This window comes from Curcuma longa, unplaced genomic scaffold (genome assembly GCF_044706935.1).
Source record: "Curcuma longa cultivar G26 ecotype Majalengka, Jawa Barat unplaced genomic scaffold, ITB_CL_G26_1.1 contig_25375, whole genome shotgun sequence".
In the NCBI taxonomy this organism is placed as follows: Eukaryota; Viridiplantae; Streptophyta; class Magnoliopsida; order Zingiberales; family Zingiberaceae; genus Curcuma; species Curcuma longa.
The window spans coordinates 1-53,793 of NW_027432742.1; the positions used below are offsets into that span (position 1 = coordinate 1).

Sequence of the window (53,793 nt, forward strand, 5' to 3'; positions counted from 1 at the left end):
TACAGGAGGAAATAGAATCATTTTTTATTTTAAATTAGTAAAAAAGAATTAATTCAATCTAAAAATCGTCGTATTTTAACAAGTCCGAGTATAAAGAAGATAATAAGTATATCATAGATAATAAACACTAATTTTTAAAAAAATTACTCATTGGCAATTTTTAAAATAACAGATGTCATTCTATTAAACACCCACTAAATTAATAGAAAAAAACGACAACAATTTATATATTCTAAAGATATTACTCTACTTGTAAAGTTCTAGAAATATGTATATATATATTGCACGTTATATTCGGTTAACATCTAATATAAAATATTTTTTAATTTTTAATTTTTAATTTTTAATTTTTAATTTTTAATTTAAATATTAAATTCTAAATTTTAAATCTTAAATTATAAATAAAAAAATTAAAATATATGTTTTATATTAGATATTCACGGAATATATAACATCATATATATATATATATATATATATATATATATATATATATATATATATATATATAATATCATATCATATTGCATAGAATATTTAATATTAATTTTTTTAATTTAAAATTTAAATTTTATAATTTAAAATTTTATCTAAATGAAATAAAAATAATATATATATATATATTAAATATTGTATATATAGAGAAAAAAAAGATATGAAATATGTTGCATATCCTATGAGTATTTAGTCCAATTTTTTTATTTTTTATTTTTATTTTATTTTACTTAAATATTATACCATAAATCCATAATCTTAAATCATAAATCTTTTAAAAATTAAAAAAATTATACTAGTAGCTCACAATATGTATAATATATAATGGAGAATATATCATTATTTATATATAAAGAAAGAATTATTATGTTTTATGTTTTTTCGTGTGTGATACTTATCCCCGATTGAATGGGTGGAGTGTCCAAATTACTTTTAGATCTCCTGATTCATTTTAACACACATTTAGTCGTAGATGCTACACATATGAAAAAACGTGTAATCTATCAATTTTACATATGTGTATATATAGGGGTGGGTGTTATGCTGCACATGTAAATCCGATGGAATCTATATATATTTTTATAACAGTATGATATTGTCCATTTTAAGTTCAAATCCTCATGGTTTTATTTTTTGGTTCAATCCAAAAGATCTCATACCAAAAAAATATTTTTTTTATCTTTAACGACCCCAACGAACTCCTTATTAGGAGTCTGTTAATCATTCCTTTATTTTTTTTTAGGATCTTCGTATGGTTCCACATAAACCTAACTTTGATATCACTTCTAAGTCCGATGGAATCCATGCATCATTTTCATGTATTTTTAATGTGGAACTTTGATTGTATCACAATAATCTACCCCTTAAATAAAGGATCATTGGAAGCCCTCCTTAATGGTTCCAATATACTCCTTATACTCTGAATTCCAACGAACACACTCCTTTAATGGTCCCAAACGACTCTTTATTAAGAGTTCTCAATCATTCTTTTATTTTTTTTAAAGACTTATCACTTGTAAAATTCAATGAAATTTATATATATCTTCACATAATATGATATTGTCTACTTTAAACATAAATTTTTATGATTTAATTTTTATATTATATTAAAAGATTTCATATCAATATAAATATTTTTATTTTATAATTTTTTAAATATATTTTTAATATAAAATTTTAATTGTATCCTAATAGTATGTTGAACATATGATGTGCACATTTGATTGTGCAAGATATCCGAAAATGATTTGTGTACCTAATATGTATTCTATCATTAATGATTGATCAGTCTCATGGTCATTTTAACAGTCTCACCGACCACCAGGGTAAATCGGGAAGTGCATACGGCGGTCAATCCAGATGCCCAGTATCTTTTGATTGTGTTTTCCATTTGGAAGAAAATTATTGCAAATACGTCGTAGTTGAAGATGATTTGTGTCACAACTAGATATCCTACCGTTGTATCATTATCCCGGGGATTATCATTAATGAATGATACATACAAGATGAGGATAAGATAATTTTTTATTTATATTTAATATTATGATCTAATCTATTAATTTTGAAGATAAAATTTTAAATAATTTTATATATATAAAAAAGCGTGATTGCTGTACCAGAGTGTGGTTTCCGTCCGAGGGGAGGGGCCAACAAAAATGTGGTTTCAGAGGCAACGAACTTAATCTGGATGCTAAATCCACCGAAATTTACGTTCGCCATTTCACCCAAGCACTTCTTACCACACGATCTCCTCTGTGTTTGTGTTAGAGAGAAGAGATAGATTTGGGTTCGGGGACGTGGAATGTACAATTAAATTATGAAAAAAACGCGAACGTGGTTTTTCTTTAACCTCCTCCCTCTCCTCTATTTCTTCCCCTTTTCTGCAGACTGACGTCACGGCCCTTGACCTATCTGTCGCCCTAAAAACTCGTGGCTCAGAACGCGCCTCTCTCTCTCTCTCTCTCTCTCTCTCTGTTTGCGAGAAGCATAGTGGCAGTGACATGAGATCGGAGCACCTGCGGGAGTCGGAGCTAATGGCAGGGACGGCGACTGGGCAGCGAACCGACGGCGATGTCTGACGCCACGTATCCCCCTATTTAATCTCTTCGGGACGGCCGCCGCACCTTCGGAGAGCCTCCTGCAGCCCCCGGAGGAAGGGGCGCCGGCAGGAGGCGTGGAGGAGAAAGCGGCGATGTGGGAGATGGTAGTCCCAGATGCTGCTCCGACGACGGAGCCCGAAGATGGAGAAAAGGTGAGCATAGAAGTTTCTGAGCTGTTTCCCTCTTGTCTTAGTTCCTTTTGCTTGTGGCTGCCTAGGATCCATTCTGTTCGACTTCTATCATTTTGAAAGATGAATCCTTTCTCAGCGGTGGGTATTAGGTTTTGTGGTGGTTTATTATTGAAATGTTCTTAGTAAAAAATTTTGTCTTGATCGCTGAAATTTTCGACTGGATGGCCCTCGATTAGCTAGGGATTTTGAATTGTTGTATTCCTGTTCCAATGCGTGCCTGATTTTTCAAGCTGCCTTTTGTTCGTGTTGTTTGAGCATAGTTATGAGGCAGGACAGCTCTGAATGAGGAATTATACTAGATAACAAGAAAATGCACTTTAGGCCTTACTGGAAATATGCTATCTAATCCAGGATTTGGTAGCTTATCTTGTTAAAGTTGTTTAAGTGTAGAAAGTTTGAACTTTTATGTCTAAGGGCGGTTGCCAATATCCTTCTCCCAAAGAACAGACCTAATAATGTTCCTGATGATCTTAGGTACTTCTTCAGCTAGTCACCTGTAAGATGGCACAATACACAGATTGATCAGATAGGTTAGATCATCATGGTTCAACATTCATTTGTTTGTCATGAGTATTAGTTAAAGGTACTGAAGGCGCATCGAAGTCATTAGCTTTTTTATTTTTATTTGTGCTCTTCTAGACAAGAAAGAATATCAGCATCAGCTTCTCCAGGATAGGTATATACTTGATCAATTGGCTTTAATAGTTCCACTAATTTTGACGAGACACTCAACTGCACCATCAAAGTAATTGATGCTAAAATGATTATAATTGGTGAATCAAGATAACGTAAAAGTCGAGAACTTTGACATATGCATAATTTCAGATGATCTGGTAAGGTTTCAAAGATTAGTGATGGGTGTAGGTAGATGTGTAAAATGGGTCAGGCCACCCACAGCACAACATGCTCGGCCTATAACACCTAGCAGGTCCGGGCTAGGTGCTGGGTTGCATCCTCCAAGCTGAGTTTGCCCTAATTTTTTATTTATAAAATAATAATATTGTTATCAATATTAATATTTTGAATAGCATTTAATAACAATATCAAATTTTATTTTACTAACATTTAATTTTAAATTTTAAATATCTTTACTGTTTTTTATACTTTTTTAAAATAAAAATATGAATTTCAGTAGCGGTATTTTAGTTAATCAAATTTTATAAAAAATCTAATTTTTAGAACTTTTTTATTTTTATTATTTTTTATTTAAATTGTTGGGCACATGGGTCCATGCTTGGGTCGACACAAATGGGCACAGTTCACTCAGGCCCAAGCTCATGTAGAGCCATATTCTGGGTCATGCCGGACATGACCATTTGGAGTCGGTAAAGGGCCAAACTAAGCACACATCAGGCTTGTCCTCCTAGTTCTAAAGATTATGTTTTTAATCCATAAATGTTGATTCATATGGTTATGATTCCAAACGGAGGTCTTTTCATAGATGCACTTGAACCATGAGGTGTTTCATTGTTTTTGTCAAGGAATTTCTTGAATATAGAAATTCTTGATAACACTTTTAGTTCTTTTTTTTTTTTACAATTGTTCTTGTACCATCCAGCCAATAATGTGTCGTTCCCCATTTGCTTACTACTTTAGGGGAAGTGATGAGGATGAATAAAAGAAAATTTGTTTAAAAGCTTTATTATGTCTCTTTATATAATACAAAATATAGAAGATATTGTGTTTATATTCCCATTTGTTCATGTTATTTGTAGATATATTTTGTTATAAGATTGTAAAAGAATAAACTGAAGACTTGAATTGTTGAGAGAAATTTTGAAAACTCAAAATTATAAGTTAAGTAGAACTGATAATATATGAAATATAGCTTCAACAAAATTAATGAATGTTCTCAATTGTGCATGATTTTTGTTATTCACATTCTGCTAAAGGTTTCCTAACAGTGTTTGCTACTTTGATCCTCTTGTGAATCTTCTTGACCCATAAAAAGTACGAATAATCCAACTAAATTGTAAGAAAAGAAGAGGCACCAGGAAGCTGTTTTGGGAGAAAAAAATCATGGGAACTCATTCATCAGACACATTCATTACAAAGTATTTTGAATTTACTTAACAAAGCATGTTCAATAAACTTAATGGCTAAATTTTCTCTTAGAAATATCATATATGAGTAAAATTCACATAACATATTTCTGTCTTGATTAATGTTTCCTTTAATTGTGTATGTGCATTTAGTATGTTATTTATTGGATTTCTTCAGGATTCATGCAAAGAAGTAAAAGTTAGGGAAGTCAACAACGCTAAGGTGATTGTCCCTGATGAAGGAAATCAGGATGTTCCAATTAATTCCACTGGTGTGAACAGCAACGATGAGAACAACCATAAAGAATCAACTGAACTAGGCAAAGCAGTGTTTGATTCCAAACTTGTGGATCACAATTCTGATGCTGAAGGTTCTGAACATGAGAAGGTCCTCAAGAAGTCAGATAAACTTCTGCCATGTCCTCGCTGTGACAGTATGGATACAAAATTCTGTTACTATAACAACTACAATTTTAATCAACCTAGACACTTCTGTAAGAATTGTCAGAGATATTGGACTGCTGGGGGAGCTATGAGGAATGTTCCTGTTGGTGCTGGGAGGCGTAAAAGTAAGCAATCTGTATTGCAGCACCGTCAAATAATAATGCTGGAAGATGGATTCCAATCTCGTCAACTTGAAACCCCCGATTTGACTCATCATCAGATTCCTCCTGACAGGGCTTCTGCTCCTGCAAGATCTTTTAATGGAGAAGGAACTATCCTTGAGTATGGAACAAAATTACCTCTTTGTGAAAACAGGGAAGGGCTGTCATGTTCATCATCCATAACCATCCCAAGTTTTTTAGAAAATGGATTAGCAGGTAAATTGATCCCCGTTGTACAAAATGGTACGCTGGGCTATGGCTCTGGAATTCCACCAATGCCTCAGTTTCCATGTCACACTCTGGCTCCTTGGGCATACCCTTGGAATCTAGGATGGACAAATATTGCTCCAGTGCTGTCTGGTGGACACACGCCAGAATTTGTCCCTGGGCCTGTGAATATGAATCCAAATGTGCCCTGGAGTTCCCCAACTATGCCACCAACAGCACCCTTTTGTCCACCAATTCCTTTACCTTCCATCTGGGGATGCACATACAACTGGCCTAATGGAGCATGGAATTTGCCATGGCTCGGGTTCAATAATCTGATTTGTGGACCATCATCCCCAAACAATAATGGGTTTTCAGATTATGGTTCTCCAACCCTAGGGAAGCATTCTAGAGATGCCAGTTTACATGTCGAAGAGAAGTCAGAGAAGTCAATATTGATTCCTAAAACCCTTAGGATAGATGATCCAAATGAGGCGGCAAAGAGTTCAATATGGACCACTCTTGGAATTAAGCCAGAAGTTGGCATTTTCAAACCATTCAGATCCAAGTCTGCAAACAAAGGTCAGACATCAGATGCTGCACAGGTATTGCAGGCAAATCCTGCTGCTTTATCGCGATCTCAGTCCTTTCAGGAAAGCTCATAAGATACAAACAGTGCTTAGCAGTAATTTGGGTAAGTAGTTGTATTTACAGATGGAAAAAAGTTGTGCGTTGTTTAAGAATGCATAAGCTGCTTAGTCTTGTGGCTTCAATATATCAACTTGATCTATTCGTATGTTCAAATATACAGCTGGTGTCTAGGATGAAGCTGGATTTTTAGGAGCAAACCTTCCATAAAGATCCAATTGAAGTTGCCAACTTGTCAAGAATTTACTTTAGTCCAAAATTTTTTGTCATACACAGTATGAGAATGATAGTGCCAGTCTTTTTCTTGAGAAATGTTATTATACATTTGCATCGCCTGATGCAAGAAAATGCCTGCTCCTGCATGTTACTGGTAGAATGCATGCTAATCAAGATTGGTAGATTGAACTTGCAATTAATTATAAAAACCAGAGGAAAATCATACTTTGAGCAAGGAAAGGTGTGCATCATTATACCTCATCCTTCAACAGCATCTTGTTCCTCTCAGATTTTGTGGGGCTTTGACATTGTGAAGGTGATAACTGGAGTTTGTATGTACCCTATCAATACTATTTTCACTGAACTTGATGATCAATTAGTTTCTTCTTCACTGAAATGTGTCTATAATGGCATTACTTTCACAATGTTACAATTGCATTCCTTTGCTATCATCATTAGAATTCACAGTCGATCAACATCGTCAATTTATCATGAATGCAATCACTTTTGAATTTCCTATAATAGCTTTGTTGAAACATTGATCCTCATTTATCTGTAATCTACTTCTCTGGAAATTAATCCTCTTTTTCTTTAGTGCCTATACAACTGGCAGTGACTGTATGAGAGAATAAAGAAAGAATTATGGGATAGACTTTTTGGTAGTCCGATTACAGGTCGAGAATAGAAAAGGATTAATGTTAGTTAATAGCTAATGATCTCTTAACTGTAATACTTTCAACCTCGATGTGGACTGCAAACCCAGTGAAGTATGTGCGATACGATACAAAAGCATTTCCAAACCATGTTTTGGTAACTTTTAATTGTTATACCTATGATATTAGAAGGCTTTCACAAGGACGAGGAGGAAGAGCAGGCGGGCGGCGGCTGTCGCCCTGGCGAACGGCTGTCGTTCTCCAGCCTGGCGAATCTCCACCGGCTCTCTTCTTCATGTGATCTCCGCCGGTGTCGCCTAGCAGCATCTTCCTTCAGCTGCAACTTCGTTGATCCCGCATCAAAAGAGAAGCTTTTGAATCGCGGCGAGTCGTGATTCCCTAAGCGAGAGCAAGCTACGACGACGGCCAGTGGGGCAAATACCCGTCGCCTGCGCGTGTGTCAACCGCGGCGTCTTTGAGTCACAACGTGGTGAACGAAGATCATTGTCTTTGGTGTGAATTCCATAGTGCTATAGTAAGATTATACACATGCATCATAAATCTATATAATAACATAAAAATGGCGCTACCTGATGACTTAATCACAGTAACCTTTATTATCTCGAACTCAGGCTGATATTCGAAGTATTTCTCCTTCGGAGAGTAGGAAAAAAAATCCAAATTGACCATCCATTTTACTATAAAAATGTTAATGCACTGTATATTTTTTTTTCCTGATTAATCTTAAAAGTAACTGATCCGATCTTATAAAAAAAATTTATCGACCATCAAAGTAAATTTAAGAAGCGCAAATGAGTCTTAACGGACAGTCCAACATCACGAGTGATTCAAATACCACAAATGTATAAAGTGTCATGCGTAGAAAATGAATCCTTGTTGTATGAGAGACCGCTTTACCGCTTAGTATCGCACCAAGCCCAGGGCTATTAACATGTTATACATGCTGGTATAATTACTTGTTAATTACATCACCTTTTTTGTAATTTATCTTCCAACTATTACTATTCCTACTAATTATTCTCTAGTTGCTCTTTATTGTTTCGATATTTTTTTGAACCCCGTATGAGCAAGGTTCAATATTATCTATTTTACGCACTCAAGTTTTAAATTTTCAAAAAACAAGTAGTATTTTTTTCATCATACCCCTCTTTTCTTTTCACGTTTAAATTTTACTCTACCCATTTAAAAATTCACTATTTTCAATTTACACTAACAAATTCAAATACGAAGAGAAACTGATGAATGGATCTAGAAAACTCCGAATCACTTCAAATCAAAACTAACATATTCTTGCAAACATCTTTAATGCATCTATGTCCTCACTAATGAATTTATAAAAGCTTAATAAAATTTATTACAAGTTCATTATAAGGTATACAACAATGACTCACTAACCAACATCACCAATAAATTTTTAAGATTCTCCTGATTTAAAAAATATCAAACTTTTAAATTTTTGAATGGTATAAATTCTTCAATCAGTTTCAAACAAAACTGACTGATAGACCCAAAAAATTTCTGAATCATTTCAAATCAAAATCAATATACTTCTGAAAGTTTTTCTTAATGTATCAATGTCCTTAGATCTAAATTTGATAGTGCAAATTGAGAATAATAAATTTTTAAACTTAACACTTGATAAAATTTTTGACAAACTATAAGACATATGACAATAATATTCATTAATCAATGCCACCAATGAATTTTTAAGACTTCTCTGATTCAAAAAATATTAAATTTTTAAATAATATTTGATGCATGAGTCAATTTATCCGAATGTGAATGATAAATTTAGAGATTTCTAACTCACTGTAAATCAAAATAATATACTCCTTAAAAATCTTTTTAATGCATTCATATCTTCATATGTAAATTCAACCACGTAGATTAAGAACAATGAAGTTTTGAATCGGTTAATAAAAATTTGAATGTGGAAAGGAAAAAACAATTGAAATACTGAATTGCTCCCATCTATATTTAATCGAGGTGAGCGTCCAGAGCCTCAGTTCAAGTCATCAAATTGCTTCAAGATAGGCTACACGACTGAATCAAAGGTTTATAGGTATAATGAACATCTACTACATAAACACATACGAGTTTCTTTTGTGTATCAGCAGTTTAAAAATTTGTGTTGTAAGTTCCATCTCTATGCACTTGTAGAGCTTTTGGAATGACAGTAATATTGTTTTTTTCTAAATCTAACTTGTACACTTATCTTTAATACATCGACTTCTATATGCTTAATAATTAATATTGAATAGCATCCAACTTAACTCAACGAGCAAATTTATATCAAATAAATGGATATGCAATTATAACCTATTGGGGAAATGAAAAAGAATTCGTAGAGTTCCTCTAGTTTTCTACCAATGTCAGGTGCTTTCATCCGTTTTGCCCAATTTAGCGATGAACATATGATTGCTTGAATTGCTATTCTCAGATGGTCTTACAACAAATGTTGCCTGGAGCTGCTGCTGTTGTTGTTGGCCGCCAGTTCAGTTCGATAGGAATAGATATGAGGCCTAAAGATGATCAAAGTGACATATTTGCTGATTGACGACCATAAAATAAGAACATTTAAGAAGGTGACAATGTTGCATCATTCAGTATTGACGGTGCCTCCATTCGGTGCCAGCTCAAGATGGGCATTGTCTAAAACCATGCTTTCTTGTTGGGTGATTGGAGTGCTGGGTGAATCATTAGATGGGATGTTGATCCCTACAAACCCTATCGTAATGGCAACAGCTCCGAAGCACTCCAATAGGTTAGGCGCTTTGCCGGTGAGAGTATCCACGACTACAGCCATCGGGACTTGAACTGAGAGACCAGCAGTGGCGACCGTGGTTGTGGTTAAGTGCGTAGCCTTCACCCATAGGTAATCACTGAGCACATTATCCATTAAACCTGTGTCAGCAAAGTCAAGAGAAAAAGAAAAATGAGAGATTCAGAGTATAGAATAAACAACGCGTGTGTGCTAGTAATAGTATCAGTAAATGTTGATTCTCTGAATACAATCATATATATGGAGATTCTCAATTGGATCCATGGTTTACCATACTAGAAGAAGAAGAATGTGATAAGATGTCAAATTCTATTGCTTGTTAGATGAGGTTAAGACTTTAGAAAGAGACATACTGAAGGGAATTAAAAGAAACAGATGGAGAAGGGATGACAACAGAAAGCATTTCTCATCATATATATTTGGCTTCTATTTCTTCCCTAGAAATCCAAATCTTAAATGTAAACCAAGTAACTAAGAGGGTGTGGAACCTGTTTAATTTATTCCATTATTCAGAAATACTACAATTGTTACCAAATTTTTTATTACATAGGAAATAGTTTATGATAAAATGGATTACAAGCATAAACATCTACATTTTCATTTTTTCTATCTATAAAAAAAAATAGGCAACTTCAGTAAAGCTGAGTCAAAAATATATATCATCCTTCTTAACACATCAAAATAAAAAGGGTCATGACTTGAGTAATATGCATCAACTAACTCTTCTAAGAAAATTAAATCATTAGAAGCTGAAATGTTGAGTCTAAACAAGAGTTTCTCTTTCTTAAAAGGAAGTTTCTTTTTAATAGTCAGGTTTGAACAAAACAAAATAAAAGATGCTCATAAGCTAAGGAAACTGAAGCTTGGAGGATGAGAGTAAAATTTGCTGCAAACCTTTTCCAACAATAAGACCAAATTGCTGCCAGTTAAGCTTGTTAAATTGCTCCAATCGTGTGAGACATAAAAATAAAGCAACAGGCAGAAATATGACAAGATTAAATAGACCAATAAATCCAAGAAACTGTGCGGTGCTTGCTTGACCTTCTCCTTTTTCCTCATCAGGCAACTTTTTACGAACAAGTGTGATATAAATTGAATATAGTGCAGCTGAAAAGAGAGCCAAAATGTCTCCAAAAAGAGGATTTGCTGCAACTACATTGATTCCATTCTTCGAATCAGCTAGACTCACCATTATAGTTCCTCCCATGCAAAGCAGAACACCTGTTAGCTTCAGCCATGTGAATGTTTCTCCTAGGAAAGCTAAGGCAACCAAGAAAGTGAAAAGGCTTGATGTGCTGCTTAAAATAGTATTTGACTGCAAAATAATAAACACGATTAATATACCATTTTGACAAATAGAATAGAGAAAATTATAAAGAAAAATGATAGATAATGAATGGTGATATTTACTGTGACAGTAGTGTACTTGAGTGAGAGATTGAAGGTTAGTTGAGCAAAGAACCAAAAGGGGCAAATCAACAAGCTGACTATTGCAATGCGGGTACGAGTCCAACGTCCCTTTGAATCCACTTGTTTACTGTGATCATCAATGAGAACAATTGGCCCTTGCTCAAAGACTGATCCATTATGGTTATACAGTATGCTATCTGGATCTTGAATGCTGACAGCAATTTCTGATGTATTTTCCACCATGGCATGACTGACTACATGAGGATGAGCCTTATGATCACCATCTTGTAGAAGATTTACATTCTCCAGATCATTAGATTGCTGAAGATCAGGATTACTCTTCAATGTGAACCATGATTTAAATTTTTCACTTGAATTCTCAAAATACCGACCAATTTCAACGATAGGGATGTAAATTACAAATAATGAGTTGCAGATATAAGTGAGCAAGAAAGGAGAAACACCAGAGTCAACAACAGATTGTACTATATAGCTAGCAGCAATCCATATTGTGGCCACTGCAAAAATATATATCAATCCTAAAGTCCAACGCCATGAATCTGCCTTCATCCACTTTCGAACTGATTCACACAGCTGATCCATATCAGACTGACTCAGTTTATGCCATCTTCCTGGTAAAAGTCTGCATTGTTATATTTATAATGAACACTTCCACTGGTCTTTCTATTACCAATATTGATAATTATCAAAAGGAAAAAACAGAATAAACGTAATGTACAAACAATTACCACATTCTTTTTTGTCCAAAGTAAATTTGATTCCGAAAAGAATTGACACATTAAAGAAAATGATCGGATATATCCCTTTGCATTTTACATAATCATAATATAATAAAGGAATAGCTTCGGGAAGAATGTCCACCAACAAAGTCTTCATATATTGACAAATTGGCATGTTATGAAGTAAAATTTTGGCATACTAATCATATAATCTCTGCAGTATCTACCTGTGAACTACGTAGTTGAATTACTTGATCACTTAAAATATACAAAACAGCAACATCCAACCTTGAAGCAACCAGTGCCAGCAACCAATATTAAACTTTTTCCCTTGGTAAAATTGTTTCACTTTACATCTTAGACTCTAAAAGATCATTGCATTGTGTCATGGAACACTTTCTTGACCTGAAAAAGTTAAGCGAATGAGCAAGTGAAACAATTTTTAAAAGCTTGGGAGCTAAAATGATATAATTTGTGGATTTGGGCATGAAATAAAAAACGTAAACTCTAGAGACAAAGTTAAATTCTCTCTATCTCCAAACCCCAGCTTGCTTGACCCATTAAATATAGGGTTCCCTATCAATCATGATCAGCTTAATCAAATTGGTAGTTCACTTGAAAAGCAGGTTAAATCCAGCTTGAACACAATTCAAGTCCAAACTGAACCCAAAAAAATTGCAAAGGAATTCAACTAAGACCTGATAACCTTGTAGTGGTTCCCTAACCAAATTAAGTGGGTGCAACTATATCAGAAATATGATTGTTCGTGTTAATTAATGGTGTCAAAAATAGTCTTAACAGCATTTTTGTTATCCATTATGAGTTGTAGAATTGCATTCCCAATTTTTTGTGGCATCAATTAACCCAACTCCCACTAGGTGGTGCCCAATTAGTCTTAATCAGACAACCTTGTAACTAAGTTAATTAATTCCATGAATCACAACTCAAAGCAATCCTTTTGCACATTAGGAGTCCACATGCCCATTTTTTCCAAACTATATGAACTTCTGAAATTAAAGCACCGACATGCATTCTTCTCCTGTTGATGCATATTTAGAAGTGAATTCCAAAAATCTAAAATGACATTAGAGTATTGTCTTGTTCACCTACCCTGATATCCACATATTATCCTTTATCCTTTATATAAATTCAATGAAAAGAAAGAGTCAAATAATAGGAAACTGATCGAATTCAATTTTGTTTCAATAGTTAATGACGCTAATAGATTTTTTTCACAAAGAAAACATAATTAGTGCTTACACACAAAATCCTTACAAAATAAAGACACAGAAAGCACAATAACTACACCGCCAGTGATTGCCCTTACTACCTACAGCTGAATACATGAACTTAAATACTTGTATAAAAAAGAAAGATATAAAGAAATTAGTGACTCGTGGGCCTGAGTCTGTCCATAACAGGTACCTATACATGATCGTAGTTGTTCTCGCTGCCGTTAATATCAATAGTTATCCAGCATACTCAAGTAATAGCTTGTATACCAAAAAGATGCAATTTTCAGTATCTTTCTACACGAAATACGATGGAACGTTATCAATCGCACGAAACCCTTAAACTCATTCATCTACAAATTAAAACCAAGAAGAGTGCTGGAGCTTTACCTCCGATCTAACAAAATCTATGAGGTAAATCCAACAGCGATGACGGGACGGCAGACGATCAACAACAATTGAGGAGTGGCAATCGGCGGCTTCCCCTCCGGAGACGATGATAGATGACGATTAGCGATGATGGCAAGCGTGCGTCGCCGGAACAAGAACAAAAGTAGATGGTATTCGTCAATGAATCCAAAAAGATTCAGTAGAGATCGGAATGCAATCAGAAGAAGGCAGTCGAGGGCATCCGAAGAGATGAGTTCGGCGAAAAACGTCGCGAGATCGAACGGTTAAACTAGTTTAATGTAGAAATAATTATAAAATCGAACGGTTAATAATGTATCTCACTTTGCATCAACAATTCCTCAGATGCAAACTGGATAATAAAAAATAATGTTAATAAAACTAATTATAAAATCGAAAAAATAACAGAAATCTGAAATTTCCAAATGTTTTTTTAAACATTTTAAGCACAATTTAAGAAGATTTCAAGTTCTTTAAATTGGAATACAAAGTATTAAATAATTGTGAAAAACCATATCCTTAGCTAAATAATGAGATAAAAATCATCTCTTGGTGAAGTCGAGACAATATCCTCCTCGTGTCTAACAATAGTTTCTCAATTCACCCCTCACAGATGGTCATAGAATCGACCGTGTGGGATTATTGGGGTGACAAATTCCAATTTTTTTGCATATACTTTGAATTATTTTTACTAATTTCTAGAATTTTTTAATAATTATTATTTACCTATATATAGTTCTATTTTCAAGTATATACTTTAAATCTCTCTATTAATATATTTTCATATCTATAATGTCATAAGGGATGGAACTAAGAATTTCATATTAAAGACGAAATATATATATTTATGTTGAATGGGGTGGTCATATCGTTGTTCCTTTATTCACCTCTTATTCATCCTTTATTTCTATATTCCAATATCTCTTGTAATAAAAAACTTATTATGGAGAACTCAAATTCATGACGATGAACTTGTGTTCCCACATGATATTCAACCTATTATTTTCTTATGGATATCAACTGCTCCCCCTTCCTGTCAGGATAAGTTATATGAAATTAATCAAATATAATTTATGTGATATATATATTTCATCATATTAAAATATAATAATAATATTAATATTAAAGATGGCTCACAGATTACAAACTGAGAGCAAATTTCATCAGTGAAGAGATGACCATAGCAAAATCTACTTAGAAATAGACTGAATTCCTCATGCAGGAACGCACAAAAAAGGTATGAGCCCGCACTGCTCTTGCTTAATCTCTACTATAAACACCATTGAGACTAACATGAGCTTACACCACTACAAGTAACAATTCAGAACACTAAATTGGTATGATGGCTTCCATTTATTCATCCCTGAGCAATTACCAGGCTCTTCTCCTAGATATCCTGAAAGAACCATGGATTTATGCACTGAGGGAGTACTGAATTTGGAGGAGTTTGCTCTGAAGCATCATGGAAGATTTGGAACAGGAACTGGTACTTTGGGAGTATAATTGAAGGAAAGATCTCTGTTTGCAGCTAAAGCCATGAGCTCTGACTCCTCCATTCCTTTTGCAAGGCCAAGACTAGGGCATTTTTAAATTTCTTAATCTGTATTTTCTGAAGAAAAAAAATGTCAAAATCAGAAATCTGACAGCAGAAAATTTAGCTACTATAGGAAGAGTTGGGAATTTTGCAATTGAAAGGCAATTTAAATTCTAATTCTATATTGTGATTATCAAATTGAGATGAAAAGCAGAAAATGAAAGATGAACAAGGATTTGGATCTTACAGTTGCATTTGTGCAGCTGAAGCTGCAGAGATGACCTTGTGCCCCGCGGTAAAACCTAAAAAATGGGAGGACATGAACGTTTAAGCTGTAACACATGGACTTAGGTTGCTCGTGGTTGATTTGGAGAAACAGGACATTAGAGTCATCTCTGCAAACCGGCAAATCTGCACGAGAAAAAATGATAATTTTACCGAAGCCCCTAACTACAATTTACACTGAAAGATCATCTTCACTCAATATAGTTGAAAATTTGTTGGAACGGAGACAGTTGTCCCAACCATTTCACATATTTTAAAACACAAAGAGACATCTGCAATCGCATGGAAACAAGAACAATTAAAATGTTATTAGGGATCAGAAGATTCAAAATCGACATAATAACTAGGGTTTTTACAATCGAATCGAAAAACACAATAAAATTACAAAGAAAAACTTAGACTTGGGCAAAGAAAAGGTAAAAGTAAGAAACATGTAACCTTTTCAGATCAGGATAAGGCAACAAAACAGGAAATAAAAAGATTTAAAGAAGAAGAAACCTTCAAATATGAAAGATTTAACATTCTGTTCACGGAGGACAATTTTTTAATTCGATAAACTGCTCAGAACTGATCCAGAACTGGGCCGAGCCCATTAAGAGAGTTGGGCCAACCACGACAATTTCTGAAGGATTCTTGATTTGAATATATTCGAAAAATGGATGACTTTGTAGTATTTTTTTTCTTTACACAGAAAGAAAATGATAAAGTTATTGTCTTATAACTTTATGATCGATATATTTGAATCGTAAAAATAATCTTTTATAATACAGAATAACATAAGTCAAAATCAACTACTAACTGCCCCAAATCAAAAGCATCCATGGGATGAAGTCCAAAAGTAAAATTTAGTTTGAAATTCATCCATGACATGCCAAAGAATTCCAGTCCAAAATCTAACTTGATGATGAATGGCGACAAGACTTGTTCCCTCCTTGTTTGACATCAAAGTGGGAAAACTATCACTATCATATTGAAAATTATGTATTTTTTTAATATATATCACAGAAAACCACTTGCATTAGCTTCTTTTTTTCAATAAATTTTTTTTAAAAAAAAATGGAAATGAAAAAGACAAACAAGTTACAGTAATTCAGGTGGATTGGGAGCATCACCACTACCTGTCACTTCACTTGGGGGCCAAGTTTGGTTTATCCACCTTTCTCTACCTTGTATGGGTAAGTGTTTATGAGAAGTTTCAAGGTGTAAATTTAAAAAATTAGAACATTAAGAGGGTATTTTTATTGAAGAATCTTTACCGGAGATATAAGAGAATATGCTGAATTGAAATTATAATTGAAATTAATTTCAGACTTATTTGTGATATGACATTAATTGATAATCTCATGCTGCTAAGTTAACTCCTAATATGACTGACCTGAGTTATCAAATTCCAAGTACTGTGAGGTCGAAGCAGCTAAGTCGTTGAGTGCTAGAGCCAATCTGGTATTTGTCTATCAGACTACCTAATGGACTTCTATAGTTCGAGTATGATGTTATCAAGCGAAGCCGAGTGCTCCTGAATGGTCCCGAGAATCGTGAGGTCTGAGTAGCTCGAGTGCTTGTCGCTCAAGTGGTTACCGAGTTGGGACTTTGAATGCCTGACTTGTCGAGTTGTCAAGTACTGAATTGGGGCGTTGAGTGCTTCGAGTGCTAAGTCGGTGAGTATCGAGTTGACCAAGCTGCCGAAGGGAGTTAGGACGTCAAGTACTCTCGAGTGCCGAGCTACCGAGTTGGTTGAAAAGAGATGTCGAGATCTGCATTTATCGTAATTTCCTTAAAATAGATTCATCCCCTCCAGCGGTATACTTCAAAGTTACAATGAACGTCTGTTTCCCAAGATACAATGACAAATCGCGATCACCACCAAGCACGGGGAGATCATGACTAACTGAGTTGTACCCAAACACTATCACGGGTAGATTGTTGAGCGAGTGCATGGTAGAGAGAATAAAATGAGAGAACGAGAGTGGAAAGATTCTATTTTTTTGTAGTGTGTCTCTCTGTATTTCTGCCCAATGTCTTAGCCTCCTTATGGAGCTCCGACCTTTTGTAACAGTAAATACCAATAAGTGGTCGAATAAAGGTCATTACTGCCATCAGACTTGAAACGTCAACCGCTCGACCGTTTCACTCAGAGGTTATGGACATATAGCAAAACACAAGCTGATTCAATCCCTTGGGTAAATTTTATCCTGACCTGTCCAACGTTCAATGATCGTAAGTCATGTTCGCACATGAGTCAATTTGATTCAATACAATCATAGCCCTGAATTTGCACCCCTATGGGCCCACACATTGAGAGAAAGTATCTTGTCACATATGTTCACAATTATAATGAATGTTTGTGATATAACCAATCACATTACCATGAAACTTTCATTGTGAAACTAAAATTTCATTCACAATAGAGTGTCTTTTTCCTTTCCACTTCTTTTCCATTCACATTTATCTAACCATTTTACTATAACGCACCCCTCATACAACAAATTTTCACTAAGTTTTCTTTTCCTATAATATTTGTTAACTCGTTAAAAATTATAAATTTGTAATATATTTATCCATGATATATCCCAAATTTAAGCATTTTAAGTATCTAATTTCTCAATCTATCTATCTAAGTTTTGACATAAACTAACATGGAAATCAATTTAAAACACATATCTTATTACTTTGTATAGCATAAACTAATTTGTATAGGGAATTCATAAATTTTCTCATGGCACATCTTAAAATATTTATCTTTTTCATATTTTAGATTCTTCTATCTTTTTTATAAACACTGAAAATAGATTTTTTTTCAGAAAAAAAAAGACTTTTGAGAAAATAATTAAATAGGAATGGGGTGGGCCAAATAGGAATCAATTCCCCTCATTTTTCAATAAAAAAAAGTTCATCTAGAATGCAATTTCTAAGGCTAAATAAACAAAGAACTAGTTCCCATAACTCAATATCTAATTAAAATCATATCTTTTAATCACAATATCAAATTAATTTAACCAAATTGGCAATTACAAATAGTTTGTCAAACACTGTTCTAGAAGTGGACACGTACATTTTTAAACTAAAAATAAAAAATATAAATGAGAAATTGGGTAGGAAGGTTCAAGTCTTATTCAACCTTTAGATTTAGAGTCTTCATTTTACCAAACCTTATCCTCTCTTTTTCAAGTGGGGGGAGATATTAGAAATAGTAGACTCCAAAGGATAATGTCATCCCACCATAGTAATTATCCATCAATGGTTCTATCTAATCATCTTTACTTGTATTTTTTAAACCTAATTGCATCTTTGATTATATTAATAGGTGATGGCACATCAAACAAGTCTCTAATTAAGACTTTATTTAATTAATGAAGCAAAGGTAGGAATCAATTAATAATTAAGCAACTAATTAATTAAAAGAATAACTAATCGAGTGAAGCATATATATGATGAGGTTGTCCACTTCTAAATAGGAAGATATCTTTCTTTTGGAGCCATTATATATATATCTATTATATGGAGGAATATTCTCACTTCTCTCCTTTGAATTATATTCCCTTGTTTGGCGCATGAAATGGTGGATGGAGAAGAAGGGTGCAACCTAATCACTAAGTCCTTGAAATCAACACAAATGTACACTTAATTAGCTCGTAAACAAAAACAATTAATGTACAATTAGGGTAACAAAATTATTCCACACGAAGATATTGAATGTTGAACTCACAATAATATTCATCATATTCGCGTCTATCTATATACATATCTCCTTCCTTTAACCAAAGTCATCTTCTTCCTTGCACTCTTTTGGTGCTCATTAATTTTCACCTTCCTATAAAAAGCAACTCCTTCAACATGAGGGGAAAAAATGATGTTTCCATATTCGACATTGACTTAATGTATGATCTATAAATGAATGAAGAAGAAGAAATAATGAAATCTAGCTAGGCAATGTCATTAATTATAATTTCATTAGAACAAGAAATTACAGCACTCACAAAAGAATAAGAGGAGAAATTTATATCTACAAAGTGAGAGTATATGTATCATACAGGTATAGTACTTATGTTTCTGATAAATCAACGCAACCAAAATCTTAAGTTCAACTGTAGAATCCGTAGCTCGTCCAGTCGTTGAAATCGCAGCGCGACAAGACGGAGGAGATCTCGGTGGTGTTATGATCGGTGCTGAGGCCGGTATCCTGCGAAGGGCAGCCCAAGGATTGGTTTGAGCACTGCTCCACCTTTAAGGGATTCCTAATGATGGCACTGGACGATGCTGCAGCTTCCTCATAATTGTTCCCAGCAGCCAAAGCCCTGAGCATTGCCTCATCATCGTGGTGCAAGAAGCTCGACTGATCATGAGCAGGATTAACTGAGATCGTCGTCGTCGTCATGCTGCTGCTGCTGCTGGTTCTGATCGAAACCTTTGAAATCAAACAGTGCTGCTTGATCTTGCTCAAGGAAGCTTGAACTCGGCATGTTGATGATCATGCTCGAGTAGTCAAGATAATTGGGAAGATCCATTAGGGGAGGCAAGGAGGTGGACTCCAGATTCCCATCTGGCGTAGGGATTTTCTTAGGTGACCCTAATTTCTTGTGGAACACCCTGCACACAACCCACTCATCCTGCAAATAATCACAACGCAATTCAATTCTACACTAAAATTTTCATCAATTTGTGTTCTAGCGTAGTAGAATTAGGATATGGTGTACCTTTCCAGATTTGGGGAGACTGGGGAGGGAATTTTTGCCTTCGAGCCTGAACTCATGCATGATCCAATTGGTCTTCTCGCCCTTGGGGGCTCTTCCTTTGTAGAAGACAAGGGTCTTCTTCATGCCAACAAGCACACCCTTGCCTCTGTAAATTTCCTTATCTTTTCCTGTGGCTTTCCAGTAACCAGCTTTGGTGGCCCTGTTGGTCCTCATCCCTGTAGGGTACTTCCTATCCCTGAGGCAGTAGAAGTACATCTCCTTCTCCCCTACCTTCGCCTTGCCTGCACGCTTTGCTGATCAACCAAACTGAAGCAAACTTGATCATGGAGGGATCAAGAAACTTACTCGGAAGATCCCAAGGCTCACACTTGTTGAGGTCCACCTCTCCTATGGCTCTCGCAGTGAAAGCACGGTCGAGGATCTTTGGCGTGAGGTAGTGGGTGGCGATCTCTTCGTCTGTGGGGTGGAATCTGAACCCCGGGGGCAAGTCCATGCACTCATCCGCCATTGTTGCACCTCCAGAACAAGCAAGGAGAAGACAGACAATCAATTAATTACAAGGTTAAGGAGATCTCTACCCAAGGAGAGAACTAAGGAATATGGTACAGTATGATATGAACTGGTGGAGGATTATTAAGAAAGAAGAGAAGAGAGGGAAGAGGAAGACTTATATAGAATTAGGAACACAGCGACATATACATATATATCCTTGTTGCTCAAGCCACTTGCAAGAGAAGCCTCCATGTAAAGCGTGTCCCACAACTGGCTAGCCATTTCTTTTTCGACACCATTTTCATTAATGAAAACACTGTGTTTAGCTTGTCCTGGGCTCTTCTTTTCATCCTCCAAATTAAATTAAATTAATTGCTATCCTTGACTGCATTTCAGGAATAATATCCACTGCTAGTTGACAAGGAGATGATCATCTAGGAAACCTACTGTAGACCAACACATACATATCTTGTGAAGGTATGAACCAGCTGTTACTGGTAGATAAGGTGGAGAGAGAGGTGCATGCATGACTGCCTACATGCAGCTGAACCTAATCGATATATATATATCCAATTAATTGTGTTGATATTTAGCTGAATTTTTCTTAAATACATATAAATTACATCTAGATACGAAGCATGATATAAAAGTTCTTGATTCAGCATTCATGGCTTAGAAAGATGAAAGTGATGAAAAAGAAGAAAGAAAAAAGGTGAAGGAAAGGGAAGGGAAGGTGCAGACAAATGGGTGGGTCCATTTGCTGAGGTAGAAGATATTGTAGGGTTGATATCAGCCTTAATTTATTATTATTTTGTTTTGGAAAAAAAAAAGAAGAAGAAGAAGAAAGAAAGATATGATAAAATAAAAGCACTTAGAATTAAACTTGGATCTACCATATTTTATGGTCAACAACAAACCACATGCCTACATAAATCCATTTTCATACCAATCAATTAATTAGCTTCGGCGCGTGGGACCACCCACCAAATTTAATTAATTGATTAAATTAACTCCATTATTTATTTAGCTTAAGGGCATTTTACCGAGCGCACCCTTCGTAGTTTGTATTTACCAAAAATGCTCCTGTTGTTTCCTTTTACTGCGAATGAAGAATCATGTATGAGGGTGATTTTGGTAAATGTCAACTATGAAGGCTGCTTTTTGATAAATTACTCGGATTAATTAATTGTTTCCGTTGCTGATATATATGTTGACTTCAGTGCCCGGTTCGAGCCGAGCCGGTCGGTGGTCCGCTTGATGCATTGGTCGGCCTTCAACCACCGACCACGCGCCATTTTCTTCTTCTTTTTTTTTTCTTTATTTTTTTCGATTATATGTATTAAATATTTAAATTTCCTCACTTCGAAGACCAAATATTACTGCAAGTAGTGACGCATATCACACGAATAAATGACGGCCCGTGGCGGCGAACCCACGGCGGCGGGCGGCGGCGCTGTTGCGAGATGCCCGGAAGGACGGGCGATGATTAGTGAGCACGTGGAAGTGAGAGACCAATTAATCCACTAATCAACCAATTAGTTGATTAATCAAGCGACTCAGGTAATTAATTAGGAGTAGGATTAGAGTTTTTTTTAATAAAAGATGAAGAAAAGGAGGGATCGGGGAACGACACGTCGCCACCGTGAGCTGCGGGATTAATTGACAGCCAAAGGCTTACCGGCCAAGTCTGGGGCACGTGTTTAACTTATTGTTTAAAGAAAATTATTTTACATATTTTTTTTTTAGCTATACATCTCTGATGATTGGGGGCATATCTATATAAATATTAATCTCATAGGAATATTTCACATGAAATTTATTATGATTTTTTTTCCTCTAGAGTACTATAAATTCTTTGGCTTTTTTAATTAATAAAAAGCCAAGTTTTTTCTTCATCGACTCACTCAAAAAAGAAGCTGTAACTGTTAATAGTTGGCACCTCCAATTGACCATGCACGCATGCGTCCTTTGAATATGAACGTGATGGTGAATATATAATTGGTGCCTCCATTAGATTAAGAAGCTGCAGAAAGTGGTTGTGAGGTTAAATTGGATCAGTAACCACTGCACTTTGTTCGATGTATCGTCGATTCAATTCATTAATTATATTTATTTGGTTAATTATGGCTCCATAAAGACAGAAAGTCGGTCATATACAACTTTGAACGCATGCATGATCCATGCAGGAAATGATCTGAAGAACAGAAAAGGAGAGCAATATTGCTAGATCTTGGAAACAACGCCAACTTCAGCATGATCGATAAACACGTGCTCAGTTGATCAAGCATGGATAAGGATACGATCGATAATTGTGTTACCAATCGAAGGACCTGCCATATACATAATTTCTCCAGTCCTGGCATTAAGGTGCCCAGTCAAGAGAGAGAGAGAGCAGCCAAAAGGAGGAGCACAAGGAGATGTTCATAACAAACATATCCATGGTTGTTGAGTGTGTAATTGTCCTTTTGTTTGCGTGATGACTTTAAGGACTTGAAAGAGGAGACGTTGCATGGCATTGAGTATAGAATAGTAGTAGCCCGTGAACTATCTTTTGGGAAGATACAAGATGTGTTTGACTGGCTGCTCCATTTCTCGTGGGAAGATGCATGCTTTATTTTTGTTTTTTTAATGTAACTATTCAAGTGTTTGAATCAATTAATTTTGAAAGTGATCGATTCAATCTTATATATATTTTTAATCAATCATCAAAGTAAATTTGAAAAGTACAAATTGATTATAACAAACAACCCAACATCATAAGTGATTTGAACACAATAAACGTATGAAGTATCTTACGTAAAAATTAAACCCTCGTTGTATTAGAATCCATCCTACTTCTTACTTATCACATAAGTCCGTGGGAAGATGACTTTTGTTCTTTAGCTATATATGTTGTGGAATTGTGCATGGCAAATGAAGGCACTGGCATGGAGCAAATTAGAGTCGATTAAATGCTTATTGATAGAGCTCAAGGTAACAATTGACACGCGAAAACAGATTAAATAGTCTAAGAATATAATCGTAACTATATGAGCATTACAAGGATAAAAATAGGAAGAAAACAACATGATAACCGTACGTATATATTAGTTAATGGACCACATGTGGAATTAATCCTTAAAACCGTGTCAATGATTCAACTAGTCAAATATTATATATATTATACCACCATTTGACATGAAAATAATATATTTTTAAATTATGTATATTTATTAATAAATAATGGTAAATTGAATGGTGAAAATATCCACTTGAGTTGACAATTGAGTCTATCACAATCTATCCGACTCAATTAAATTTGGTCATATATATTGGATGATACTCCCGTACGTGATAATTTGCGATTATAGAACGAATGAAAATATTGGGCTCAACATGTGGACCTATGGAGAAGTTAGGCCTAGGAAACCTAAGATGTTCAGTGCTCAGACTTGGAATTGAGAGGTGCTTGGGAAGCAAACTCAAAATTAGGAGGCACTCGGGAGTTGGACTCGAAATCATGAGACGTTCAATAGACAAACTCGAACCAAGAAGCACTCGGGGATCAAGTTCAATCTCTAGCTAGAGGTATTCAGAAGTCAGGCTCAGAGCAAAATGGTGCTCGGTATCAAAGAGGGGAACTCGGGGAAATGGGGATCACACCATTTAACCATTAATACTAAACAGGTAGGTAGTAATGAAGATTGATAGCCGTTATGGGAAGAGAATCTAAATGTCATATTGGGTCATTGGGTGCGATAAGAACTATAAAAGAATGGTGATATTCAAAGGATGAGATATGTTAATTTTCACAAGATCATTTCCTTTGTTCCATTGTTTTTCTATCTTTTCTATGCTCAAAGTCTTACTCAAGTATCGAAGAGGCCATGTCAGGACAAGATAGGCGCCTTTAATTGTGTGTTAACTTTGACAAGAAAATTACTTTATTAAGATATGGAGGCTATGAGAGTGCTCGACAATAGACATCCAAGAAGTACTCATAACGGGCATCCAAAATTCCACCGTATCTGTGGATTACGTATGATTTAGTTTATATGGGTTAGATTGAGTACAATATGATCATGAGTCATGTGAGATATTGTTATGACCCGTGCAAACTAGAAGGGGTGAATAGCTTAGATCATTTCGTCTTGATTGTATGTTCGTTGTTTGAATGTGCAGCAAAAAATTTGAATCAAACTAGACACCACATGCATGCACAACACCTTAATTTTACTTTGTACGCCGCCTTCCAAAGCAATCACTACAAGACCTAGTCTTAATGATCTATTACCACTATTAATTCTCCTTCTTAAACACTTATTGTTTACAAGCAACACAAATAACACAAAAAGACAAATACAAAATGAAAGTAAAATACTTTACAATTTGAGAAAACTTTATTAGATGCTTTATTGTCACTTTGGATTGCCTCTTGATGACAAAAAAATATAATACTTATAATACTTTGCCTCTAACATCGTAAGAATTGACTATTTCAAAACATCTCAAAACATTCTTTTATAGGGTTATTGTTCAGGTTGATTTTTGTTTATCAGTCGACTGATCTTACTCATTAATTGATCGATCAGCTATAGATTCAAATATTGCTCTAACCCGTCAGTTCAACGATTCCATCCACCTCAGTATCAGTCGATTGTTAAAAATCATCAGTCGACTATTACTTAATTAGTAAAATTCCATAGTCGAGTTATGAATTCTCTGTCCACTCGAACAATGACATCTGTCAGCTGATACACTTTATGAGTCGACTAGTTATGATTAATCAATTTTTTCAATCAATTTTTGAAGCTTTTATTCACTGCATTTGTCATTAATTGACTGATCAAAATCTATTAATTAATTTATTGCATTATAGTAAATATTGTACACAATTACTATGACAATTAATGTTCACAGTTGTTGTAGCACAGTTATTGTGTAAGTTCTAAAAAATATCTTAAACTTCAATTTTAAGATTTTGAGTTCATCGATCAATCGATACACCCTATCAATCGATCAATACTCGTGTTTCAGCCTTGAGCCTTATCAATATTGAATTCTCATCTGGCTTAGTATACAGTTGATTTCAACCTACTAAGACTGACTTTTTTTACTCTAACATTCGATCAACTTTAATTTGCCAAGACTTTTTGTTGCCTAATATCCGATTAACTTTGACCTATCGAGATTTCATCTAACATCCAACTAAAATATTGAAATCCAACTAACATTGACCTATTTAACCTCCAACTAAAATATTGATTGATTGTCAAGTATTGATTGACCTTGACCTATTTAACCTCCAACTAACATTTTCATGAAATACTGAAATCCAACTCGAGTCAACTCGAGCTTGATCAACCTGGTTAACATTGATCAAAATTTGATTGCATTAATTGGCACAACTCGATCATGGGTACTATCGAGTGTCTAATGCGTCGAGTTTGACATAAAAATTAAAATAAACAATAAATAATTATAAAGTTTAACAAAATTTAAAAAAAAATTAGTTTTTTCTATTATTTTAAATATATATTTAAATTGTTTAGAATTTTACTAAAACAACAAATCCGAGTTCGCACAGGTTAAACGGTTTTGGTCCATGTTAAGCGATCAACCATGACGTGTCTACGACTATCCGTTCGATGCTCAACACGAAATTAAATGACACGAAAATGGACGGATGAGGATCAATTTGTGCGGCCGACCTATTTTAACAGCCGACATGGCCCGTGACTTCCCATGCATGCATGACCAGAAAATAAGCCAACCTGGTTGATCATGCCTGATCTGATTTATGGATCGGACCGTTTATGCTGATTAGTCGCACGTGTGTGCGTGTGTGTATTTTAAGGATGATAAATGCACCGATCACGTTCTCTACGGCGCCTCAATTTAATACATGTACGAGCGCGCTGCATGCGCTACATGTTTAATCGACACACGCGGACCAGTTTTACTGAGCTGTCTACATCGCAAGCCTCCTTACAAATTTTTTCCAAACCAATTACAAGTTAAATTTCAGCCTTAAAAATCCTTTTAAAATTATCTAATTTTTTTCTGAGACCACAACTCATAATAAAATTTATTAAACATAAATATAAGTTTTTTTTACTATTAAGATAATTAATAGTCACAGGTTGTTTGTAACCTACTGCCATTCTGATTTTCATGCATGGAGGCTGCTGGCTCACTGCATGTGTTGCATGGCTGCTACTGCGCTCAACAGTCTGGTCTTGGCATATCAGCTGTTATTTTAATTTGCCTTTTGGTTTATAGCGAATATCATTTTATTTTGTAGTTTTTGAATCCATTTTTTTTTTCGTTTCACATCCTGTAAATTAGTATCTTTCCGTTTTATAGGTTTTAAAACCTGTTTATTTTTAGATTTTTCTCTACAATGAAAAATCTCATTTTTCTTTTCTTTTTTAGCCAAGAGATCGTCATCGGAAGAATAAATCCACCATTCATGATCCATCCAAAACATTCACGCGGTCGACCTCAGTGGAGCTACCTCGCTCACGGGCGGCCACCTCGCGTCCAAACAAACACCCTCCCCGCCTCAACAAGAAAAGGAGGGCCGTATAGCGAAAAGGGGAAGAGGAGGAGTCGAGGAGAAGGTGGTGGTGGTGGTGGTGGAAGGCGGGCATTGACGCCGGGAGAACGATGGGAGAGCCATCAAAATCCCATCTTTTGATAGCTCTGTTCTGCGCTGTCTGCTTCCTTGGCTCCGCCTGCAATGGCGTGGCCGCCCAAACACCACTCTTCGCCTGCGACGTGACGTCGGACCCGACCCTGGCCGCTTTCCCGTTCTGCAACACCTCGCTGGGGACGGCCGAGAGGGTCAAGGATTTGGTCAGCCGGCTGACGCTGCCGGAGAAAATCGGCAACTTGGTGAACAAGGCGACGGCGGTGGCGCGGCTGGGAATCCCGAGCTACGAGTGGTGGTCCGAGGCCTTGCACGGCGTGTCCTACGTCGGCCCCGGCACGCACTTCTCCTCCCTCGTCCCTGGCGCCACCAGCTTTCCCATGGTCATCACCACCGCCGCCTCCTTCAACACTTCCCTCTTCCAAGCCATCGGAAAGGTGAGATTTTTATGCAATTAATGCAACGGTGCTTAGTGCGGTTTAGATGCATCTGAAAGTATTGATGTGTTTCAGGTGGTATCGACTGAGGCCAGGGCAATGCACAATGTAGGTCTCGCAGGGCTCACATTTTGGAGCCCAAACATCAACATCTTTAGAGATCCAAGATGGGGAAGAGGGCAGGAGACCCCCGGGGAGGATCCTTTGCTGGCCAGTAAATACGCCACTGGTTATGTCAAGGGCTTGCAGGAAGCTGATGACCCTGACAAGCTCAAGGTTGCTGCTTGCTGCAAGCATTACACTGCCTACGACGTCGATAACTGGAAAGGCATCCAACGCTACACTTTCAACGCAAAGGTGACTGCAAACACTACAATATTGAGTACAATCATACAATGTGAAGCAGGTTTTGAACAATCAGACATCATCTTTGTTTATAGGTCACGAAGCAAGACATGGATGATACCTTCCAACCTCCATTCAAGAGTTGTGTGATTGATGGGAATGTGGCCAGTGTTATGTGCTCCTACAACCAGGTCAATGGAGTGCCTACTTGTGCTGATCCTGACCTCCTTGCCGGAACCATCAGAGGAAACTGGAACCTCAATGGGTCTCATCTAATTACTAATCCTTGTCTTGATTAATCTTCTTTTGTAAATGAAACGGAACTCGTTATGCTTATGTTTAATTTGATGATGAACTCAAAATTACAGATACATTGTCTCAGATTGTGATTCAGTGAATGAGATTTACTATCACCAGCACTACACCAAGACTCCAGAGGATGCTGCAGCCATCACAATCAAAGCAGGTTAAAATATTTCTTAGAGATTTGAAAATAACAACTTATGATCTTATCTCTGCTAATGGATCTCTACAGGGCTTGATCTCAACTGTGGCTCGTTCTTGGGCAGCCACACCTTGGCCGCCATCCAGGGAGGGAAGCTGGCGGAGAAGGACGTTGACAAGGCCATCACCAACAACTTCGCCGTCTTAATGAGGCTTGGTTTCTTCGACGGCGATCCCCGAAAGCTTCCCTATGGCGGCCTCGGCCCTGGCGACGTGTGCACGGCCGCGAACCAGGAGCTCGCCCGCGAAGCCGCACGGCAGGGCATCGTCCTCCTCAAGAACGACCATGGGCACCTCCCGCTTGACGCCAAGGCCATTAAATCGTTGGCGGTGATCGGGCCCAACGCCAATGCCACCTTCACCATGATCGGAAACTACGAGGGTAAAAGGATGCTCTGTTTTAAGCCCCGAAACAAAAGCTTGCTCTGTTTCTTCTAATACAATTAATATGTTTCAGGCACACCGTGCAAGTACACGAGTCCGCTCCAAGGTCTCTCGGCCATCGTCAAGACTGTCTACGCGCCGGGTTGCAGCAACGTGGGCTGCTCCGGCAACTCCCTCCAGTTGGACGCCGCCGTAGCTGCTGCCTCAGCCGCGGACGCCACCGTCTTGGTCGTCGGAGCCGACCAGTCAATAGAGAGGGAGAGCTTCGACCGGGTGAACCTCCTCCTCCCAGGGCAGCAGACGGCGCTCATCACGGCAGTGGCCAAGGCGGCCAAGGGCCCAGTGGTCCTCGTAATCATGTCCGGCGGCCCGTTTGATATCACTTTCGCTAAGGGCAATGATGAAATCTCCGCCATTCTGTGGGTGGGGTACCCCGGAGAAGCTGGCGGCGCGGCCATCGCCGACGTGCTCTTTGGATACTTCAATCCAAGTAAAACATAAATCCTCAGTTTTCTCAGTTGAAATCAAAGTTTCAAATTAATCCGTCAGGAAAAAAAAATTGATATAAACGATCTGCAGGTGGGCGGCTGCCGGTGACGTGGTACCCCGAGTCCTTCGCCGACGCCGTCGACATGACCGACATGCGGATGAGGCCCGACCCATCGGTCGGATACCCCGGACGAACCTACCGCTTCTACACCGGCGAGACCGTATACAACTTTGGCGACGGTCTCAGCTACAGCAGCTACACCCACCATCTCGTCACCGCCCCCAAGCTCGTCTCCATCCCACTCGACGACACTCATTCCTGCCGCTACCAGCACTGCCGATCCCTCCCTATCTCCGAAGCCGGATGCTCCGGGCTCTCATTCGACGTGCGCCTGCGGGTGCGCAACGCCGGCGGCGCTTCCGGCAGCCACACCGTGTTCCTTTTCTCGACGCCCCCGCGGGTGCACAACGCGCCGAGGAAACACTTGCTGGGATTCACGAAGGTGTACCTGCATCCTCGCGCGGCGGCGGAGGTGGTTTTTACGGTGGACGTGTGCCGGGACTTGAGCTTGGCGGACGAGTTTGGGGAGAGGAAGGTGGCATTGGGGGCACATGTTTTGCACGTGGGCACCCTGAAGCACTCGCTGAGCTTGACGATTTGAGGCCGTTGTGTAGTTTGATCGATTTGAGAATAAGTGATCCACGTGTACGGTGAAGATTCGATTTCAATTTTATTCGAATTCCAAATTGTAATTTGAATTTGTCTTCAATTTGTGTCAAGGGAAAACAAACTGTTTATGGCTTTTTAGGTGAAAATTTGTCATTCAATATGAACTTGTGGCTATCTACAATGGCTTAAGAGTGTTAAATGGATTAAGTCATCTATGGTCCAAGTCGATTGGATGCAACTTAAGTTGTCGAAAAGGAACGAAGGTTCGTATGTCACTCGTAGTCTGAAAGCTCTATTTGTATGGTTTTATTCACCATAACTAGTTCACTAAGTCTAAGTGTCTAAACCTCTAACACCCTCGAAGGTTCAAGGAAACTCTTTGACATCTACAAGTTTGGATGCATAAACTTCATTGACATTAACATCTCGACGATGTTCAACCTAATGATGAATAGAAGCATGACGATAGAACACGATGTGGAAGAGAGCAATTGGTGTGGATGTTCGATGCTCATTGTTATCTAAAATTGGCGAGAAGATAATAAATATCAAAGGACAATTTGTAAGAGGACAATGTAGAATTGACTTTGCAATAAATATCAATCTTAGTTCATAAAAAAGAAATAAATAAATTATTTAAATCCACTGAACCCTAAAAGTATTTTTAAAAATTATGGTATTTTATGAATTCTAAATTCCAACCAGTAAACCGATCTCATCATCTAATTTTAAAACAAGACCATATGATTGGATCAAGGAGCCATGTGTTTATCTAAAACAGGGGCAGTGATTTACTCAAAATTAGTGAATTCTTTTTCATTAATTTGAATATGAAAATTCTCCAAGCAAATTTCTTATACGTCACATGATATGACAATGGTCAACGTGTTTGACAACTTATTAGGGAAGTTATTGACCACTCGAGTTCTTGATATTTTCCCCCCTGGAAATCTGTTGATTTTTAGAACGGTAGAGAAAAGTATTTTTCATTTACGTGGCTTGCTGCATAAATTTCTTAGGCCACATACGATCATGATGTCAAAAATTATTGGAATTATTAAAAAGAAATTTTAATTATGCGTTGGAACATATATAAATGTTTGGCAAAATCTAGTTTTTTAATGAAAAAAAAAATTGATTTGAACTCAACAGTTTGAACTCCAGCGATCCAGTTGGTAGAAGGCCGGGTTGCATGCGAAGGCACAGCGCCCACTTTGTTGGAAATGAACACGTCAGCAAGACAGTAGATCTTTCAATATAGACCATCGTAATTTACTATGAAATTCAGCTCAAATACAGGCTCGATGGAATACGCACGACGCGTAGCGAATCCAGGCTGCGACAGGTAAGCCAACCACGTGTCCAGTCAAAGTGACACGCGCGGGGTCGGCCGCCGCCACTGTCCGCCAAACTCTAGAACACGTAGCAAGTGACGTCGCGCAGAGAGGGACCCATATGTCGTATCCTCTTCCACCTCCAGGCTCGGGCGTTCGACACGTATCCCGTCGGGCAAACAGAAAGTCTCTGCAAAATCCGACGCCGGTTTAGAAAAATAATCACGCACGTGTCCCAAGTGCCTATCCTACAACGATCATCTCCGTCGAGACCCACCATAAATAATCCAGCAGCCACCGATCCGGACTTCGGAGATCATCTCGAATCAGGAAGACGAGATGAAGGGGAGAATCGACGACGCCGAGGCCGGGCTGCAGCTGCCGCCGGGGTTCCGCTTCCACCCCACCGACGAGGAGCTGGTGCAGCACTATCTCTGGCGGAAGATCGCCGGCCACAGCATCCCCGCGCCCATCATCGCCGAGGTCGACCTCTACAAGCACGATCCGTGGGACCTTCCAGGTCAGCGATCGCGTCCAGCGCGCGCCTAACTCTTCCATCTTTTTTCTTTCGATCTATCTGCCTAATTTGATTTTTTGTGTGTGTTTGTGCGAGCAGGGTTGGCTTCGTATGGGAGCAGGGAGTGGTACTTCTACACGCCAAGGGACCGGAAGTACCCCAACGGCTCCCGGCCGAATCGGGCCGCCGGGAGAGGCTACTGGAAGGCCACCGGAGCTGATAAGCCGGTGGTGGTGACGGGCACGGGCAGCATCGGCCGTTCTCTGGGGATAAAGAAGGCTCTGGTCTTCTACCAAGGGAAAGCGCCCAAAGGGATCAAGACTGATTGGATCATGCACGAGTACCGCCTGATAGATTCCAGTCAACCGGCGAACGAGCGAGGCAGCAAACGAGTAAGTCTCTTATTCAATCGCTTCGTCTTTGCGATCGACTACTTTAGTAAGCCAAGAAACTGACCGGATTCTGTGCTGTGCAGTTGGATGAGTGGGTGTTGTGCCGCTTGTACCACAAGAAGAACAGCTGGGACAAGATGCAGAAAAGGAGAGAGGCGGCAGCAGCATCATCCTTTGGAACAGGAATGGAGTTCTCGTTGAGCTCTACCGATCAAGGTGCAAGGTCAGATAGTCTCTGGACTCCCGAATCGGATGTCGAATCCAGAAATCGAATCCAGCCTGCAGGAATCAACCCATTTCAGGTTTCTGAAGCAATTCATCATCATCATCATCAGGGCAGAGCTGCAAATCCCACGAGCAGAATGAAAGAGGAGACAGATTGGTTCGCGGACTTGAACTTGGAAGGTTTTCAGAGTTGCATGGCAGAACTTGGATCCACATCTGAAATTCATGTCTCAAACCAGCATTGCCATTCCACTTCAAGCACGCTGCCATATTGGATTTAGAGGGGAGACAGATTCATTTTGTGCACATAGCATTGGTTAGAGGGGGGTAAACACATGAGAATAAGAGATTCATTTGTTAATTTGTTTGTTTGTGTTCTCACTTCAAAGAAGATAGTGGAATAGGTTTACATTGTGCTAAAGGATTTGGCTAGCTTTCGGAGAATGATTTTAATTTTGATGTAATAAATTGATGAAGTAGGTTTATGCGCATTATTTTTACGGATTGTACTACAGCGGCATCAGACTCCTTCATCTAGCAGCCGTCGGATCACGACGTAACAGTCTGAAAGCCGTCTGATCCCGCCACGTAGATACCCAGAAAAGGACGCGCATTTAATTGCGATCTGTCGGTTTCCGCTTCCAGTTTGAGTGAGCGAGCGGGCGGGCTGGCGAGGGAACACGAATCTGAAGAAGAATCCCTAGCCCGATAGTGGATCGTTCTTCACATTTCGGTATTGTGCGATCGATTTCTCCGCGTTTAGTTATCGTGGATCCTTCTTTTGTTGCAAAGATTTGGTACGTCTTTGTTTTTTCCTAGTTCAAAGAGGGAAGAAAAACCTATTGTTGGGGATCGCAAATCATTGCTCAATCTATGGATCATTTCTTTCGTTGCCTTTGATTGGTGAATCTATTTCCCGAGTTACGATTTGATTGCTGATTGACAGGCCCAATTAATTCTCTGATGGGTTTTCTTCTATAGGTTTTAAAGAAAATTTGTGCTTTTGATTTATTGGCATATTTTCCCAGAGTTCTCAATGATGATGTCTGAAATGGGTAAACACAAGGTTGATTGGGGCAATGAGATGGTTCATGAGTACAAAGGGTCCTCATCTTCAGATTCGGACAACGAGAAGCCCCTCTTTTCATGATTCTAGCGATTCTAGGAAGAAACACATTTGGAAGGAAGGAAGGAAACAGCGTATGCCGTCCTTGGAGGAGGAAAATGTATGTTTCTCTCCTCACTAACACATTTATTTACAATGTCTATCTGTAGCCATTTGCATTTCATGTATGTGTAAAGGTTTGGTAGCAGAGCTTCAAGCAATCGAATCATGAATGTTATATGTAGATAGTGTCGAAGTTTAATTTTCTTTGATGGAAAGATGGATTGGAATAGGAACAGTAGTAGTGGAAAAGGAAACTAAAGAAAATGTAGTAGTACTATGTGTGGATAAACACCAACTAAAATTGGAGCTTATAGGTTCAGAAAAAAGCCCCTTTTTGAAGCCGCAATGGTTTTGAACCTCATTTGAAGAACTGATTGTAGGCAAGAAGTCCCTTTTTGAAATAGATGATAGTAGATCTTAAAATAGTATTGTTATTCACAAAATCAATCAGCCTCTTTATCTGCACCATGAGACCAATAGTTGAGGTAATAGAGTATTTCAAAAAAATTTGGCATTTCCAAAATCTTTGGAGATAACCTTTACCAAAACCACTTGTCTCTCAAATTATTACATCAAGAATGTGTTTTAGAAAAACTGTTCATCATTGCTTATTGAAGATTAAGAGAAAGGTCTGGAATTCAATTCAAGAGAACAGTAAAGTAAGTGCTAGGCCTTTCGTAGTCAGATCTCTGATCTAATTAGTGACACCTCCACCCTTCGGTACTTGGCACTAGCAAAGATGTTTGATTAGTCATTATACAAACCGCACGTGGTGGATACTACAAGCTGACCATTGTTTTTCATATAATGCCACCTGCTTTACATTTATTAATTTTGTATGGTACCTATTAATTTGTTTGATCAACCACTACAAGAAAAAGCACGATTAGTGGTCAAAATTTTGATCGCTAAATTTTTCATCACTAAATTTAACGATAGAATTTATATTCCGTTGTTAATATAGCGACGGAATTAAATTTTGGATTTAAAATTTTTATCTCTGATTTAGTGATGGAATTAAAATTTGATCGCTAATTTAGCTATGAATTTAAAATTTTCATCACTAAATTAGTGACAAAAATTTATATAAAATATACCTCTACATAACCTATACATAATTATAATATCAATATAATCACTATCAACACTAACCAAAATAATATTTACTAACTACATCCAAACGCACACAATTATAGTATTAATAATAATCAAAATTTAATTTACTAATAACGTCCAAATATATGCAATTACAATATCAACACTAATCAAATTAATATTTAGTCAAAAATAATAATTATTGAGATAAATAATTTAAAAAGATTATAGAAGCTGTCTATTGAAACAATAAGTAACAATGCAGCTGATTTAGCAGTGATTTTCTTTATGTAGCAACAGTGGTCAAAATAAAAGATTCTGTGAGGAGGACCAAAAAATGTTTATCGGATCAAAAAATTTATCTTAATTTTCCCTTCACTGAACCTATATCATATTGCAATACATTTGTGTTTATAAGTCATGCTGTATCAAATCTTGGTCGTCTAACAATATCAGAAATATTCAATCTATCTATACAAAGAAACATATGAGTTGTAAATAACAGAAACAGGATCAATGCACTGTTATTATACAAGCAAGAAAAAAATATTGCATCCAGCATATATGATAGATAAGCACAAGTCAGAAAGAAATCAATTTCTAGTGCTATTCTTAAGCAATTAGGAAACCGTCATGTCTAAAAAGGACAGATCGGTTTAGTCGAGTCTTGTGCCTTGTTATGATACTAACTATAATGTATATCTACGTGTATAATTTAGTGGAGTCTATAGTGGTGGACAGTATTGGTTTAACTCAGAAAAGCTATAGAAATAAATCCATGGTGCATGCTATTGCTTATGATAATATGCTAAATTATGAGATTTTAGTTAGAAAAAAAAATTAAAACATTAATTGCTGGGACGAATTTTGCCATCTAAAAGTTTTAAAATAGATGAAACTGTAATTTTAATGATATAAAAAATTTAAAAAGTCTATTTGGATGGTAAAAAATCTGTTAATATGTTTTAATTATCTTAGATCTATCAACAAGGAGAAATATCCATCACAGACAAGGTGGAGCCAAAATGAAGAGCTTCTGAAATGCTATGCAATTTTCTTGTGCTCTTAGGCTAATAGAAAATTTGTGAGTGGTATGATCACAGAAACAGATACTAAGATACTTACTACATGGTTAACCTGATATATTTTAGATGTTGATCAGAAAAAAAAATAATGGTAATACTCCACCATCTAAGTTGCATGATAAACAAACGAAAAAATAAATTGTTATTGGATGATTATGCAAGTTAAGACGAGGATAAGGAGGATTCTTACCCTCCATCAACAATGTCATCAAGGCAAAGTAAGATCAAATCCAAGTTTTCAAGTGCTGACTTTTATCTACATTGTTCCTGAAAATTTGTAATACAATTAGAGCTACATATAATATCAAAATTAACAGAATTATTTTGCATATAGTAGCAAAGAAGGATCAAAATATTCATCAGTTATAAATCCATTTACTAATCTATTGTACATCTAAGTTTTATTCATATTCATTGTTATCTAAAGAGGAATAAATTTACAATATTATTAAAAGTGTAAAAATAATCATGTTTATTGTTAAAACTTAAACTTAATTAATTCATTAAAAATCAATACTATAAGTAGCTTAGACTTGTATTCCTAGATACTAGAAAAGGCAGATAAACAGATAACTTCCCATCTAATTCCAAAGCAAATGAAATCAATAACAATTTTTTCATGTTATGCATTCTGCTGGGTATACAATCACTAGACAAATTTTTGGAGTTAGATGAGGAAAGGAAAGACAATTTTTAATTATGATGTGTACATTAGTATAATCATTTTCAAGAAAAAGACCTAAAAAACTATTAATCTGATAGGAAATAACAAGGTCAAAGGAAGAATCTATATAGAAAATTTTAAAACAACCAAGTTTGTCGAGTCCATTCTTAATATCTAATAGGTCCTAAAAAATTAAATATGTTCAAGAGCCATTCATCTTTGCACAGTTCAACCTCTGTAATAAGCATGTTACCTTTACATTGTATCATAGGCAATCTATGCACATTTATCCTTTGCTTGATGTGGGTGTTCTTTTTAATAACAAATATTATCTCTTGATTACTCCGCCTGTGATAAGTTTACTTTATCATTGCCGGTCCCAAGCCCGGATAAAGGAGGAGGGTTGCGTTAGGTTGCCAGCCAGCGTTAAACTAAGGCAAACACTCATGAATGGATCCATTAAACTATTGTGTTAATGCTAGGATGTTCCCCGGAAGGAACGCGTTGCAGGGTCCGACTGTAACGTCTCGGCAAGGACCGCTACATCTCCATGAGAACTTGGGTGTAGTGTTAAATGAGCAAAAGTTCTCACACCATAGGTTGGGTAAGAATAAAAATTATAGGAAAATTAATAGTCTAAGATTTGGAACATGGAATATAGGAACTCTTACTGGTAAAACAATGGAGGTAGTAGATACGATGATTAGGAGAAGAATTAGTATTTTGTGTGTACAAGAGACAAAATGGGTAGGCGAAAAGGCAAAGTTGATAGAGAACTCGGGTTATAAGTTATGGTACACAGGGAAGAGTAAAACAAGAAATGGAGTTGGTGTTATTGTAGATAGTTCGTTAAAGGATGAAGTTGTAGGAGTAAATAGAAAGGGGGATAGAATTATAGCTCTCAAAATAGTAGTGGAGAAAGACACTATAAATGTAATTAGTGTATATGCACCTCAAGCAGGATTAGATGAAAATACCAAATCAAGGTTTTGGGATGACCTAGATGAAGTATTACAAAATATTCCATCAAATGAAATGATTTTAATAGGAGGTGATCTAAATGGACATGTTGGAGTGAAAAATGAGGAATATGAGAGGGTGCATGGGGATTATGGGTTTGGAACAAGAAATGAGGAAGGTAAAACTATACTGGATTTTGCGATAGCATATGATCTTATACTAGCTAATACGTTTTTTAAGAAAAGAGAAGAACACTTGATCACATTTAAAAGCGGGAATAATAAATCGCAAATTGACTTTCTTATGGTTAGGAAGAGGGATAGAAAGATTTGTAAAGATTGTAAGGTCATTCCTGGAGAAAGTTTAACTACCCAACATAGGTTAGTAGTATTGGATATACGTCTTAAGCATAATATCCATAAAAAGAAAATATCCACTACTCCTAGAATTAAGTGGTGGAAGTTGAAGGATGAGAAACAAAACATATTTAAGGAGAAGGTAGAAGGACAAGTATTAGGTGAAGTATACGGTGACCCTACTACGACATGGGATAAAATGGTATCAAAGTTGAAAATAATAGCCAAGAGTATACTCGGCGAGTCAAAGGGGCATGTACCACCAAGTAAAGAATCTTGGTGGTGGAATGAGAAAGTACAGGAAAAAGTGAAGGAAAAACGAATATCCTATAAGAAATTATATATTTGCAAGAATGAAGAAAATTTTAAAAAATATACATTAGCTAAGAAAGAGGCTAAAAAAGCAGTGAATGAAGCTAAAAATACAACTTTTGAGTAGTTATATCGAAAATTGGATACAAAAGAAGGAGAAAAAGACATTTATAAAATAGCTAAAGTGAGAGAAAGGAAGACAAAAAATATTAGCCAAATAAGATGTATTAAAGATGAATGCAATAGGAATGATGGAGAAATAAAAGAGCGGTGGAAGAGGTATTTTCATCAACTTTTTAATGAAGGTGTAGGTGATCAACTTAACTTAGGTAATTTAAGCAGGTCAAATGAGTATAGAAATTTAAATTTTTACCGTAGAATTCAAATTTCAAAAGTAGAACAAACTTTAAACGGAATGAAAAATGGAAAAGTCGTTGGACCAGATGATATCCCGATAGAGGTATGGAAGTGTCTAGGGAAACAAGGTATTGAATGACTTACAAAATTATTTAATATGATATTGAAAACAAAGAAAATGTCAGATCAATGGAGAGTAAGTACTCTAATTCCCTTATATAAGAATAAGGGGGACGTATAAAATTGTGCAAATTATAGGGGTATTAAATTAATGAGTTTTGAAGTTAAGTATATAATTATAGCCGATCCCACTTAGTGGGATAAAACTTGGTTGTTGTTGGTTGTTGTTGTAATAAATAGGTAATTCGTTAAAGATGTCATCCAACAAAATAGTTAATCTTTATTTACTAAGGTTAGCAATTCTTAATCTATCAGTTGTAGAATTCTTATTAAGCAATAGGATCTTATATATTGTTCAGTCTAATATGGGAATGTGAATTTACTAACATCATTGTTAAAGTACTAACATCATCAATAATGTGCACCGGATGTGAATAGTTATATGGGGTAACATTATCTTTTCCACGTGCAGTTGTTATATTTGTTTAAACTGCATCTGTTCTATATGAAAAAAAAAAATCCCAGTTAGTTCCATTGATTATCTTTGGGATGATCGGCTCGACCCCATGAAAGTTTTCCACCGACCACCAGGGTAAATCGGGAAGTGCACGCAGCGGCCAACTCAGACGCCAAGCATCCTTTGATTGCGCTCCCCATTTAGAAAAAAAAAACTGTAGTGGATAAACTTTTTATAGTGACCGGCTCCACCGCCGAAACAGTCTTATATAAGAAAACTCTTCTAAAGGAATTTTTATAGAGCAAATAAATACATGTTGCTAAGACTTGAATCGCACAGCATCTCAGTCAACAAATACATGTTGCTAAGAGGATTCAAATCCGAAATCTCAAGTAATATATGTCTCTATGCTTACCACTTGGGATAAGATAAGATACTTCAACACATCTGTTCTATATGAAAAGCATGAAGACCATGTTTTTGATGCTGCAGCTGAAAAGCCAATGATCGAAATCAACAAACAAACTAGACGCAAAGGTCCTCCAAAAAATTCCAGGCAGGCCTTATTCTATCAAAAATCAGCTGTAACAGAGATCTAAGTATTCTTGAATCTTCATTCCCTACAATTTTTTGCCCGATGAATTTCTGATTAATTCATAGAGGAGTTATGTCGGAACTTACTTTTTGAGCAACATTCTTGGCATAAACCAGTAGATAACAATAGCAGACCACTTTACAAGCAATTTACAGCAGAAATGAGACTGCAAGTGGTTGCTTCGATCTTTAGCATGCATTCTTGCAATTCTCACATGTTATTTTTTCCTACCTAAGCATTGCTTCCAGCTAGAGAAAGGAAAACCAAAAATCACCAGACATGTTATTTAATTAGCACCACACCATTTTTCTCTGACTTCTTAAATATGTCCTATAGTTTTGTTATTACCATTTTACACCTCATATTTTAACGAACCCCATCAACCTACCAAGTCACAACCCCATTAATAGAACATCTTTAACAATTGGACGAATTAAATTATTAAGATTTGAAGAGTGCAGGTAAAATATTATAGAATTGGTACACTTTTATTGAGAACTGATTCAAACTACAACATTCATCTCAATGTTGTTTTTGTATTTGAATATCTTATATCTACTTGTAGTCTATATATATATATATATATATGTTGAGGTTTGACTCACTCAGCGGGTGCTAATTAAATTCCAAGCAACCTCAGCCTTTTCAATTCCTTATTAACTATTTCTGGAAACGGAATTAGAATCTAGAACTGGCTGCCTTGGAAGGTCTGCCCGAACTGCCACCCCGCCGGCGCGACGTTGTAGCTGGTGACGGTCCGGCCGTCGCTGGTGGTGACCTGGAAGGAGAGGCTCTGCCCGTCGAGGAAGGAGTTGCTCTGCCAGTTCTGTCCCCAGTTGCGCGACATCGCCTGCCACCCGCCCTTGGACCCCTTGATCGACACGGCGTGGACGTCGCCGGCGCCGGCCACGTTGGTGACCAGCACCAGGTTGAAGTAGGAGTGGCCGTTGATGGTGAAGCGAATGCCGCCCTTCTTGACGCAGGCCACTCTGCGGTAGGAGATGGGGACGATGCCCGCGCGGTACTGGCCGATGTGGAGGAAGGCGGGCTGGGCGAGGTCGAAGTGCGGCCGCGGCGGGTTGCACCAGCCGCCGTTGTCGTTGGGGAGGGCGTAGTTGGGCGGGCAGAAGTTGGTGGCGGTGACGACGATGGAGCCCGGCAGGCACGATCCCGGCGCATCCGCGCACCGCAGCTCATAGCACGACCCGCAGCTCAGCCCGCCGTTGAACAGCACCGTGCTCAGCGCCGCCGTGTTCGTCCCGTACCCCTGGCTGTACAGATTCCCATACCCACAAGCACCTCCTGTACATACACCCACCATTAATCAAGTCACTGCTCTATATATAATCAATTAATGAGCAATGGATCGCCATTCAATTTCATACCCATTGTGCCTGAGGCGTCGCTACCGCCGTAGAAGGTGGCATGGGCATTCTGCCACCCGGAGTAGTATCCGAAAGCTCCTGGAAGCATGAAGCCGAAGGAGCACGCCAACAACAAAAGCAGAGCATTGCTAAGGGAGTACTTAGCCATTAATTAGCTATATATGTATTAAGAGGAAACAGAGATGTGATCAGATCACAGAACAGAATGCTTGAGGATCGATCGAAGAGGGTTGATGGAGTACTTATAGTGCTAGCTCGCGAGGCTATTGGAAGTGGTTATTGTCTTCTCTGAAAAACAGAGACTGCGTTTGGTTGAAGGGGGAAGGCCAACCGTAGGCTTGAAACCGATTTGCATGCACGATCACATGGGATTGTTTGCACCAAACACACAAATTATTAATACACAAATAAATAAATCAGAAGTTTAAGGATTTAAGATATGAAATTTGCACTTTTTCTCTTGAGTTTACATTGCTAACTTCAATTGGTCCCTGACTTTTTGACCACGAGTTAGGTTTGAAGATGCCTTGTGATTAATTGACTTTGAAAACGGTGGATTGTCTTTGTCGAGCATGAGCGCTATTCCTGACGGTGCCGAACAGCAAGAGCAGTAGTGGTTGTGTTCTCGGTCGTCGAAGAGGAAAAAACATGAAAAAAACACATGTCCAGAACTGCATGCAAGCATTGCGGTGGCGACCATTGAGATATATCGTTAATCAAGCCGTAGATTTCTCCACTCAATATTGCGTTAACTAAACTCGACCAAGACAAAACAAAACTAGTTCCAAAAATAAAAATAAAATATTTATTTTTAATTCTTTTTCTTAAAGTGGGTGGCATGTATAATCAACTGTAAAACATTTCTTTTAATTTAATTAGCTCTTGAAAATTAAATAGCCCGCAAGATGTGTGTAATTTATCGGCTTCATGGTTGATGTTTTATGATGAACATAGAACGATGAGGTAGTACATGGATAGACACAACAATTGTATGATTATCCTTCCTCCATGTATGCACCTCAAATCGAGTGAAAGGGAGAGGTTTTAATGAGGCCACTTGTGGCTATGACATTAGGTTCCTTGTTGGTGCAAGGGAACTGGTTTAGATGAGTTCATTCATGCACACACCCATGTGGCCGGTGTTCGAAGTAAGATTAATGGAGCTAGTGACATGCATAAAATGTGATTGATTTGGTACCTTTCGATCCTCGTGGTTAGTAGTAATAATTAATGTGAAATGACAAATTGATAATGAACTTGAGGGAAGAAGCTATATATACATTTTCATAACCCTAGCTAGTAACCTAACTCATTGGATCCAAGGTAGTTGTCATATTGATGAGCAAAGATACACACAAGCTTGACGTCGAAGCATGTCATGTAGGTTTAGAAGTTGTCACCAGCCACCGTATATGCATGGCAATCACATTATTTTTGAATACATGCATTGTGGTAATTAAGTTTGTAAGGGGTAGTCCCATTTTTCTTTTACCCTCCGAGCTCATATCTCTATCGCTAGTCCTTTCCTATTGATGGATAGAGACAGGGATTTGGATGGTTGAAGAAAAAGTAGATTTTGCAGTTGCAAGCATGTGGTTGGGATGGGCCACAAGCCTCTGCATGGGCCACAAGCCTCTGCAGTTGACGCTAGAACCTCAACAAAAGCATGTGCTGATGAGCTCTTGATTAAGACCACGCTCACGGCAATCCTTTCCGAGTGCTTGAAGCAGAAACACGTAATTCAATTGGACACTTCAACTGCCACCCTCTCCTCTTCTCTCTCTCTCGCTGCACCATTTGTCTCTCTTCTCCTCCTTTTGACCATTTGTCTCTGCCGACTAATTTTAAACTCTGTCCTCTTACTTGTCTTTCGTCTCCTCCCTTTTGAGCTTCTTTAATTAATTAATCACACGATGCGCATGTAGCAGATGCAGAGGCCATTGATCGACGTGGCTATGCTACAGGGATGACGATGGATTAGATTTACATTGGATTTCATATTTTTTTTATATTTATTTTCATCTTTATCTTTATTTTCATTGAAATATTCAATTTTCATTTTCATCTCACGTTCATTGGAGGATCAAATATCCATTATATATATATAATAGGATATAGATAGGATTCAACTAGATCCACGCCTTCTAAATTTGGAAATTTTTATACTTGATTATTTAATTAGTTCAAAAAATTACTTCATTCAAGTCAAATATCTTGATTATTGGAGATTGATCGTGATCTTCCTATCCTCTTTTTTCCATCTTTTTCTTTCATTTTTGTTACGGTCGTGAGGATACGGGTCTGGACCCGACCGAGAGATACGGCCGAGTCGAGTCAACTATCCGAGGACAGGCGGCTGAAGCACTGGGGGCCTGGATCCAGGTTCCCGGGTAACAGCCCAGTGGGCCCACCGAGGAGATGAATAAGCTTACCGGGCCGACTCCCAGATAATCCGAGTGGGTGGCATACCCGACTCACTGACTCCCAGATAACCCGACTGAGCAGTCTACCCGACCCGAGCAGCAGGCCCGAATCGATTAAGGGAGCCGAGGCCGAATCGTACCTTCTGTCACTGACCACTCCTTCTATTGTACAACTGACCACTCTCTCTGACAGGCGCGCCGCCAGGCACGGCCACGCGCCGTCTCGACGTACGACACTGTCCACAGTGTACCTCCTCATTAAAGACAGCACTCCTTCCCGGTACGGAGAGTACCTTCTAGGTAAGGTCCACCTCGCTTCGTCCGTCGTACGGACCGACTCACCCTTATATAAGGAGAGCCCCAGTGAGGGGGCCAGGTAGGTGCTAACCATTTGCTCACCACTTCTACTCTCATTTACTCTCCTGCCGTCGCTGACTTAAGCATCGGAGTGGTCTCGCCGGTCCCGCCGGCCAACCATCTCATGGTGTCTGTGGTTGCAGGGCTCCGGCTATCGTCGACCAATCTCAACCCTTTCCCCGCACAGTGCCCCTGAGGAAGTGACGTGCGCGCCTAGAAGAGGTTCTTGACGGGAACAATTTTCTATAATATAGGACGCTAGTTTTTATTACTTTGGTATCGAAACAAAGTTAGTTTCATATTATGATAAATTGGAAATCTTATGAAGATGATATTTTATCCTTCATGATACATCAAATGGTTCAAAGGTTAAAATAACTTCTTTCCATTCCATTTAGATGGAAAGACTTTCTAATGATATTAATTATTTATGTCATGTCATGTAGAATAAAAATTATTAAATATTTTTATTGAAGAATTTCATCCTAACATTTAAAATGAGATGAAGATATACTATTTTTGAACTGTAAAAATTACATTGTCCTTTGAACGATTTTAAAATATTGGATTTTTTATTGGATTTGAAAGAAATTATCATCCCTCCTGTGCAAGCATGGCACAAACATGGGCTGAGTTGCAACTCCTTTCGCGGCGCGCAAATGATGCTTATTGGGCTCTGACTGTTATGGTCATTGCCATTGAACAAGTTTGAAGACAAGCCAGGCCTTTGCTTTTCCTGATCAAAAGAGAGGATATTTTTATATCACTATTTTTTTAAAAAATAAATTCTTATTTGTCAGGCTGAGTCGGGCACGACTTGAGAGGATCATGTCAATGCTAAATCAAAACCAAAATAGATTTGTATTAATTATACCAGTTTAGTATAGGACAATTAGAATCCTAATAAATCCTACTAAAATTTAAGTGTCCTTAAAATCCTCACGAAATTTCATGCTGCCCACTAGATTTTACTAATTAAAAAAACTGTTTGTAATTTTAAAATTACCAAATATTCCTTAAAATGTTCACTCTTATTTTTGTTTATTCATTAACATCAAACAATTGAACGAAGGCCGCCTAGTGTGCGTTGCACGTGTATTCCACATCACTTTTCAAGCGAGTAACCGTGTAACAGTTACGGATATTTAAATAATTTTAAAAATATAAGGGTTACACTGAAAAAAGGAGAATTTCGGGAGTGAAATGAAACTTTTCTCTATTTTTTAACAAAGAATTTAGAAAAATTCAACGAGTGCCGCCAATGGTTGGAGACTATCGTCGACGGCACTGATATTCAAATGTCGACGTCTACTCCATCGTCATTTTTGCTAACGACGGCCGCTCGGTGCCTCGTCGTTCCCTCTCTGCGAAGCCTCGCAAGGGTTCCTGCAGTCGAGAGCCCTCTGAGGAACCAGTGCCCCCCTGAGATCTCCTCCAGCGCTATAGAACAGGCGACGTCCGTTCGGCCGCGGGTATGGCAGGGTTTTCGGCCTCATCCGCAGGCGGTTCTGTCCGAACCTTCCAGTTATCTCCTTCGAGCGTTCTTAAAATTCAGAAAGGGGACATTACCGTTTGGTCCGTGGACGGATCGACCGACGCGATCGTCAGTATCGAGAAACCCTTATACTTCTATATAAATTCATTGTTGTTCTTTTATTGCAGTGATATTGATTTCTGTTGTTCTCTTTTGTTATGGATTTATCCGCTAGGATAGTCTCGTTTAGGAAGATCTTTTGAGAGTTGGACTTGGTACCGGTTACGCGAGTCGTTTTCGGTATTGACTTCTGTATTTAATTTGTTTGGTTGCAAGTGGTTGGATGATGCAAGCCCATAGGTTTAGAGCCCAAAGTAAATTTCTTTATGGGAAGATATTGTCATTTCCTGAGTAAATAAGATCATGCTTAGGAGGCAAGCTAAGACGTCTGAGATATTGCCACAATGAGACAAAGTAGAGAAGTATTCGGCCAGTCATGACTGTTTCTTAAGGAGATTATGATAGTGCACATCACCTCAAGGGGATGAGAGATTGGTGTTTTCTGGCGCAACCAAAAGCTGTCACTAGAAAACACCTTTGGTAGTTTGGGCTCCTGGCTGTTTTCATGGTCCATTCAGGTGGTTTTTACGGGCCAAACACTACTCGAGGAAGAAAAAAGTGATGTAAGGAAGCATCTAAAATGTAAAACCACTAATATGAATACTATTGTGAGTCTTATCATTCCACCTTCCATTTGACATTATCCTTCAATAAGTAGCAATATTCTCTAAAGTGGAAGCATTCCTGAATGGTCTCTAATTATTTCTATGTTCTATTTTTGCATTGGAAGCTTAGCCTAATCAACTAGCAATTCAATAGTAGCCCAATATATTGTTTGATAGAATGCAAGGCACCTTTCAGTAAATAGCTTAAAGTTGACTTGACTTCTTTTGCTAATACATTAGGCATATATTATGGGAGATGAATTAAGAGTTTTCTTCGCTTCTCAATGTGCCACATACCATAGCCCAATTAAATCCTCTTCCCATGATTTCTTCTCTTCTCATAATTATAACTGTCAATTTGGATTGGACCTGTCGGATTGGCCCGCTCTCGTCAAAAAATTTAAATGGGTTGGGTTGAAATTTTATCAATCCATTTTAAAATGAGTTCAGATAGGTCGATCCGCCTAGGCCCACGACCCACGACCCACGACCCATGTGGGTTGACCCGTGGCAAGCTTGGATTGACCCGCAGATTGAAAAAACTTATTTTTTCTTCAAAATTTAAAATTAAAATAGAAAATTCAATAGACTAGTGGGTTTGATCCGTCTAAACCGCAATTTAAGTTTAAAAATTTTAATTTAACCAATTTAAACTATAATCCAAACTTAAAATTTATATATATATATATTTTTATTTTTTGACACGCCTGTGGGTTAGCCCACTTGACCTGCAATCCGTCTTGGATTGGGTTGGAAATTTCCCAACCCGTTAAGTTGGTGGGTTGGTCCGCTCCATTCCGCCATATGACGGGTTTCTGATGGGTTGACCCGTTTGACAGCTCTACTCATAATGCACTAAGAAATACCTTTTCATTGTAGCACCATTCATTTTTTAAACCAAGTTAATGATTAACTAGGTTATTTAACTTCTATCTCTAATTTAATCCTACAATTACAATTTTGGGTTGATCTAAATAAATTATCTTGGTTTCAATGAGTCAACTGAAAATACATGTAGGGCTAGAAATGAGGTAAACTGAACCATCATCAATGGGGTTCATCAAAAAGCTAAACTGGCTCAAGCCAACTCAAACTCAACCAAGCTCAAAAGTTTGTGTTCAAATATTGTTATTAGGATTTAGGATGCCTATAAAGCTCCAGCAGCACTTCTTTGACCAAGTGGCAAGCTCAACCAGAGCCAATCTCTTCATATAATCGAGCTTGATTGGGATGAAACTTAGCTTCTCTATGAATTTATCTAACATCCTATAATAATTATAGACAAATAAACTTAGTTTCATCTTTTTTTATGTGTTAGAATATTATGGACCTACACTATAAGTTTTGTAATATACTTGATCAAAGATTATTTAGAATACTTTCGTGAAGATAATGGACACAAACTATGTTTTGTGAAGATTATTTAGAAAATAGGGTAACTAGCGGCCTCAAGAAACAAGCCATTAATGAATTGGACCTTGCTATGCATAGAGGAGAATTTATTTGATACAATCAAACAGAAACTTTTGACTATATTTGAGTCAAGATCAATGTTCTTCTTTTTGTAGTAGTAGTAGTAGTAAAGTTCTGTTTACTTTGTTTCTGTAGATTCATAAGCAACATTTAATGGATTTTTGTCAGATATAATAAGTTTCCTGTAATGCTATAATAATCAATAGCATTATAAGTAATGGGTAAATTTCAGGTAAATGCAACAAACAAACAAATGCTTGGAGATGGTGGCGTGGATGAAGGTGTCTAAATTCTTTCACAGAAATTAGTTTTTTGCTTTCTCTTTTTTGCTTTATTTGTTTTTCATTTTTGAAAACCTGATCTTTTTATCAGCTATACATAGAGCTGCTGGTCCAGAACTTCTTGAGGCATGTCGAAAGGTTCCAAAGGTCTGGCCTGAAGTCCGTTGCCCCACAGGGGAAGCCAGAATCACTCCGTAGGTTCTTTTTCTGTTAAAAGGCAATAGTGTTGTTGCATTCTGAGCTTTACCCTGCCTCTCACCACAAAATGATTTACATTGTGCGCAGAGCTTTCCGGTTGCCTGTTTCACATGTGATACACACTGTTGGGCCCATCTATTACAGTGACAAACATCCTGAGATTTCCCTTACTAATGCATACAGGTGGAGACAGCTTCCCATTAGCTTTTGATGGCTGTTCTTACTTAAGACATGCTCGTCAAGAACAAAAATTTGATTATCTTCATTCTCTTTTGCAGAAATAGCTTGAAGCTTGCTAAGGAGAATAATGTTCAATATATTGCTTTTCCAGCTATATCTTGTGGTCTCTACAGGTATTTGTTGTCGACCATTTATGCTTGAATATTTGAGTGATTGCTCACGTTTTCATTTTGATTTTTTTTTTTTTGTCTTGTTGAAGATATCCTTTCAAAGAGGCTTCCAGGATAGCTATATCAGTGGCAAAAGAGTTCCTTGACTCCTTTAAAGAGGTAGATCTGCTTTTATCATACTCCTCTTTGAAATGGATTAAACTTGCTCTTTCCTATAAAACAAAAGGAAAAAAGAAGATAAAAGATATGCTCTTATCATAATACCTTATTGCTTGTGTTCGTTAATCATCCATGTCATTTCTGTTTTACTAATTTGTTGTTTGTTTCTGATTTCACTTTATATAGATGCCTTGAAGGTGTTAACAACTGACATGGAATCTGACTATTTATTGGTATATAGACATTTTGATGTTGTAGTTGGTGCTAATTAATGATATTATGCTAATGGATGAGTGATGAGTCTAGACAGAATGAATTTGAACCTTGATGGACTTGGAAACCAAAGGGCAAAGGATTTAAACAAAGCAAGACTGAAATTAAATACGCAAAATACAACATTACTAATAAGAATGAAAGTGTGAAGGGATAGCTATGTTTTACAGATGGAAATTCTTGCGAGCAAGGGGTTTTAGAGAGCTTGGGTTTATTGAAGATGTTATCGATATAACAAAAATGGAATGGTTAAAATGGAGTTTTGTTGAAATCTTGTGCAATCGTCATGTACCCCTTACACTTAAAAAGAACTATTTTATAAGAATACGGTAGATCAAACATAATCTATGAATGTTGGACAATTAGAAAACTTCTACAGCAAGTTACTGTAATTATGAGATTACTATAATGAATATTTGATATTAGAAAACATGTTGAAAGTGAAATCCATAATACTGGCTAGGCTAGGGAAATACTTCTTGGGTAAGGCGATAGCATGCATCCATTTAGTGCCTTTAGTGAGTTTTATGCAGTTGAAATTCTCATCTTATGTGCATTAGCTTGTCTGGAGACCCCATTTCAGAGCCATAGTAGTGGGATCATTGGTCCCATGGCTTCTCAATCAAGAATTTAAACAACGATGAGGGCATAGAAGCTATTGAACATGAACTCAATCACACTAATTCACATGCACATATCTTTGATAGACTAAAGTGCTTTCCTTGATAAGTCTAAAATATTTAAACGTGTGGAAAGATATAACCTTATGCAGAGTTTGATACTCACAATTATTTTATAGTTGTAAGCATTTTTATATTACAAAGTATTCATCCCATCTTAAGGATATCCATATTCCTTTTTCGTGTAAATTCAAAGTTATATTATTCAACCCTTACATTGCAAGAAGATGCTTCATTTTCTGCAAGCATATTTGATAGAGGATCTTCATCTTAATCATCATGTCGATGTGTGAATGAAATTCATTTAAGTTAAATGATTTCTTGACAAAATTTCACTTGCAGATACATTTCGTGTTGTTCTCTGATGAGCTCTATGGTGTTTGGCTTAACACCGCCAATGCTGACATAGGGTTGCAATTGCTCGCCAAGAAGACACTATCATTCACCCCCGTTTTGACCCTTCCGGACCTTCCCTATGACTACGACGCCCTAGAGCCAGCCATCAGCGGAGAGATCATGAAGATCCACCATCAGAAGCACCATCAGATGTACATCACCAACTACAATAATGCTCTCGAACAGCTCAACGCGGCAATCGCTAAAGGTGACACGTCGGCAGTCGTCCAGTTGCAAAGCGCCATCAAGTTCAATGGGGGAGGTTTTGTTCTACCGTGATTTTCTTTTTTTACCCATTTTTATATTTTTTATGCTTTTTGATTTTTAAGATTTCGGGTTGGATCGTGATTTAATGGGCGTCTTCGAACTCGTTTGGATTTCATAGTCGCTATTTATGAGTTTGGTACGCATGCTACCTTTACAAGGGCATTCTATTCCATCTCCCTTATAATTTCTCGTGCGTATGTGGCCTAAGATTTAACATTTATCATGATCTCGCAAGATGTTGATTCAGATGTCTTGTCCAAAAAAGTTTTTAGCTGGCAAAAATCTATTGCATTATTTTTATGTGCCCATTCAGGCACCTGATAGAGTGATAGTGTTGATAGATAGTTGGTGATAAGATGAAGAAAATGGTTTTGTGATACTTAATCTCATTGATTGTTTCAACATGGTATCCAATTGCTTTCTTTTGCAGGTCATGTCAACCACACAATATTTTGGCAAAACCTGAAGCCGACTAATGTAATTGTTATGTCTTCAATAATCATTAGAACATCTTGTTTGTCATGTTCCCACAAATATGATAATGGAATAATCATGCAGGAAGGTGGAGGTGAGCCACCGCACAGCACACTAGGTTGGGCAATTGACACAAACTTTGGTTCTTTGGAGGCTCTGATCCAGAAAATGAATGCAGAAGGTGCTGCTTTACAAGGTTCTGGGTGGGTGGTGAGTAGGATTACCCTCATAGAACATATTTGTTTGTTGTACACTTACCTCTTGCTGATTCACTTTGACAATATGCATAACAGTGGCTAGCTTTGGATAAGGGCAGTAAGAAACTCAGTGTTGAAACAACTGCAAATCAAGTAAGAGAATTTTTTTGCCATCAATGTGAATATTCTTACCTCAACAGGTTCAGTTTCTGTTATGCTTTTGTTCTGTGCACAACATCGTATTTGTTTGCAGTCAACCATGTTCATCAAAGTAAAAGACTAGGCGAGTCTCTTTTAAATTATAATCAATAAAGTTCTTTTAAATGCAGCTTTCCTTGATTGGAATAGCAGACAACCTGCATTTCAGTTCGAAGATGCATTTGTTTTTCATCTTTACTTCAATCTCCTTATTCATTATTGCATCCAATTAAACTGAATTATTTTTAATTTTCATTAGAAATCATAAATAGAATAAAATAGCTAAAGGCTTTTCCCTTAACTAGGGCTCACAATTGGGAACGTGTCCATGCCAGGTCCAGATTATATGATTTTCATGTGCAACATGACCTTGGATTTATTCAATTAAGATAGACAGTGTGCAATGCTACTAATGTTGTTTGGAACATTAAATGAAGAATTGTGGCTTATACATTTTTGGATATCAGGCAAAGCATATTTTGGAGATGCCTAACCACTGCATGCAAAGAGATAGGGCTTATGAATATAAGTCTAATTGATGTTTGGATGTGTCATCTTTTTTGATATACGAGATTGGTAGGTTCCTATGCTAATAACCCAAATTTATAACTCCGATTTGTGCATGTAATGCATTGTTGGTGTAATGATTTAAAAGTGTAGATTTAGAAGATCCTTCAGCTAAATTCGACAAGGAAGGTTGTGTGGTCAAAACCTCGGTTCATAACTGGATATTTATTCGATTCCGAAATGGATATGTCAGTAGATCAATTATTAGTTTGGCATGTTGGTTTGTGTTTAATGTTTTCTTTGCATGTTCTTAATCTTTGGCCTGAAAAATATGTGTTGATTAAAGGCCATACTTGTGGAAGGAAGAGATTATCTTGGTGTGAGTATACAAAAACACTTGTCACACGATCTTTAGCATGCTTTATTGATTCCATTTGTGCATTATGTTAGATTGCTGTTACATCACATAATTCTTTTTAACCCTTTGGTACATATTTCAAGTCTTTGTCCATTCCCGTAGCACCTTTTTTCCAAAAAAAGACCTAGCTAATAGGTTTGAATGCTCTTTCTATAGGATCCTCTGGTGACCAAAGGCGCAACCCTTGTTCCATTGCTTGGTATTGATGTGTGGGAACATGCGTACTACCTACAGGTAAATAAAATAATAACCTCTTTTGCCATATGTTTACTGCATGAACACCAATTTGTGGCATGCTTGTATAGTTGCATTCTAAAGAGGATATTGTGATTATACTCCTAGAATGATGCAAGCTCAAGCAATCACTTCAGAAAATCTGGAAGCATTCCCAGTTTATTTATTTATAATAATAATAATAATAATAATTATTATTATTATTATTTATATTCTTGAACCTAACAAACATGTATTTTTTCACGATCTTATTCTCTTTTGTGCGTGCATTTAATTCATATCATCATTTTTAGAGAAGCAAAATTTCCCCTTACCCTTCATGCTTGTTTTAGCAAAACAGCCCTACGCTTCTAGAATGTGGTGGTCAATTCCACATGGTAGCTATCAGACAACTGAGGACAAATTTAAACTAATTTCATTTCAAAACATGTAAATTCTTTCAAGTCTGCCTCAATTGACATGGTGCAGCTATGTACACTTTGAATTCTTGCCACATGACCTTGATTTTGTTACTTTAATACCACTTGATAGCCAAGTCAATTTCTCCTCATCTGATCACAAACACATCAACAACAACAACAACAACAACCAAACCTTATCCCACTAGATAGGATCATTTGACCACAAACACATATATCCTTTAAATGACAAATTATATAAAACTTTTATATTTTTTGGGACTGAAAGTATTTTACTGCCATGTGTTTAAAATATATTTTATATAGTAGCAGCAAGATTAGAAGACAGTATTCAATCACATTGCCATGAGACAAATTATTAGAAAGGTCACAACTGCATCATTTATCATTCTCATGAATCATGATACAGTAATGGCTCCATGTACATTTGAATGTGGTGACTTAAGACTATTACATAATTTTGTGACCTAAATATCCCAAAATATAATTAACCACATTTAACCCATGATTCAAATAAAACAGCCTGGTTCATACGGGTTGATAGTTATACAGATGGTTTTTTATTCAGCTTTGCAGTTATTGCTCAGCTGGAAACTTGATCACTTGAGTGCGTCTCTAGCATCTTTAACCAGAAAAAATTTGCAAACTGTCTTTATATATATATATATATATATATATATATATTAACTTTACTTCCACGTTTCACTAGGGTGATGATTTGCTGCTATTGATCCATAGTAACTATCTGGCTTTGTCACTTGCTGCTTGCTGAACCTTGTTTCTGCTGTCTTACAGTACAAAAATGTGAGACCTGACTATCTTAAGAACATATGGAAAGTGATAAACTGGAAATACGCAAGTGAAGTGTATGACAAAGAGACTGCTTGATGATACTTCTTGAACCCTGGATGACCCCTAGATGATTCATCCTACCAAATAAAGACGAACTGTAGTCACCTGACGTTCTCCTTTTGTTGCCATGGATTGAATAATCAAGGTCTCTCATTCTCTGGCACGGTTGGCACGTTCAACTAGCAAGAGATTATGTACTCTC

At 37.3% G+C, this 53,793-nt stretch overlaps 5 protein-coding genes and 2 pseudogenes across 7 annotated transcripts; 4 read left to right on the top strand and 3 right to left on the bottom strand.

The window, feature by feature from the left end:
* Positions 1-2,392: 2,392 nt before the first annotated feature.
* LOC141818571 (cyclic dof factor 1-like) lies at positions 2,393-6,689 on the top strand. Of its 2 annotated transcripts, XM_074706043.1 has the most exons (3): positions 2,393-2,746; positions 5,006-6,333; positions 6,451-6,689. In XM_074706043.1, the coding sequence occupies exons 1-2, from the start codon at positions 2,687-2,689 to the stop codon at positions 6,302-6,304; spliced, it is 1,359 nt and encodes a 452-aa protein (XP_074562144.1). In that variant the 5' UTR covers positions 2,393-2,686; the 3' UTR covers positions 6,305-6,333; positions 6,451-6,689. The 2 variants fall into 2 exon arrangements, with proteins under 2 accessions (XP_074562144.1, XP_074562143.1); XM_074706042.1 differs by having other exon boundaries at positions 5,006-6,689.
* Positions 6,690-9,392: 2,703 nt separating this feature from the next.
* LOC141818577 (putative vacuolar membrane protein YML018C) lies at positions 9,393-13,936 on the bottom strand. 2 transcript variants are annotated; one of them, XM_074706048.1, is made up of 5 exons: positions 13,732-13,936; positions 12,337-12,514; positions 11,370-12,001; positions 10,854-11,274; positions 9,393-10,081 (listed from the first exon to the last, which is right to left on the bottom strand). In XM_074706048.1, exons 3-5 carry the CDS (start codon positions 11,970-11,972, stop codon positions 9,777-9,779), a joined length of 1,329 nt encoding a protein of 442 aa, XP_074562149.1. In that variant the 5' UTR covers positions 11,973-12,001; positions 12,337-12,514; positions 13,732-13,936; the 3' UTR covers positions 9,393-9,776. The 2 variants fall into 2 exon arrangements, with proteins under 2 accessions (XP_074562149.1, XP_074562148.1); XM_074706047.1 differs by lacking the exon at positions 12,337-12,514.
* A 5,559-nt stretch (positions 13,937-19,495) lies between these two features.
* LOC141818574 (NAC domain-containing protein 92-like) lies at positions 19,496-20,878 on the bottom strand (annotated as a pseudogene).
* A 6,511-nt stretch (positions 20,879-27,389) lies between these two features.
* Positions 27,390-30,339, top strand: LOC141818573 (beta-xylosidase/alpha-L-arabinofuranosidase 2-like). Its single transcript, XM_074706045.1, has 7 exons — positions 27,390-27,822; positions 27,898-28,179; positions 28,263-28,432; positions 28,536-28,633; positions 28,703-29,053; positions 29,129-29,545; positions 29,635-30,339. Exons 1-7 carry the CDS (start codon positions 27,403-27,405, stop codon positions 30,204-30,206), a joined length of 2,310 nt encoding a protein of 769 aa, XP_074562146.1. The 5' UTR covers positions 27,390-27,402; the 3' UTR covers positions 30,207-30,339.
* A 1,534-nt stretch (positions 30,340-31,873) lies between these two features.
* Positions 31,874-33,091, top strand: LOC141818575 (NAC domain-containing protein 67-like). The gene is made up of 3 exons (XM_074706046.1): positions 31,874-32,068; positions 32,165-32,457; positions 32,541-33,091. The coding sequence occupies exons 1-3, from the start codon at positions 31,888-31,890 to the stop codon at positions 32,961-32,963; spliced, it is 897 nt and encodes a 298-aa protein (XP_074562147.1). The 5' UTR covers positions 31,874-31,887; the 3' UTR covers positions 32,964-33,091.
* A 7,198-nt stretch (positions 33,092-40,289) lies between these two features.
* LOC141818572 (expansin-A4-like) lies at positions 40,290-41,455 on the bottom strand. Its single transcript, XM_074706044.1, has 2 exons — positions 41,237-41,455; positions 40,290-41,153 (listed from the first exon to the last, which is right to left on the bottom strand). The coding sequence occupies exons 1-2, from the start codon at positions 41,382-41,384 to the stop codon at positions 40,537-40,539; spliced, it is 765 nt and encodes a 254-aa protein (XP_074562145.1). The 5' UTR covers positions 41,385-41,455; the 3' UTR covers positions 40,290-40,536.
* Positions 41,456-45,314: 3,859 nt separating this feature from the next.
* LOC141818576 (uncharacterized) lies at positions 45,315-53,786 on the top strand (annotated as a pseudogene).
* The last annotated feature ends 7 nt before the right edge of the window (positions 53,787-53,793 follow it).

What these genes read in the sequence shown, in the direction of transcription:
- LOC141818571 (XM_074706042.1), top strand. Translation starts at nt 2,687, where the DNA reads ATGTGGGAGATGGTAGTCCCAGATGCTGCTCCGACGACGGAGCCCGAA. An exon ending in AGCCCGAAGATGGAGAAAAG is followed by an intron (nt 2,747 to 5,005) that starts GTGAGCATAGAA and finishes GGATTTCTTCAG; the next exon opens with GATTCATGCAAAGAAGTAAA.
- LOC141818577 (XM_074706047.1), bottom strand. Translation starts at nt 11,972, where the DNA reads ATGGATCAGCTGTGTGAATCAGTTCGAAAGTGGATGAAGGCAGATTCA. An exon ending in TCAAGTACACTACTGTCACA is followed by an intron (nt 11,275 to 11,369) that starts GTAAATATCACC and finishes ATTATTTTGCAG; the next exon opens with TCAAATACTATTTTAAGCAG. An exon ending in TGGTCTTATTGTTGGAAAAG is followed by an intron (nt 10,082 to 10,853) that starts GTTTGCAGCAAA and finishes TTGCTGACACAG; the next exon opens with GTTTAATGGATAATGTGCTC.
- LOC141818573 (XM_074706045.1), top strand. Translation starts at nt 27,403, where the DNA reads ATGGGAGAGCCATCAAAATCCCATCTTTTGATAGCTCTGTTCTGCGCT. An exon ending in AGCCATCACAATCAAAGCAG is followed by an intron (nt 28,634 to 28,702) that starts GTTAAAATATTT and finishes GGATCTCTACAG; the next exon opens with GGCTTGATCTCAACTGTGGC. An exon ending in CATGATCGGAAACTACGAGG is followed by an intron (nt 29,054 to 29,128) that starts GTAAAAGGATGC and finishes AATATGTTTCAG; the next exon opens with GCACACCGTGCAAGTACACG.
- LOC141818575 (XM_074706046.1), top strand. Translation starts at nt 31,888, where the DNA reads ATGAAGGGGAGAATCGACGACGCCGAGGCCGGGCTGCAGCTGCCGCCG. An exon ending in CGATCCGTGGGACCTTCCAG is followed by an intron (nt 32,069 to 32,164) that starts GTCAGCGATCGC and finishes TTGTGCGAGCAG; the next exon opens with GGTTGGCTTCGTATGGGAGC. An exon ending in ACGAGCGAGGCAGCAAACGA is followed by an intron (nt 32,458 to 32,540) that starts GTAAGTCTCTTA and finishes TGTGCTGTGCAG; the next exon opens with TTGGATGAGTGGGTGTTGTG.
- LOC141818572 (XM_074706044.1), bottom strand. Translation starts at nt 41,384, where the DNA reads ATGGCTAAGTACTCCCTTAGCAATGCTCTGCTTTTGTTGTTGGCGTGC. An exon ending in CGACGCCTCAGGCACAATGG is followed by an intron (nt 41,154 to 41,236) that starts GTATGAAATTGA and finishes GTGTATGTACAG; the next exon opens with GAGGTGCTTGTGGGTATGGG.